This window comes from Canis aureus, unplaced genomic scaffold, assembly GCF_053574225.1.
Source record: "Canis aureus isolate CA01 unplaced genomic scaffold, VMU_Caureus_v.1.0 NW_027326479.1_RagTag, whole genome shotgun sequence".
Lineage (NCBI taxonomy): Eukaryota > Metazoa > Chordata > Mammalia > Carnivora > Canidae > Canis > Canis aureus.
The window spans coordinates 105030-176024 of NW_027554418.1; the positions used below are offsets into that span (position 1 = coordinate 105030).

Genomic DNA, 70995 nt, shown 5'->3' on the forward strand with positions numbered 1-70995 from the left:
TTGGTCACATCTGAGGCCACGTCTGACCAAGTTGTCCCACTTTCCCAACTACCTGGCTAAAAACTTATAATAGTTTAAAACTAAGTGTGACTATCTCACACGGCAAGTGCCTGGCGTGGGGAACCTGTTAGGCCACCAAGAGGTTAAGTAGCAGTTAGAGGCAATGTCATGAGTGACCTATCCATATAGGGTGGTAAAGGGAACTGGGATGATTTGGGGACATCCCTAACCTTTGAGGCTGACGTCATGGTGATAACCACTCACCCACAACACATCTCGTGGTGCCAGTTCTCCATAGAGGTGGTTGAGGTCCCTAATGCAGGGCTACATGGTTGATACTCTTGTGAGCATGCAAAAGGAACCAGAATAGAAATTAGAACCATTTCAAGAGCTGTTCATTTTTTAAAATTTATTTTTCTAAAAGATTTTATTTATTTATTGGAGAGAAAGAGAAAAAGAGAGAGAGAGAGCAAGCATAAGCAGGAGAGTGGGAGAAGCAGACTCCCTGCTGAACAGGGAGCCCGACGTGGGGCTTGATTCCAGGACCCTGGGATCATGACCTGTGCCAAAGGCAGATGCTTAACCAACTGAGCCACCCAGGTGCCCCAAGAGCTGTTCATTTTTTCATGTAACAAGTATGTATCTACACCCTCTTGTATAGCCAGTTGCCAGAAATAGCAAACCATATAAACTATATGTGCTCATGAGTGGGATGGTGAAGAGGGGGCAGGGTTAATCTCATGTGGAGCGGAGTATCACAAAGGAGGAGGTGTTTAAGCTGGGCATCAAAGGATGGACAGTGTGATCATGAGGTGGAAGGGCATTCTAGAAGAGGGAAGAGCATGCACAGACACTTGGTATGAAAGAGCAGGGCTTGTTCAGGGGTGCAGTGGACAGTTGGATGTGGTTCCATTTATCAAGTCCTCCTTGTGTGCCCAGTGCTGGACCACTTCATTCCATTGATCAAGCCCATCACCCTCTAAGGTGATTTTTGTAGATGAAGGTGCTGGTGCTTAGAGAGGTTACATAACTTGTTTCAAATCCCAAAGACAGCAGCAGAGCTCAGGTTCAAACTCAGATTCATCAGATCCCCAAATATGTGCTCCTAACCACCATATGGAACTGCCCCATAACATGATATAGGATCTGAGGAGCCAAGGGTGGCCAGTTGGACTTGATTCTAGAAGGCAGAGCCTCCCAAATGCTTGCCATTTGCACTCCATCTCCAAGAGAACTATCATGGTTTTTACTTTGTTAATGCTTGCCTTTAAACGTTTTAATTTTAAAAAATTTAAATGATTTTTCTTGATATATAAAATACCTATGAGGAAGTACACAGATCCATTAATTTTCACTCTTGTTAAAATCAGTAATTTTTCACCCAAGTCAAAACCAGAATATTCCGAGGCCCTTAGCAGCCAGCCTCATGCCTCCTCCCAGACACAAACCCACTGACAACCACTCTCCCGGTTGTAATGGCAGAGATTAGTTTTGTTTACTTTTGAACTTCATATAAATGAAACCATAAATACTGTTCTTTTTGTGTGTGTGTGGCTCAACATTTGTATAGTTTAATTTATTCATTCTCACTTCTATACAGTGTGCCATTATTTGCATGTACCAGAATGTATTAATCCACTCTGCTGCTGACATATAGATTGTTTTCAGCTTGGGGACTGTTATGAATAGAACTGCTATGAAGATTCTTGTACATGACTCTTGGTGAACGTTTGCACTCATTTCTAATGGAATTATAACTCAAGGGTTGAGCTCTTGGGTCAGAGAGTAGTATGGGTATGCTCTGCTTCAATAGATCTGGCCAGCGTCCCAAAGTACTTACAGTTTACAGCCTACTACCAGTGAATCAGAGTTCCAATTCTTCCACATCCTTGCCAACATTTGATACTGGAAGTCTTTTTCATTTGAGTCCTAGTGGTTGAATGGGGATATCAAATTGTAGTTTTAATTCACATTTTTCTCATGACTAATGTGGTTGAGCTTTTCATCTGTTTATTAGCCACTTATAAATCCTCTTTTTATGAAGTATTTAAGTCTTTGCTCATTTTTCTCTCTTTTTTTTTAAAGATTTTATTTATTTATTCATGGGAGACTGAGAGAGAGAGGCAGAGACATAACAGAGGGAGAAGCAGGCTTCTTGTGGGGAGCCTGATGTGGGACTCAGTGCCAGGACCCCAGAGTCACTACCTGAGCCAAAGGCAGATGCTCAACCACAGAGCCACCCAGGTGCCCCCTTTGCTCATTTTTTTATTTGATTTTTAATTTCTACTGATTTTTCTTTTCTTTTCTTTTCTTTTCTTTGCTTTTCTTTTTTTAGAGAAGGAGGATAGAGGGAGAAGGAGAGAGAGAATCTTCAGCAGGCTTCCTGCCTGGCATGGACTCGGTCTCAAGACCCTGAGATCATGACCTGAGCTGAGATCATGACCTGAGCCAAAAATCAAGAGTCAGACACTTAACCAACTGAACCTCCCAGGTGCCCTATTTTTTCTTTTTGCTAAGGAAGAGTTCTTTATATATTCTGGATGTTAGCCTTTTGATGGACATATGGTTTGCAATATATTTTCCCAAATAAAGTATTTTATGGACCAATATTAGCATAACTAAAAAAAAACCAGAACTACATGTCATAGATAGTAGGCGACTATAAAATATGTAAAATAAAAATAAGACAATGTCATTAATATCTGCTAGCAGCATGGCTAGAGTCCTGATCCCTGGTAAGTGATTAGCAAGTCAAAAAAGAAGTGTTAAAGACACTAAGGTCAGAAAGAATTAAAAAAGAAATAGCAAAAAAAAAAAAAAAAACAAAAAAAAAAACAAAAAGAAATAGCTACCTCATTCTGCAACTCCATATTAATGATCACCCTTCAGTACCTTTTGTCCTTGAACCTTCTGTAGTTATGCCATCTGCCACCTATTGTGTGAGGTCTACACTTTGGGAAACACAACAGTAGGGGATAAGAATGCAAAAAGGACCTTCAGTAAGGGTTGACATAGTGAGATGGATGTGTTAGAAAAATTGTTCAGGTGGCAACGCATATAAAAGTAAAAGTAGAGGTAAGAGCCCAAGTTAGGAGCAGTTGAGGAGGTCCAGGTGTAAGTACTAAGCACTGGGGTGGGTGTGAGGATTGGAAAGACAGGAGAGAGAATCTGAGCAACATAGTGTCTGATGGATGTGTTAAGAGAGGAAAAGATGTCTGTGTGACTCGGATTTCTAAGTTGGAGGATTGGGAGGAAAAAGGTAACAAAGACTGGAGAAACAAATTGTGGGATGGGAGGAGTTGAAACCAATCTGAGATATGTTGCATTTGAAGGGTCCTAGTGAGATGCCTGGGTGGCTCAGTGGTTGAGCATCTGCCTTTGGCTCCGGGTGTGATCCTGGAGTCCCGGGATTGAGTCCCACATTGGGCTCCCTGCATGGAGCCTGCTTCTCTCTCTACCTGTGTCTCTCATGAATAAATAAATAAAACCTTTTTAAAAAAAAATTTAAAAAATCTTATAAAAAAGAAAAAAAAGGATGCCTCGGTGGCTCAGCGGTTTAGCACCTGCCTTCGGCCTAGGGCATGGTCCTGGAGTGCAGGGATGGAGTCCCACATCAGGCTTTCTGTTTTGGGCCTGCTTCTCCCTGTGTCTCTGCCTCTCTCTCTCTGTGTCTCTCATGAATAAATAAATAAAATCTTAAAAATAAAACATTAAAAAAAAAGAAAAGAAAAGAAAGAAAGAAAGAAGAAAGAAAGAAAGAAGAAAGAAAGAAAGAAAGAAAGAAAGAAAGAAAGAAAGAAAGAAAGAAAGAAAGAAAAAGAAGGGTTCCAGGACCTCAGAGAGTTTCCCATTCATTCATTCCACAAATACTGAGCATGCACAGTTGTCAGAGGTCATAGCCATCAATCAGACAAGATTCCTACTCTGATGGAGCTTATCTTTCCTGGGAAAGACAGTGGGGAAGACAGATAAGGACAAGCAAGTTATGCAAGGGGCGTGGGGCTTTGGGCCACAGGGTGGCCTTGGGGCCTGTCGGGGACATGGTGAGTTTGCCTAGGGAGAGGAATAGAGTGGCAGGGGAGAGAGTGGAATGCCACCCATTTAGATTCAGGGAGGAAAGAACACTCACAAAAACAGCGGCCCAGGAGCGATTAGAGGAGGAAAAGATTGGAAGCAGATCATAAAGAGAGGGTTTCAAAGATCTATCAACTGATACATTCACTCATTTATTCAATCAGACTTGACTTGGCTTCTGAGTGCCAGGCTCACAGGATTCAGAGATGAACGAGAAGTCTCTGGGGGACACAGGTGTGTTAAGGATGAATTATTAGGCAAGGCTGCTCGCGGAAGATTCTGTCACCGAAGTACGCATGACATGGGTTGTGGGCACCCAGAGGCTGGGAATTCACACTTTTGGAACCTACTGGCTATTAGACACCGGGAAGACTTCCTGGAGGAGTGGGCACAGAGGTGGAGAACCGACACAGAGCCGGGCAGGAGCAGGGACTGTCTTGAGCAAGGGCGCAGAGGTGGGGAGCTGTGGGGTGTCCGGGCATCCAGGCATCCGCCAGCACGTGAGGGATGGAGCAGCCAGAGGACAAGGAGCCTGGGACCGGGCTCAGATCATGAAAAGTGGGTAGAATTCAGAAGGCAGTGGGCCAGTGCAGGTTTTGAAGACTGTGCCTGCACCTCGGCACTGTTCTGCCATCGGGGCCAGAGTCCCTGGGAGTGCTGTTTCTCTTCCCGGGGCCCCGGGCCAGCAGGTGCCACACACAGTAACTGCCCATTCTGTGTTTCACAAAGCGGGCTTTGTGCAGCCCAGCCCTGGATCAGCTTGGTGTTGGGGGGCCAGGGAATGGCGAATGGCGGGAGGCAGCTGGCAGGGCCGTATGCAAGAGAGAGACAGAGTATGGGGACAGGGGGATTAGCACCTGTTCCGGGGTTCTGGGAGAGTTCTCTGGGAGGACAGAGCAATTGTCCTGGGTGGGGAAAGGTGGTTAGGACGGGGGTGCCCAAGGCCCAGCCCAGTGCCCTGAGCTCAGAGCCACGCTGTGATGGGCAGCCTTGGGCAGGCTGAGGGCCAGAGACTCTCCCTCGGCAGCTCCTTCACTGCACCTCATCGGCCTCTTCCCCCAGTCTTGGAGCTCAGGGCAGCCCTGAAGCTTGGGGCTGGGGTCCGGAGGGGAGCAAGACTCCAGAGTTCTGTGGTTAGCACGCACAGCAAGCGGCCCAAAGTGCCCGGCAACCCTCCCTGGCGGTCCCTGCGGAGAATCACCCTTTGGACAGAAGACCTCTGGCGCCCCCTATTGTCAATTGCGCTCCAACAACCCCAATGCCTCCCCAATCCGGCTCGGACACATCTAGGGCTAGTTCCAGAGGCGGGGAGCCCCGCAGGGATGGAAGTCTGACTTGCGATATTTACCTGGACTCCAGCAGCTTCCTAACTGGTCTTCCTCCCTCCGTCTTCCACCGGCAGCTGGGAGACCTCTTTAAATATACTACTTAGCAATAACAAGCCATGAACTATTGATACCCAGGAGGACTTGAATGGATCTCAAAGGCATTACACCAAGCCCAAAAAGCCAATCTCGAAAGATTGCATAATTTATGATTCCATCTATATAGCGTTCTTGAAATGACATAATTATAGAGATTGAGAGCTGACAGGGCTGTCAGGCATTAGGGAAGGGGAGGGAGGGGTGTGGCTCAGAAGGGGCAGTGTGAGGGATATCTTTTAAGGTGATGGAGCAATTTGAGATCTTGTGGTGGTGGTTATATGAATCTTCACATGTGATAAGATGTCTGGAGTTATACACAAAGACATACAACAAAAGGAGTGCACATAAGAAATGATGAAATCTTATGGTGCTAATCCCATGATTAATCGTTCGGTGCTAATCACTTTCCTGGTTTCCATAGGCTACAGTTACTGAGTTGCCACCACTGGGGGAAGCGAGGCGATGGGCACAAGAGACCTGTCTGTGCTATTTGTGTAACTTCTTGTGAGTCAGTAATTCTTTCAAAATAAAAAGTTTATGAGAAGAAGAAGAAGAGTTCCTGGCCTTATCATCCACCTGGCTCATTTACTCAGGGGCAGCCAGTGACCCGTGGAGGATAAAGTCCCTGAAAGGAAATCTGTCAACTCTTTGAATGAACCAAGCCTTCCTCTGAGGCTGGCGACAGAAGAATGTCCCGTCTTAGAAGATACTGAGGCTGGGCCTTAGAGCCAGGATTCTAATTCTACCGGGTAGGGCTGCACTTGTCCCAGTGGGTCCCCTCCTGTACTGGCCAGAGGGGGGGCGCTGTCTCCTCCTCCTCCACCTCTTCCTCCTCCTCCTCCTCCTCCTTCTTCTCCTTCTCTTTCTTTCTCCTTCTCCTTCTCCTTCTTCTTTCTTCTTCTTCTTCCTCCTCTTCCTCCAGCTCCTCCTCCTCCTCCTTCTGATGCTGCGGCCCCAAAATGGACAAAGGACCCTTCCCTTGGCTCTGCTGAGACTCAGGCTGAAGTCATGAAGAAACACTGCTCTGGACCTCTGGGAAACAAAAGGGGCCCAGTGCCATGTGCTGTCCTGCCTACCAGGTCTTCTGGCTGCACCTGGAGGCACTCAGAACACTTCTGCTTATGGCTTCCACTGGCCTCACCACCGAGGCTGGCTTACCCCAGGACCCAGGACCACCCTCAGGCCTGAGGAATGAAGACTAGCAGTACTTCACAAGTGTTTCCTGTACCGGCTTCTGGGCTATGTTTATTGCACACATCTCATTTTATAATCATAAGAAGTCTCTGAGGTAAGCCATGAATGCCTTAACTTTACAGATAAGTCCACTGAGACGAACAACTTGCCCAAGATCACTTGATAGAAAATGGCAGAGCTAGGGTTTGAACTCTGACTGTCTGCCTTTTTACATAGTGCCTCATCAACAATTATTTATTGAACACTTGTCTGGTACTGGGCACTTTGTCAGCTGCTAGGCTTACAAAGGTGAGCATAGAAAAATGAAACTGAGGTTTATAGTATCACAGAGGGCAGACAGCAATACATAATCAGGGTCTGTGGTTGTAAAATGATAAGCTAAGATAAGAGAAGCATGTGGGTCTCAATGTATAACACAGGAAGCTGACCTAACTGGGTATTCAGAAGAGATGTCTGAGGAAAGGTTACCTGAGCAAAATGCAATAAGATGACTAAAGCAAAGGGAAGAAGAGAACTGCAGAGTGGGTACAGCACATGCAAAGGTCCTGGGGCAGGAGGGATCATGAAACACTTCAGAAACTAATGGGAGGTTAGTGTAGTTGCAGTGCAGAAACCAGGAAAGCAAGTAAGACGCAGGCAAAGCAAGTGTTTACTGAGTGTTTATTCTGGGAGACTCATTCTCAGAACCTCAAAAGTAGTCCCTCCTGTAATCTTTACAATTGTGCTATGAGGTTGTTACTGCTGCCGGCATCCCCGTTTTCCAGATGAGAAGACAGGGACACAGAGGAATAAGTCAATTATTCAGAAGCATCTACCAGGGGTTTTGTGGACTTAGATTTGAATCCAGATAGTTTGGCTCCAGAGCTAACCACTAAGCAGTACGGCTCCATGAAGGGGAAGCTGAGAAGAACACAGGGGACAAAACAGGCAGAGGCCTGGAGGCCATGTTAAAACTCGTGGTCTTTTCCTAAGATGAGCCAAATGCTTTTTAAGCGAGGTGATAATATAATCAGGTTTGTATTTTTATTTATCCTTTCATTTAAAAATTATTTATTTATTTATTTATTAAGATTTGTATTTTTTTAAAGATTTTATTTATTTATTCATGAGACGCGCACACACACACACACACACACACAGGCAGACAGGCAGAGACACAGGCAGAGGGAGAAGCAGGCTCCATGCAGGGAGCCCAACGTGGGACTGTGGGACTGTGGGACTGTGGGACTGTGGGACTCAATCCTGGGTCTCCAGAATCACGCCCTGGGCTGAAGGCAGTGCTAAACCGCTGAGCCACCGGGGCTGCCCAAGGTTTGTATTTTTAAATGAGTGTGGGTGGGGTGAGGGGGGAAAGAGGATGTGGGGAGGGGAGGGGCTGGGAGGTACTGCAGGGGTCCAGGCAGGAGATGTGAGCCTCTGAGATGAGTGGGCCCTAGTTGGAGAGATGTGGGTGGAAGTGAGAGGTAGAATGGACAGGATGTAGGCATAGATCCAGTGTGGAGGGTGGAGAGAGGGGGACAGAGAGGGAGAGGGCCTTACTCCCAGGTTTCTGACTTACCCAGCTTGGAGGATAACGCAGCCATTTCCTGGGACAGGAAGGGCTAGGTTCGGGGAAGATCATGAATCCAGCCTGAGGACCATCCCAGGCAGGTGTCAGGTTGTCAGGCAGACACAGCGGCCTGAAGCTTCTAGGAGCAGCTAGGCCTGGTGCTACCCATGAGTGAGTCACCGATGCCCTGGGTGTGGATAGTATCACCCAGGGAGGGAGTACAGAGAGCGAGGGGTGGCTGGGCCCAAGGACACTGACCTTTCCAGCTGGGAGGAAGAGAATGAGAAGCTGTGGCTGGAGTGGGAGGACCACCAGGAGAACGTGGTGGTGCGCAAGCCAAGAGGAAGAGGATGTTTCCAAGGAGGGGGTGGTCAGATGGGGTGCTCCTGAGGGGACAACTAATATGTCCAGCAGTTATCGATGTGGGGTCATGGGTGAGTTTTGAGGGAAATTCAGGAGTCTGATGGTGTGTGTGGGTCAAGGAATAAGGAGAGGACAGAGCTCGCTGGATGCTGTAGTGGGTGCCCTGGGCACTTATTTTCCCTAACAGGTCCCATCTGAGGGGCTCTCTAGGACATGCCTCGGGCTGAAGAGAGTCTTTTTGCCCAAATTCAAGGGCTCTCCCCTAGCCCTCCAAGGAGGTCTCTGGATGATAAAGGCAGTTTAAAGGTCTGCCCCCCTAGCCACAGTGTGGGACAACGCTGAGGCTAGCCCAGCTCTAGAGCTACCCGTGGGCTCAGTAGAGGCCTGAGATGGGCCTGCATTTGGGTCAGTTCCCCTCAGCTGGATCCTGCGCCCCCCACCCCCCCACTGCCACACCAGGTGTGGTCCTGAGAGCACTCCCTCCATGAACTTCCCACATGCTTCTCTCTACTTCCTGGGGAGTTCTGCCTGAGACAGCAGTTCAGTGAGGAGGAGAGAAAGGTGGCCATGGTGGCAGATACTTTCCAGAAATGGGAAAAGATTAGCAGAGATGTCTGCTCTGAGGTACCAGGGGCAGGGAAGCAAGGGAGGATGTGGTGGGGGAGCTGCGATCTTGGCTGGTGGGATGCTGAGGGTTTCCATTATTTCTGTGAGGTAGAGGTGAGGTCATCAGGAGGATAAGAGGGAGTGGGAGAGGGAGAGGGAGAGGCAGGCAGGGCCGGAGGTTTGAGGAGAATGAATCCCTGAAACAGTGGTTGCGGAAAACGGGAGAGAACAGAAACACGCGTGGCTGATGAGAATGTAAAATGGTGTGGCCACCATAGAAGACTCTAGTTCGGCAGTTCATCACGAATTTAAGCACAGAGTGACCGTCTGACCCAGCAATTCCACTAGCAGGAATGTACCCCAGGGGATTAAAACATATGTGGATGGGCTGAATGTTTGTGGTCTCCCAGATTCATATGTTGAAGCCCTAACTCCAATGTGGTGACCCTGGGAGGTAGGGCCCACAAGGATGGGATTCCTGTCCTTATAGAAGAGACAGTCAGGCGTCAGAGTCTTGGTTTCGGCTCAGGGTCCTGGGATGGTGGTCTGAGATGGGCTCCCTGCTCAGCGGGGAGTCTGCTGGAGAGTCTCCCTCTGCTCCTCCCCCCTCGCTCAATGCACGCTCTTTCTAAAATAAATAAGTCTTAAAAAAAAAAAAAAAAAAAGAAGAGGAAGAGATGAGCTCTCTCTTTCAGCCAGAAGGCAGCCTGTCTGCAGGCCAGGAAGACAGCCTGCACCAGAGCCCCACCACGCTGGTGGCCTGATCTGGGACTTCCAGCCCCAGGACTGTGAGAAATGACTTCTGTTGTTTAGGGTGCCCAGTCTATGGCATTTTGTGTTGGAAGCTGGGACAGTGTGTCCACATAAAACCTCGTACATAAATAGTCACAGCAACATTATGCATAATAGTAAAAAAATAGGAATAAGCCAAATGTTCATCAATGAATGAATGAAGAGAGAAATGTGTGTCTCCATACGATGGGGTTTACTTGGCTGTAAAGAGAACGGTGAAGATGTGCTGGCCTACAGCCTTGTGAGGAAGAGCTGGAGGTAGAAGCACACTTATAGTGCGGGGAGGCCAGTGTGCTGAGAGCTGGGGGGGTGGTGGTGAGCTGAGAGCAGCGAGGAGGAGGAGGAGGAGGAGGAGGAGGAGGAGGAGGAGGAGGAGGAGTGGGGGGAGGAGGAGGAAGAGGGGGAGCAGGAGGGTGGGGGAAGAGGGGGAGGAGAAGTCAGCAGGTGAAAGGGAGGAAGGCAGGGTGAATGGCAGCCCTGGGCATTGAGGCGGGGACAGCGTGGCTGGGAGCTATAGGCAGGGGCACAGCTGGTGTGCAGAGAGGTGGGAGACGGGCTGGAATGGCCTTGGAAGCTACAGTCAGATGGCTGCTGGGTGGAGGATGAAAAGGGAAAGAGAGGAGCCCATTCAGAGGCCACCGTGTCACCCAGGTGAGAGACTGAGGGGGATGGGAGGCAGATCAGGGAATAGTTAGGAAAGGATGGTGGCTGCCTGGCTATGGGGGAGGGGGAAGGAGACTCTGGTAAACCTCTGTGCCTGGGAACAGGGAGATAGGCTGGTTTCAGGGTATTGTGGGCAGGTTGCACTCAGGGTGTCTGGCAGCCATCCAGGCAGAGATGTCCTGTAAGCTGGAGGCCACTTGCACCTGGAACTCAGGAGAGTGGTCCTGGCTGGTAAGAGATTTAGGTGACCCATGCGTAGTCCTGATGCCTGGGTCCCCAGGATGGAATGGGTGAGGGCCCTTAGGGAGGGTGGAGGGGAAAGGGCAACAGGCTGAGGCCGCCACCCAGAGGGCATCACCATTTACAGGGTGGGCGAAGACCCATGATGCTACAGGCAAAGGAAGAGCGTGTCACGGCAGGACAAGAGTCACGTGTCCACTTGCGTGAGGTTTGGGAATGTCCGCCAGACTTCACGACCAGGCGGGCACTGGTGACCTTTGCTACGGTGGCTTTAGGGGCAGATGCCAGGCTGCAGGAGGGTCTGGAGCATCTGCTGAGAGGGGGCAGGCTTGGGGACAGGGCCCTCTGCGACAGCCCTTATCAGCTGCGGCATTTATTTTTAGGTCTATTCCCCAACCAGCTGGTGCTTCACGAGGGCAGATGCTATTTTTACATCTTTGTGTTTCCACACAAAAGCCAATTTGTTCCGAACATAGTCAGTGAGCACCAACGGCGCTCCTTGAGCACTGCGCTCGGTCTTGATCTATGGCTGAGCCCACACTTCCGGTGGCCCTGACTGCAAATGAAGCTCTGGGCATGCTCTGCCACCCATCTGCCCTGTGACTTCCGGTGAGTTATGACATCATCTCTTGCAGTGTTTCCTCATTGGCAGTGGCTGATTTCTGAAACTGGTGACAAATCATGATGATTCTGGGACTTCTTTGGCTGCTGCTGCATTGTTTGCTGACCGAGGCGTTGGCAGGGTCAGAAGCCTGGGGTGGGGCGAGGATCAGACGGGGGAGCTGACACTTCCCAAGACCTCCCTTCCCAAGGGTCCTCCTGCCAGCTGTCCTGCCACAGGTCCCCATTCACCGTGGCCCACAAGGCCCCGCACACCCTGTCCCCTGCCAGCCTCTCTGGCCTCACCTCACACCCACGCTCACTGCTTGTGTGGGTTCTTTTCAGATTTTGTTCTCTCCTCGAGCCTTCCTGCCGCAGAGCCTTTGAACATGCTGTTCCCTCTGACTAGATACCCTTCTCTTAGTTCCTCACCTTGAGGACTCCTCTTCATTCTTTAGTGCTGGGCTCAAATGGGGCTTCCGCAGAAGCATCTCAGGTTCCTGAGGAACAGTGACCTCCGAGTGGCATACCTTCAGAGCACCCTGTGCTTTTTCGTAGCGTTTGGAGGGTGTGAGGGCTCCTTGCCCTGCTGTGAGTCCCCGCTTTAGAAGGCTCTACTCTTGACCTTCTCTGTCTGCCTCTCCCCACAGGCTCCTTGGAGCCTGGGCCCTTCCCTTTGGACCATACCCGTAACATGCAAGACCCCAGAATTCCCTGCTCCAATGGCCCCAGGCCCCTTCCCTTAAGGATGGATCATGTGGGGTGGCCACGGGGCAGCAAGTGGCAGGGGGTGTGGCAGTTTGTGCTAGTGGACGGGACTGTCCACATATGTGCATGTGGACCTCCCTTGGGCCAGGATAGCTCTGAGGGTGGCCAGCCACAGGGGGCAGGCTGACAGCAGAGCCAGATCTTATGCCAACCTACCCACATATAGGATTCAGAAGAATCAAAGAAGTTTAGTCTTCTAGGTCATTATGAAAGTATATTTGTCAGAGTAGGAGAATAGAACATATTTTATTTAACAGTTATAACTTGATTTGTAACTTTACAGTATTGCAATGCATGGTGTGAGGCTTCCATTTGTACTCTTGTCCCGGCCCTGCTGGCATTTGCGGTGGGCTTGGGCCTACCACCAACCGCAGGCTCTACCAGTGAGGCTGCACTCGCAGTACCCCTACCCCAGAGCACTGAGCCTGGCACAGAAGAGCAGATAATAAATATTGGCTGTGAGAAACAAATGAGATGATCCAAGTGAAATGCTTGGCAGGGTGCAAATGTCAATAAATATTAGCTATTATTGTTTGTTGAACAGACCAACAGTTTGTGGGGCAGGTGGGCCAAAACCCAGAAACTGAAGGGGTTTGTGCCTGAGGAGAGAAAAGGCATAGCTGCTCCTTCCTTCTTCCAGCCCTGTAGGCCTCTCCCAGCTCCCGAGGGTAAGGTGGGCACCGGGCAGGTAGCCTGACAGCAGAGATGCTGAGAGCTGGGGGCTCCTGCTACTTGCCCACCCGGCAGAGCAGAAGAGCTGGGCAGGTTTCCTGTCTGCCTCCAGCATCTCCCCAGGCCCCGACAGAACCCATTTGCCTTAGTTTCTTTTGCTCTGCCTGTGAGCACATGATGGGGTGTGGAGGGGTGCGGGGCGGGGGTAGCTGAAAGAGCTGAGGTGGCCCTCCCGAGGCTGTGCTGTGCTGTGAGAGGAGCCTGTGAGGCAGTCAGGTGGCCCACAGGACCCCGAACAAGTCACTTTGCCGCTGCCACACCCTCTTCACTTGTCAAATGTGACTGCGTGTGGAAATGGTGCATGTCTCGTAGCCAGTGTGAGGGACACAGTTAATATGAACAGCCGGTGCACAGAACACAAGTGGGTCAGGGAGGGCAGAGGCTCACTCAAAGAGCCCACGGGGGAGTAGTCCTCCTCGGGGTAACTGGTCAGCGACTCGGGGTAGTCCGTTTCAGGGGTAGGGGGCTGCAAGGAGCAGGAGACAGAGTCAGACGCTCTCCGAGCCAGTAGGGACCCTGGGCCCCGCCCTTTCATACCAGGCCACGCCCCTCTATAGCAGTCCAGGGGACTGCGGGGTGCAGGAGGCGGGGCCTGAGGCCTGAGTCACCCCGCACCCCCCCGCACCCCTTCCCCCCCTCCCCCCGCCCCGCGCCTGAACCTCATTCCCGGGGGGCGGGGGCAGGAGGCGGGGTCCGAGGCCTCAGTCACCCCGCCCCCCCCGGCCAGGCCCCGCCCCTCACCCTCATTCCCGGGGCGGGGCAGGAGGCGGGGCCTGAAGCCTCAGTCACTCCGCCCACCCGGGCCAGGCCCCGCCCCCTCACCCTGCGCTCCCCGGGGTCCAGTGGGCTCAGGCCTGGCTGCATGTCCTCCAGCGCGTCCTCGGGCTCGTCCTCGGGCTCGTCCTCGGGCTCGTCCTCCAGCTCGTCCTCCGGCTCGTCCTCCCAGACGGCCTCGCCCGTCAGCGGGTTGTAGAAGAACACCCTGCGGCTCTCCTCATCCCAATACTGGCCCCAGTCTGTCTCGAGGCTCTCGCGGCTGCCCACCGAGGCCGGAGAGGTGGCTGGGCTGGCGGCGCCCTCAGAGGCCTCGAAGGGCGACTCCCAGGTGGTCACGCCCGTGTCTGGGTTGTAGTAGTAGCGGCGCCCGCTGCCCGCGTCCCTGTGCGTCTCCCATGCGGGGGGGCGGGGGACCGAGGCGGTGCCGGGTGACGTGGGCAGGGGCTGCCTCTCGACGTTCTCGTACACGGGCTCCGGGGGGTCGTCCACCTGTGGGAGCAGGAAGGAGGCGTGACCGTCAGGGCAGCTCCGGGGTCACCCAGTCCCGACCCAGCCACTTCCCACCTGGGCGACCTTGGGCAAGTTGGAGTACCCCCTGCTTCAGTCCCGCCGCTGCACAATGTCTGCCCTGCCCGCTCCGGAAATTGTAGTGAAGAGAGAATGAGGAAATATTCGTGAAGGGGCATTGTCAAATATGAAATGTCCCAGATGCGTAGGGCACTTACATTATTTATTAACAATAATAAAATATCGATATCTTGAGTTCTCCCAGCTGCGCACTCACTGTGCACTCCAGGGGGCCAATCAGAGGTTGGGCAGGAATAGAGAAATGGCCTGGGCCCCATTCCTTTTCCTCCCCATTCAGGTCACAGAGGGGCAGGGCCCTGCTGCACTCTACAGCCCCCACCCCTCCTTCCTTCCTGTCCCTGAAATCTCTGGGACTGGAATCCGTACCACCTCTGATCTGGGACTGAAACTTCCTGAATGTGGTTTTTGCAGACCTCAGGATCAACTGCAGAGAAGGGAGAGAGGCAAGCCAGATGGGAGGAAGGAAGGAGGAGCTAGGAAAGAGGAGCCCCTCGTGCCCTCCAAAGGAAAGCGAGGTGGGCTGGAGGGTCCGGCCACACACAACATACCTCTGGTCATGCTCAACACCCCACTGCTCCTTGCGGCCTGCGGGGCAAAGTCTACGCCTTTAACAGGGCACCGGAGGGGCCTGTCGCCTCTCTGTCTACTTTATTTCCTGCCATTCCTGGCCCCCTGCCTTGAACTTTATGCTCTAGTAGCCTGGGGCTGCTGGAGGCTCCACCCTCCCTGCTGTATATCTTTTATGGGCCTGGATCCTTCAGAGTGCCTAGGCCCATCCCCACCCTTTTTTTCACCTGGCCCACTCCAATTCCTTCTTCAGGACTCAGCTCAGGTGTCAGGTTCAAGACCTTTCTTGAGATTCCTCTGGTGTGCCCACCATCGCCTAGCACCCTCAGCTGGCCAGAGGGATAGATAAGGACACTCTTAAACCCCAGGCAGCAGAAGAGCACCAGAAGATTAAGACTGTTTCTAGGACGATCTAATGCTACGGGGGAAATGCAGACTTCGACATGGGGAGCAAGTATATAGTTTCAAATCTGTGTTTTTAGAAACCCTCCAAAATGCTAACAGAGATAGTTATCTCCTCTGGGCAGTATAGTTATAGGGATGGGGTATTTATTTATTTATTTATTCTTTAAACTTTTCTCAAAATTTTGTACAATCACCCTCCCCCCCGCCCCGCCTTTTTTAATCACAGAACTGCCTGTGATGCCTTCACTAAGCTGTAAACTTCCCAAGAGGGGAAGCCGGTCATGTCAAGGTGGCATCTCCCTGGGCCTTAGGAAGGCGCCTAAAAACACACTCGTTTGTCCCACAAAGATTCACCTGTCCGGTGCACGCACTGTTCTAGGCACTGGGGAACGCAGCAGTGAACAAAGGGACCCACATCCCTACTGGGCAGCCTGTGTAAATGGTCAGGGAGCAGGGAGGGAGATGAGCAGGGTGAGAAGTGAAATGCACAGCACAGCACGTTGTCCGTGGTAGTTACTGCTAGCAGGAGACAAAGTGTCAGAAAAGCAGTGGTAGAGTTTTAGATCATCAGGGGCAGGTCCCAGGCATGGAGGGAACAGGAGGAGCTGGATACACCAGATCCTCACTCCTCTCCCTCACCCTGCAAGCGCTTGTGTGGCTGAGACAGAACCCCCCACCCCACTTCTCCTTTCTCTCTGTCCACCGCAGCCATCCCATATTCCAGCCACACCGGCCCATGGACCCTCCCGCAAACACAAAGCCACCTCCTATCTCTGCACCTTTGCTCCAGTGGGTCCTTCAGCCTGGAACTCTCTGCTCTCATACCTGCCTACCCAGATCCTGCTCCTCTGCTGGTGCTCTGCTCCAAGCCTCCGGGAGAGGCCTTCTCCCTCAGGAGAGACGTCTGGCGCACGGACATGCTGTTCATCCCTCTGTTCGGGCCGGCAGCATTCCGCCTTGGGTTGTCCACTCATCTGCCTACCTCCTCTGACCCCAAAGGCGGGGTTTTGTTTTTGAGCAGGGGACCCAGGATGATGTACTTGACCCCAGTTGCCCTCTAGCTGCTGGCCCAATGCCCTGAAGCACACATCCAATCCACCAAAAGTACTTATTGCTTGAGTACAAAAGCCAATTCCAAGCCACATTTCAGCAGCAAACAACAAACAAACACACCTGACACCACAGGAGACTCAAGTTAGCTTTGGACAAGGACTTCCTGGGAGTGGGGGTTCAGCACAGGAGTCTCTTTGGGAGACCAGGATGGAGGCAGTGGACAGAGGAAGGTGGGTGACCAGACACATCTCCCACCTGCCCCAGCTGGACCTGCTGAGGCAGGCGCCTTCCCCTCCTTGGGACAGGGGCTGGGAGGTCATGTGGGGCATAGATGAGCTGAGGAAGGAGCCAGGCTCTATGGAGCGGGGATTTCCACCTGCAGGCTGCTAGTCTTGGCTGTGAGTCCATGGGGAGTCCCAGGCTGGCCAGGGTGATGGGGATCTCACACGAAGTAGCCCTAGTGGGTACAGAGGTGAGACCTAGGAGCTGGATGTTTAGGCTCTCAGCATGAGGGGGCTGTCAGAGGAAGAGAAGATGCAGAATCGCACTGTGGGGCTCCAGGCTGCAGACCAGAGGCCAAATGGGGGCAGGGCAGGGCCCCTGGGAGGGGCTGCCCCAGAGACACAGGCTGCTTCAGGAGGTAGGAAGGGGCTTTCACTGGACGGGAGCAGGCAAAGTCCAACCCCCTGTCAGTGATGCTACAGCCCTGTGGTGGGAGCTGGACCACACGCAGCGGCCCTGAGGCCCCTTCAAACTCTAGAACTTTCTCCCTGTAGAGCCCCTCCAGTGCTAGGATAAAGCCAGGATCAGACTGGAAGCCAGGCAGGGCCAGTCCCCCTGTGCCCTCTGGCCTTCAAGGGGAAGCTCGTGCAGGTTAGAGCAGGGTCTGCCACCCTGCCCACGACTCCTGGAGGTCCAGGCAACACCCAGTGACAGCCCATCAGTGGGGCCCTGACTAGGCACCAACAGCTCTCGGGGCCCAGATCCCAATCACAACAGAGACACGGGGGACAACAGTAGGAAAGGGGAAGTGGTCTCCTACCTCAGCGGCAAGAGGGGCTCTGGCTCTCACCACGCCCAGCTGCCCAGCCCCGCAGCCCTCCCCTTGCCCACAAGCAGGTGGCAGGCCTGCCTCTGCCCCTGCGCTGATCACCATCTCTCAGGGTCCCCCTGCAGCCCCTCCCAGGCAGGCGAAGGCCTTGGCAAAGGGAAGAGGAAAGCAGGGAGGAGTCCCCGAAGTCTGAGAGATGTCCTGCTCCGAAGCTCCGCTCAGCCACTCCTGAGAGGGCCAGAGAACAGAGGCCCACTAGTGGCACCTTGATCCCGAGGCCCTCGGCCGTCCCCACCAGAGGCTGAGCTTGCCCCCAAATGCCACGGCCCCCTACCTGTCCCCGCAGGGCCTGACTCCGCCTCCTGGTCAGCCTGGCAATCATGTCCACCATCCTGTCCCCTCAGAGCTGCTGGGACGAAGCCCTGGGCAGGCTTTAGGGGTGGAGCCAAGGGGCACAACCCCAGGGCTGGCACAAGGCAACAAGGAAACAAGAAGTGGCTTTGAGGTGGCGGGAGGCTGAGCCTCCAGCCCATTTCCTGTCAGGGCTGTGGAAGTGCTGCCTGAGACAGAGGCTGCCTGCTGTGGGGGGGTGGGGGGGGTGAAGTGGGGGGGGTCTTAGGTCGGGGGTGTTTCTATGTGTCCAGGGAAGCGCCGGCCTTCCTACTCCATACTCTGGTCACCGGCAAGGTCTGAATCCCAGGGCAGATACAGCCAGGGAGCAGGATGGTGCCAAACCGAGGTTGGGGGAGGGGAGGCCAGACAGCTGGGAGAGGGCAGAGGGGGCAGTTGGGTGCTGGGGCCCCAGGCTGGCGTAGACAGGACACGGAGTGGCCCTCAACTCCCCCAGTGCCCAGGGCGATGGGGAAGAGGAAGCTAGTGTGTGGGGTGCCGGGGCGGGGGGGCAACGTGTCAAAGAGGAAGGGGTCTGGGCAGCTGTGGCATCAGACGGAGTCAGTGTCTGGAGTTCTGCAGCCTCACAGAGGACAGGAGGGATTCTGACCACACCACAGTCCACTCGCCTGACTGCCTGAGCCTGTCCCCTCCCGGTTCGCTCTCCAAGATGCACGCATGCACCCTCGCCTGGGTGTCTAATACGTGCACAAGTATGCCTGCGTCCCCACTCTCTAAGGACCCGGAGAAGGGGACAGGGACTAGCCTCTCCACAACCCCACAACCAAGAGCTTCCCCTGGGCCTGGTCTCTCTCCTGTTTCAGGCTCTGACCCCACCTTCCACCGGGATCCCAGACCCATTGTCTCCTGCTCTTCCATTCCAGTAACCCTCCTGTCCCCAGCCCTGGTCTTACTTCCTCCCCTGCCCATGCCCCCCCAGACCACTCCTTCCCTGCACCCACTGTGGGCCCAGGACAGGGACACCCAAGGAGAGCCAGGCGTGGTGTAGATTTGGAGTGTGGGCCCTTTGGGCAGACCGCATCCAGAACAAGCCAGGGATTCATGCCCTACTCTGCCCTCCAAGCTCCTGTATTGCTCCCCTCCCATCCCAGGTGGGACTCAGAAGCCTGGAACACTGAGGGCAGAGAGGCCTGGGGTCCTCCCACTTGTCACACACATGACACATCCCACTGCCCCCGCCCTGGGGGACATGGGCCACACGCAAAATAGGTCACCAGGAGAGATGGAGCCAGGCCCAGAAGATGGGAAAGGCCGGAAACTCTGAGCTGGCAGCAGGCAGGAGCTGGGGAAGGAGAGAGAGGACATGGGTGTGGGGACCTGAGCCCTCAGCACTGCCCCGCTGGAGAACTAGGGAGCAGGGTCTTCCTGTGGCAGGAACCAAGAGTGACAGGACAGGAGACTGGGACCACCGAAAAGGCAGCCCACGTGCTGTTCCTCCTCTGTAAGAAGCTGGGCCCCCCAGGCCTGGGGTCTTCCCAGGGGGCTCTGGCCCCCCACCACAGGGACTGAGCCAAACCCACACAGCTCTGGCCTGCTCTTCTTGGTCAAGGAGCTTGGTTCCTCAGGCTTCCAGTCTAGGCTTCCCCTCAGCAAGAGGAGGCGTGACCACAGCAGCTCCCCAGTGGTGTCCTCCTCCCTCAACCGCATCTTCACGCCTGGCCTGGCCCTCTAGAGGCACACGGTGGAGGAGGGGACAGAACAAGCCGGCTGCTCTGTCCTCACCCCTTCTCCCCAAAACCCTCACAGGAGGCTTGTGGCAACCAGAAAAATCCTATCAGCTCTCTGAAGCCAGAGGCAAAAGAAATGCCTGCAAACCAGTGACTGGAGCCCAGACACTGGCTCAGGGGGGCTGCCGCGGGGTCGGGACCTCCTTTGCTGACTTCAGTGCCTCCAGAGCTGAGCAGAGGGAGAGTGGAGGGTGGGTTGTGATCTTTGCCTCAGGGAGCCTTGCAGGGTGCCCAGAGCTGGCGTCCTTCCCTTCCCTGAGCACGCCATCTCCAGGACGGAGTCCGGGCCTCACTGTACCCACCCCCAGCCCTGAGCCACAAGTCCACTGATGTGCAGTGGGGGAACTGGGGGTCCCCTCAGAACGGAGGGAACCACGCCTGGAGCTGTCCCCAGAGTCTGGTGTAACAGGTTTGTACTAAAGCCCAGGTGAGGCTCAGTGTAACCTTACTGCTCGGCCTGTAGCCTGCGAAGACGAACACAGTAGCCCGAGGTCAGGTTCCTCTGTGGGGCTTAGAGCAGAGGCATCATCATTTGATTAAAGGGGGGCGGGGAGAATGACGCAGGATTCAGAGAAATGGCTTCTTGTGTCGCTGGTGCCCTAGCTTCTCCCCGGGCAGCCCCTTGAATCTCTGCGCCTCTGTTTCTTTATGCATAGAATGGTGCTGTCATGCTCTCCCCGCTCCCAGGGCTGGCCTCTGTGGAGGCGTCAAGCCGCCCCCGGGATCCTACACCCTACACTCTACACTCAGGGACGTGGGAAAGAAAGCGGGGTGACACTTCCGTTTTTTTGGTTCTGGGTTTCGATTGAGTGCCCTCGGCTCTGGACTCTGCCCTCAGCCTCTTGGTGACCTCATGGGACTGTGTGCTCGGCCTGCTCCTCAGGGTAGGTGGGGTGGGGGGGGAGCCCCTTTGCCACTCACATGCTCTGTGCTCTGGACAAGGCTGGCTGACGCCCAGGAGGAATCAGAAACCATCTGTCAAGGAAACTGCTGGCTGGCAAAGGCTGTCATCGTGAGCCAACCGAGGGAGAGAGATGTGACAGGGGCCTGTCCCTCCAAATGTGTCTGCACCTGTACCCACCGCACCTCCTCACTTCCCCACTGGAGGGACCAGGTTCCCCCGTCCAAGAGGGCCTCCCGAATATGGGCCCCTGAGGATCCCACTGCCTCTTGCTCAGAAGCTGCCTCTCCACAAACCTCTCACTAACCCTCCCACTTGATGGCTGCAGGCCCTTTGGCATGGCAACAAATTCCAGGTCTCTCCATCTTAAAAAGAAAATGTGTGCTCCTGGACCCAGCTCATCCTGCCTCCTTTCCGGAGCCCACCTGTTGAAGGTGTGTGTGTGTGTGTGTCTGCCGTCCTGCTTCTGACGTCCAGCCCACTGCCCGGGGGTCCTACAACTCCTTTGATGACAGCAGCGGTCCTTGGAGGGTCTGACTCTCCTCAGGACTTAGTCCTTACAGGCCTCTCCCTCCTCACCCTCTGGTGCCTCCCGGGCTGTGAGCCATGCTCCTCTTCCTCCACTTAACTCCTTGATACTGGGTCTCCCATTTGCTTCTCACTCTCCTGTCCCGGGGAAGCCCAGCCGGATCTGTTAGCTTAACTACCTGCAAGACCATCTCCAGGAGCAAAAACCTGAGTGGAGTCCTGGGGGTCCTTGGTACACCCTACAAGCTGCATATCCCAGAAACCAAGTTCACCTTCCTCCCCTCCTCCTTCCCATCTTGGCATCATCTTGTTTTTGTTTTCTTCTTTTTTTTTTTAAGATTTTATTTATTCACGAGAGACAGAGAGAGAGGCAGAGACACAGACAGAGGGAGAAGCAGGCTCCCTGCAGGGAGCCCAATGTGGGACTTGATCCCAGGACCCTGGGATCATGACCCAAGCAAAAGGCAGCCGCTCAACCACTGAACCACCCAGGTGCCCCATCTTGGTTGTTCAAGCAGAGATCTAGAGTCCCCGAGGCTGGAGACCAGCCTAAGCCTTTCGGACATATCAGTCTCCAGGTAACACAGGGGCTAGGGGAACATGGGAACCCCACCACAAGGAAGCAGAAATTCAAATCTAGAATAGATGTCCTATGGGGCAACCACTCTGGTCCCTGTCCAGGCAGGAGAAGAGGGAGGGAAACAGCAAGAGAGATTTAAGAGACAAATGAGATGCATGATCCTTGAGCTGATTCTGGTTCAAACAAACTGACTGTGAGAGATTTGTTTTAGGACAATGAGGGACATTTGACTATGGCCTGGATCTTAGCTGATATGAAGGAACTAATATTAATTTTGTTAAATATAATAATGGGTATAGTATTGAGGTTATGGAAAAAAACATTTTTAAGACATAACAGGCTGGGGCACCTCAGAAGCTCAGTTGGTTAAGCGTCTGCCTTTGGCCCAGGTCATGATCCTGGAATCCCCGGGGCGCATAGGGCTCCCTGCTCAGCAGGGAGCCTACTTCTCCTTCTGTCTCTTTCCCCTTGCTCATGTTCTCTCTCTCACTCACTCAACATCTCTCAAATAAATAAATAAATAAATAAATAAATAAATAAATAAAATCTTGTTAAAAAAAGACATACAGGCTGAGTTTTTAAGGGATGAGATAGGATAAATTCTGGAATTTATTATTTCTCAGCAAAAAGAAAAAAGAGAGAGAACTAACTTGACAAGAATTGTTAAATCTAAGTAATAGGTATAATTATATTAATTATAATATTCTTTTCACTTCTTTGCATGTTTGAAAATCTTCATAATAGGGACACCTGGGTGGTTCAGTGGTTGAGTACCTGCCTTTGGCTCAGGTCATGATCCTGGGGTCCTGGGATCGAGTCCCGCATCAGGCTCCCTATAGGGAGCTTGCTTCTCCCTCTGCCTCTCTCTGTGTGTCTCTCATGAATAAATTATAAAATCTTTAAAAAATTTTTCATAATAAAAAGGGGAGAAAACCTCCCTTAAACTTGTTTACTCTTCTGGATTCTCAGTGTTACTACTCCAAGGTGTTCACTGTTTCTTATCCAGAAAGACAGGCCCTTCCAGCTCTCCCCTACCCCTGGTAGTAATTTCTCTCCTTTATGACGCAGCTCTGGCTCTAGGAATTCTGGAAACATGGCAGCTTAAACATGTCCTGCTTCTTCTCTTCTCCTGGACGCTACCCTCAAGGAAGGGGCTGTGCCAGCTCCTGGGCAGGGCTGGCTGGCAGGAGTAGAGGGCCTGAGATAGAAGCTGGAACCCAGGAGACCCCGGGGCAGACCAGGCCACCATAGGACCCTAGGGGGAAAGCAGGGTGACCCCGAGGAGCTGACAGGGAGTCAAACAGGTGGGCTCAGCACTCTCTGCCCAACAGGCTGGGGATGCCGAGGAGGCAGCAGGCAGGGAGAATTCTTGATGCTGTCTTAGAAGAGGCTGCCCAGCCCGGCTGGCCCGCTGGCAGAGACCACCATTCCTCTGCTCTAGGGCCGCGCCTAGTGGGGACACTTCAACAGCTCATCCCAGCCCCAGTGAGAAAAGACACATAAACCCCACTCCTCTGACAGGACAGTGGCTGGAGAGAGGTGGAGCAAAGAGAACAACCAAATCTACCCGGGCTGCAAGACCCTAATACAGCAGGGTCAGGACGTGCTAAAGACCAATCACCAATCCGGGTAGGAAGAGGAGTTTGTCAGTAAAAGGTGGCAGGATAGGTGGATGGCCATCCAGAAAAATAATTAAAGGTGGGTTGACATCCTACTCTGTCCACTCGGATATACCCCCAAATAGATCAAAGATTCAGACATAAAAAGCGAAACCATAAAAATACTTAAAGAGAAAAACATAAGCAAAATTGTATATTAAAAATAAAAAAGGCAGAAGGGCACCTGGGTGGCTCAGTGGTTGCGCATCTGCCTTTGGCTCAGGCAGTGATCCCGGGGTCCTGGGACTGAGTCCTGTATTGGGCTCTCCCTGCAGGGAGCCTGCTTCTCCCTCTGCCTGTCTTTGGCTCTCTCTGTGTGTTTCTCATGAATAAATAAATAAAATCTTCAAACCAAACCAAACAAACAAAAAAGCAGAGACTCAAACTCTAAAAGCCATACATTTGACCACGTAAGTGCATCTTAAGTCATTTGCGTGGCCAGAAAATAACATTAGCAAAGTCAGAAGAGAAACTTACATGACAACTCCTGTAAGAGATAGAGGGCTGTTTTCCTTCGTATGGCAAAACCTCCTAATAACCAATAAGTAAAAGACCAATAAGTCAATGGAAAAATGAGCACTGGCTCTGAACAGGTTGTTAACAGAAAAAGGAAAACAAACAGTCCTTAAATCTATGAGAAGATGCTCACTCTCACTGAAAAGAGAAATGCAAATTCAAGCTATCCTAAGATCATATATTTTACTATTGGATCAGCAGGAAACGACATCTTGTTGACACCTGGTTGGCAAGGCTGTGGGGGATCAGACACTCACATTTGTGTTGGTGGGAATGTAAATTGGTATAAGCCCCCAGGAAAGGGACAGCAATTTGGCAAAAATTAACAAATATCCATCATTTATCCTTCCACCCAGCAATCCTACTTCTGGGATTTATCCTTGATTTATCTGCACGTGGGGTGAAAGATTATCTATTACAGGACTGTGCATAATAGCAAGAGATGGGAAACGATTCAAGGGCCCATCACCAGCGGACCGGTTGAAGAATTTCTGATACATCCGTACAGTGAAAACCATGTAGCTCTAAGGAAGGAGACTGATACTCTCTCTGCACAGACTCCAAGATATATTGTTAAATCAAAAAGGCAAAGAAGAAGCAAGATGCGGTGTTGTGTGTACTGCATGTCACCTTTACGGAAGAGAGACAGAAAAGCAAGTAATCAAATGTGTTTTCATACAGGTTTGTGTTTGCATAAAGAAACTCTGGCAGAATCGAGAAAGAATTAATGAAAGTGGTGACTTATGAGTTGATGGAGAGAACAGGGCACAGAAGCAGGTGTGTGGGGGGGAATTTTTACTATATACTTTTTAATATTGCTTTTATTTTTATTTTATGTTTTAAAGATTTCAGGGCAGCCCGGGTGGCTCAGCGATTTAGCGCCGCCTTCAGCCCAGGGTGTGATCCTGGAGACCCAAGATCGAGTCTCACTTCGAGCTCCCTGCATGGAGTCTGCTTCTCCCTCTGCCTGTGTCTCTGCCTCTCTTTCTGTGTGTCTCTCATGAATACATAAATAAAATCTTAAAAAAAGATGTCATTTATGTATTCATGAGAGACACACACAGAGAGGAAGAGACACAGGCAGAGGGAGAAGCAGGCTTCCTTCGAGGAGCCTGATGTGGGACTGTATCCCAGGATCCCAGGATCACTACCTGAGCCAAAGGCAGGCGCTCAACCACTGAGCCACCCAGGCATCCTATTGCTTTGATTTTTAAAAACCGTGAAAGTACATTATCTAATTTTTAAAAAAATCTTGCTATTAGCAAGATAGAAGGGCTGGAAAACACAGTGACTACTGGAACAACAACAAAAGGGAAATCTTCAGGAGATTCAAGTAAGACACTAAAGAAAAAAAAAAAAGACTACTACTTTAGAATTTAAAATATATCATGTACTACTCATTGAAGGTGAGGACAGTCCCTTTCCAGACTCAAATTTGTGGCCTGGAAGAGAAAGCAGGAGAAATATCTCAGAACTGATGTACGCAGAGGCAAGACATAGAGGGGGCAAAGCTACAAAGCTGGAGACGCCAGTCAAGAGAGCTAACATGCAAATGAAAGAAAAAGGCAAAGACCCCAATACTCATGCAACAAAGAGATTTCTCTAAGCTGAAAAAAGACCCACGGCTATCCAGAGACTGACGGGGTTTTATGAGTTCCAGGAGGAGGAGTGTTGAGAAAAAGCATCCCTCCCTTCTGCACATCCTAGAGGGGATGTTTGATCAGGAGCCGCAGGGAAAAGCAGAAGCCACGAATGAAATGCAAGGGGTAGCAGGACAGCAGAGGAACAGGACAATCAGGAGCAACCTGATAGAAGGGGGAAAAGGAAACCCGTTAAAGATTCTGAAAAGAGTGCATTATCCCAACAAAAAGACAGTCAGTTTGGGTTTCCAAATTCAGTGGTAGGAGATATATATATGAAATAGACGTAAAAACATGATAATGTTGAATATAGAAGGATACTGAGAGATACCAGCAAGTGCAAAAAATAAAACCCAATAAAATAGAAAGAGTGGCCCTGCTTGTAACAGCAAGATGGTGATTCAGGTTGAAACCACCCACCGGGTAAAGAGGGACACCAGGGGATGATACAAAGGCACACTCTGTGATGCCAGGACAGTCAAAATCTGTGTGCACTGCCAACAAACTTGTAGTTAAATATAAAAAGCAAAACCTGAGATGCCTGGGTGGCTCAGTGGTTGAGCATCTGCCTTGGCTCAGGGTGTGATCCCGTGATGTGATCCCGGGGTCCTGGGATTGAGGGATTGAGTCCTCCCCGCAGGGAGCCTGCTTCTCCCTCTGCCTGTGTCTCTGCCTCTCTCTGAGTCTCTCATGAACAAAAAATAAAACCTTAAAAAAAAAAAAAGCAAAACCTGCTAAAAGTACAAGATCTTTACAAAGAAAATCTGAGCGAGAGATGTAATAAACCTCTATTGGAACTGGAGTAAAAGACAAAAACAAAAGGAAGTCTACAAAGGAAACACAGGTTTCAATAACGTAATCGATCAGCTTGGCTTGATATATACCAGACCTTATGTCCCTTAGATGGAAAATATACGATTTTTCCACTATGAAAAACTTAGAAAAACCATTTATTTCTTCGGTCACGAAGGAATCCATAGAGAAATTTAAAAATGGAGATTTTGCAAATCTAGGAAAAATGAATACTTTCCTAGGAAAAAGGCAAAATGGCCAAAGTGAACAAGAAGGAGTGGAAAACGTGAAAAGACCAAACTACCGTTGATGAGAAAAAAAGTCTGCCCCTAACAAAGCACCAGGTAGGTCCAGAGGGTTTCAGGGAGGAGGCTGAATGGTAGGAACCTCTCGGATTCAGCCGCTGTCCCCCTTCCTTGGCCAGGAGGCAATCCTAAGTTTCTCTCTAGCGACTGGCGGGGTTCTGGGGACTCCGGGGACAGCTCCTCCAGCGCACTCCCACGGCATCCTGCAGGCACCCCTGCCACACCAGATCCTACCTGTGGGTCTGCTAGCCCATCTCTCTTCTGGGACAGAAAACTACCTGATGGCAGGGACCATGCCTTGTTTCTCAGTGGCACCTGCCATGTACTGAATCCATGACACAGTAGGTGAAAAATCGCAGTGCCATTGTCAGTGTACCGGGATGCCCCGGGGTCTGTAAAAACTCTCCCACACAGAGTAAAGCAGAATGGATGAAAAGAAGCCAAAATGCTAATAGTCATTATTATTTTAAAAAAGATTTTATTTATTTATTCATGATAGACCAAGAGAGAGAGAGAGAGAGAGAGGCAGAGACACAGGCAGAGGGAGAAGCAGGCTCCATGCAGGGAGCCTGACCTGGGACTTGATCCCAGGACTCCAGGATCACGCCCTAGGCGGAAGGCAGGCGCTAAAGTGCTGAGCCACCCAGGGATTCCCTCTAATAGTCATTAGAGTGAGATTGCCCATATTCGCCAAATATTTGCAATGGCGTTAAGCTATTTAAAAAAAAAAAAAAAGATTTTATTTATTTATTTGAGACAGAGAGATAGAGCACGAGTGGGGATAGGGGCAGAGGTAGAGTTCTCTATGCGGGGCTTGATCCCAGGACACTAGGATCCTGATCTGAGCCAAAGGCAGATGCTTAACCTAGGGAGCCTCCCCAGAGCCCCTCCTTAAGCTATTTTTATGGGGGGGGGGGATAGTAATTTACAAGTTGAGAAGATTCCAGGAGCACTCCAGTTGCGTGCAGCAGAGGCAGGAAGGCCCCCCTCTGGCACCTTTCTTGGTTCCTCTGGCTTCCTCTCCTAGGCCAAGTTGGCTCAGCCCCCAGGACAGACATGGAAGCCCTGAGAGGGCCCCCTGCCCTGCTCACCCAATGCCTCACGGTGGACCTCCACTCGGAGGACCCATAGGAGCCCAGAGCCTGGGCTAGGCAGAAGGGTCCTGCAGGCTCTGCTGTGCCTAAGCAGCTGCTCTGGAAGTCCCCTCAACACCACAATCCTTCCTCAATTTGGCAAGAGAGCCTCCTGCACTTGAGCAAGGACCCCTATGTCCCTCAGACCCAGTCCCTGGCAGCACCATTTCCCTCAACGCCAATCAACCTCAACTGTCCCCTGACCTTCTAGTCTGGAACCCTGACCATGTTTGCATCAGCTGGGCCTGGCCCTCCCCACTACTGGACACAGACAGCTCCAGGAAAGGCAGAGACAACAGATTGAGTGAGAAGCCGGCCCCTGGCGCTCAGGAAGGAAGTGGGGAGGCAGGTGGACCCGTCTCAGGGGGGCTGGGGACTGAGAGGTGAATCATAAGGCTCAGGTTCAGGGGAGATCACCCAGGGGACTCCACAGAGCCATGGGGGCTGCCAGGGGCCTGGGAGGTTGCTCCTTTCTGCCCTGGGAGCTGTGGGTGGGGAGGACAACTGGTGGCCAGGAATGTGGGCTGGGTTGGGAGGGGGCTACCCAAGAAGCTGCTCTTTCATGGGTCAGGCCTTAGGCTGGGCAGTGGGGCTCTAGGGTCAGCCTGGGGCTGCAGGTGAGTCATGGGGAGGGAAAGGTCAAGCCAGGTGTGAAGAAACCAGCCGGGCCAGCCCAGGGCTGCTGTTCTCCAAGGGTGGGTCGGGGGGAGGTAAGACAGTTGCTGGGAGGAGGGCATACAGACAAGGGCGCTCACTGCCCCCCCTCCTTGGCCTCAGCTCCCCTGCTCCTCCTAGAGGGCCCCCTGGCTGGTCCCAAAGGGGGATCCAGGTGGAGGGATCCCTAAGGCCAGTTCCTTTGCCTTAATCACCGCTGCCTGGGGCGGCTCTTGGAGTCTGTCCCAAGGGGTGGGTGCCAGGCCTGGGATCCAGAGAGGAGGGTGAGGTGCCTGCCCGCCAGGCACCTGGCAGGGGAGTTTCAGCATGAGTGCAGGAAAAGACCAGGTGGAGGTCAGGGAAGGAGGAGAGAGGGTGGGAGAGCTGCCAGGGCACGACCCCGCCTTCCCCGGGCCCCATTGGGAGTTGAGGGGTCACTCACAGTTCTCAGCACAGGACAGGGAACCAGGGCCCCGGAGGCTCCTTCTAGTCCGGCTGCCTACTCAGGTGAGTAGGGCTGGGCTGGCTGCATAGGAAGCTGCCGAGGCCTCTGGCTGCACCTCTTTCCTCCCTGTGGCCAATGTCTGGGCAGCAGGGGCGGGCTCCCGTCCAGAGGGCCGGCCTGGGCCTTTCCACCTCAGAGGCCCTGGGGTGGGGATGGTGACCACACCCTGAGATCCCCAAGTCAGCAGGTCCCCCTCCCCCACTCCACCGCAACCACGGGGGAGGAGTCTCAGAGGCCCCTCCTCCTCCCTTAGAGGGGGTGGGGGCAGAGTGCTCCAGAAGGTGTGCCTCTGCCCTCTCCTGGGACAGCTTCTCCCACTGCGCCCTGGGTAGCTGGGTGCTGGCTGGTGGACGAGGGCTGGGAATTCCTGCCTCCTTCCCTGTGGCCGGTGCCCACCGCTGGGGACACGCAGGGTGCTTGGAAAGTGAATACTTGTTTGCCTTCCGATTGTCCTGTCCCTGCTGAGGGGAACAGGCTGGCCAAGGCTGTGGCCACCCAGCTGAGACTGCCTTCCGAGCTGCTGCGGGGATGAACCTTTGAGTGAAAGCCCATGGGACCACGAGCCCCTTTGGGACAGGATCGTGTCAGGTGTAACATGCTTTGCGTCCCCAGGGTCCAGCACTTTGACCAGCACACAGCAGGTGCTCATTACATGTCAGTTGAGTGGAAGGTGAATGACGAGGCTATAAAATGCCACACAGTGCAGAGGCTTCTCTCCTCTGGGGTGGGTCCCTGCCTCTGCTGATTCCTCTCCCCATGCCACCCTCTCCCCTTGTCCACTGGTCGACTATCCCCAATGACCCAACCCTGATCCTATGTCTCCTCCACCCTCAGATCATTGCCCCTCGCCTCAGAGGAAATGGGTCCCTCCCTCTCTGCCCGGGGCACCCCACCCCCACCCTGTTGGCCTCTCTCCCTGCGTCCCGTCGTCTCCCCAACCACCTCTTCACCATCCTCAGCCTCCCACTCTTCTGGCTCCTGACCGTTCGCTTAGATTTGGGGAGCCTCCCCCCTTGACCTCCACCTGCCTCTGGCCACAAAGCATCTCTCCCTTCCCTGCCAAGCTCCTGAGTTGTCTACGCTCAGCCGGTGTCCTTACCTCATCCCTCTGGCCCCTGCCTTGAGCCCTCAGTAACCCCTTGACCAGCTCCTGATAAGGTGGCTGCTGACCTCGCAGTCACCGTTTCTGATACATGTTTAATGGCCTTTATCTCACTTCTCCTTTCTTCTGGACGTTTCTCGGTGTCTGGACAGGCACTCTCCTGTTCTTCCTCCTTGTTGCCTATTCCTTCCTCTGGGGCTTCTCTTCCCTCCCTTTGTCTGTTACCCGAATGTGATGGGGCCTGACTGTCTCAGGTGTTCCCGGCCCCACGTCCACGCACTCTGCCCGCCCCCGGTCCACATGCTGCAGGCCACACGCTGCAGGCCTTCTGCTGGGCAGCAGGCCCCCTCTCCAGCTGCTGTCTGGACCTGGCGCCACCGAATAAACAGACCACTGTCTGCGGGGTGTGCGACTGGGAGACTGCGACTCATTCCGACTTCTCTCCCACCTTCCTCAGCCCGTCGGCCACTAGATTCCAGGGAATCGACTTCCCAAATCTCCTGTCATCACTGTGTGCCTGGGAGACCATGGAGGTCTGTCCTCTGCTATTCTCAAAGTCCCAGCCACGGGGGTCTTTTCTGAACCCCCTCTCTTCTCTGCTGAGAATCTTCCAGCAGCTGCAGGATTAAGTCCACATTGCTGGTGAGAGTCCACGAGGTCCTGCCTGGCCAGGCACTGCCCATTCCCCACAAGAGCCCCAGCAGTACAGGATGGGAGTGGAGCTGCAAGGCCTCAAGGGTGCCACATCTCACACCTGCACCCATGCCTCGGCACCACGGCACGCTGGGTGTCCTTCTATCCCAGATGGCCTGTGCCACGCTGGTCTGAGGCATCTGCCCTCTTGCCAGGCTCCTGACTCAGATGGTAGCTCTCCAGGGCTGGCGCTGTGCCTCATCAGATGCTTGGCAGGCAGGTGGGAGGCCAGTTCATGCTTAGTCAAGGAGTGAATGAAGGGGAAGGGTAGGTGCTGCCTCTCCTGCCTCCTCTAAGAAGGAAACAGGGAGGCTCACCTTTCAGGAAATTCCCTTCTCTAAATTCTGCCTTCGGGTCCCCTGGGTGGCTCAGCGGTTGAGCACCTGCCTTCTGCCCAGGTCATGATCCTGGAGTTCCTGGATCCAGTCCTGCATCGGGCTCCCTGCCTGGAGCCTGCTTCTCCCTCTGCCTGGGTCTCTGCCTCTCTCTCTGTCTCTCATGAATAAATAAATAAATAAATAAATAAATAAATAAATAAATAAATAATAATCAATCTTAAAAAAAAAAGAAGGCTGCCTTCAATAACTAAGAGCAGACTGGGGATCCTTCCCAGGAGAGAACCAACTCCCCACCCCTGGAGTTTGTAGGGGACAGGGGGTCAGGGAGACCCACACGTGACACTGGAATAAAGCAGGGTCACAGGGGAAACAGGAACAGAGATACCAAGCCTCTTGTTGAGATCGCACGGGGAATTAGGGCCAGAAGGGGGAGCAGGCTGAGCGTCTCGACCAATACCCAGGTCTCTCCGCGGACGCCCGGGTTCCTCCCGGCGCGAGCACCACCCCGCCATCACGTGTGTCCCCACCCCCTCACTCCCCGGTAACTGCTGCTGAAGAAGGAGAAAGAGAATATGGAAAGGCCCCGGAATGCGCCTCCGACGGCCTGCCTGGGAACGGAGGGGCGCCGGGGTAAGGAGCGCTGGCATCCAGCCATCTGCCCCGGAGAAGCTGGCCACCTGGCCCCCAGGGCCGCCGGGCGCAAGATCCCCCTGGCCCCCGCCCCCGTTCCTTCCGGGCGGAATCTGGGTCCGCGTCCTCACCCGCAGAATGCTGTTCCCCGCCATGGCCACAGGGGGGCGGGCTGCTCCTTGCAGAAATCAAAGCGAAGGCGGCGCCGAAGGGGATGCTAAATGCGACCCGGGTCTGCCTCCGTGCGGCGCCTGCTACGTGCCAAGCGCTTCCACGCCTCACCTCGTCGAAGGCTCACAACGCTAATCCTTTACACAGGAGGACACTGGGGCTGGGGCAAATAAGGGATTCCTCAGCAGCTGGCAGGTCACCCAGCAGGGTCAAATTCGAGTCTCTCTAGCTTCAAATCCTGAGCTCTTTGCACTGTAACCAGACCTGGTGGTGGGAAGACCCAGGAAGTCCCCGAGCGGGACGGTGCCTCCTTCCGCGGGGCATCCCACACTCAGTCCTGGCATGTGCCAGGCAACCACGCTGACATCAAGTACATCAAGGACAAAGAAAGAAACCAGAGACACAAGGTTGGGGGGTCATCCATTCACCCTTTCCACCCGTCTTTGGGCCAAGGGACAAACTGAGACCCTGAGAGAGGAAGTGAATCTCCCATAATTACCCAGCTGGTGGCAGATGTCAAAAAGATGTTTGTGCATCCTCCCTCCACGTCTCCACACCCCCCTTCCCCTGCCGCAAGTTCCTAAAGCTCAAGATGTCAGGGCCATGGAAAGGATTCTGGGGATGTAAGAGCGTTTTAAAACCGTGCTCTATTTTCGGTTGCCCAAATCAACACAACCGGATTCGAAACGAAACGAAAGAAAACAAAACAAAACAAACAACAACAACAACAAAAAACCCTCGCTGTAACCAGACCTCTTCCTGAAACAAAAAATTGGTGTGCGTGCGTGTGCGTGCGTGCGTGTGTGTGTTTAGAGGGGAACTGAAATGACTGAAATGTTGGAAGAAGCCAAAACGGGAAGCAGATCCCTGACTTTCACATCCATTATCTCATCTGATCCCCAAGCGTCTATGAGACAGGGGAGGCGGAGAGATCCTGCAGGCCCAGGATCCCGACGCCTCTCGGAATGGTGCGGCTGTCAGGCAGGTGAGGTGGCGCGCACCTGCCAGCACGGGGTGGGCGGCACACCGTACTCCAGGTCATCTGCATTTCTGCAGGAAAACGAAGTGTAATAAATAAATAAAGACCACCAACGGCTTCACCCGGGCTCAAGTCCAACTTTGCCACCAACTGAGTTACGGAAAACACTCGCGCTTCGGGGAGCTTTGGCATTTCGGAATTGCAGATGTGACTGGGAGCCTGCACCCCTCTCGTTTCGTGGTTGAGGAACGTGGGGCTCCGCGTGAGGCAGCCCGTCCAGAGCCGGCGGACGCTAAGCGGAGCGGGGCTCCTGGAGCGCGGGCGCAGCCCCCCGCCCGCCTCCTCGCTCCCGGGCGCCCCATACCTGCTGCGGGCGCTCGTCCCGCGCCGGGCCGCGCTCGTCCAGGATGGCCTCGTAGACGTTCCCGAGTCGCTGCGCGCCAGGGGGCGCGGGCACACCCAGGAGCCCGCCACGCTGCAGGCCTTGAAGCTGCCGGCGCGTCCCAGGAGGCCGGCAGGGGGCGCGACGGCGGCGCGCGCCAGGTCGTCCAGGGACTGCGCGGGCCGCACGGGCGCCGCGGGCCGCGTGTACAGGCAGGTGGGCAGGCCGGGCCCGGGGCTGCCGTGCTGGGTCGAGGCGCCGCGCCGCGCGGGGCCGCACAGGGAGCTCACGCGGCCCCGGGGCTTGGCGGCCGTGCCGTCGGGGCCCGCGGGCGCCGGCGCGCTCACGAAGCGGTAGTCGTAGGCGAGCGGTTCGGGGGCTGCGGGGCCCGGGCGGAGCGCGGGCGGCGGCGAGGAGGCGGCGGGGTCCCCGAGCGCCGGCAGCTCGCGCACGTACTGCGCCGGCAGGTAGAAGGGGCGGCCGCCGGGCTCGCGCCGGACGTGCCCCCAGTGCTCCGTGCTCCGGCGCAGCAGCCGGTAGCGCTCGTTGGGCTGGATGGCGACGCGCCGCCCGTCCTTGCCGGGGTACTCGAAGGGATGCTCCACCAGCACGTACACGTCCCCCTCGACGTCCGCCGCCATCGCCATCGCGGCCGCGGAGTCTCCCTGTGGGCACGAGGAGGAGGGGCGCGGAGGTCAGGGCCACCCAGCCGGGAGGCGCGCCGCGCTAGGGGGACAAGAGACTTGGTTGAGTCCCGAAGCCGCGTTCCTCCTGTGCCTTAGGGCCTTGGTATCTCCAAAACGGGGCACTCGGATAAAATAATCTCGAAGGTTCCCATGCCCACAGTCGCTGATGTAATTATGCCAACGCTGATTCTGTGGCATTGCTGATAAGATTTGAGCCTCCATTCAATCCCCCGGTGGGGAGGTTGTGGGTAATACTGGTCCAACTTTGCAGCCAAGGAAGCCTTGACTCAGAGAGATGGGGTTGACTGGCGGCGGTAAGTCGACACCACACTTGCCAAAAAGTTGCCTGAACCTCAGTTTCCCCGTCTGTGAAGTGGGAAAAAGAGCTCATTCCTTCCGTGCCCGCCCGCCCCCGCCCCCGCCCCGACGCCACCAGCCCTCAGGAAATCCGGGTCCACAGAGCCTCTTCCCTCCAGGATCCTGCGCCCCCGGCCCGGGCCCTCGGGGTAAGAGTTGAGGCGCGGGGCTCTAGGAGCTGCCCCGGCGCCGCTCTACCCCGGGAGTGTCCCCGCTTCGCGTAGACCAAGGGCCTTGGCATGAGGCACCAGGACTGCCAAGGCCGGGGAACCGGTTCTCTTGGTTTCTCTTTTCTTCCCCAGCGGCTCTGCGGGGAACGTGAACCCGGAGCCTGGCCCGCCCAGAGCGGCCCGCACCGCCCCCGACTGCAGATCCCACCTCCAACCTCCCAACCTCCCGAGAGAGGCTGGAGGGCCTGCCCACCTGCCCTGTGATCTCCACGTTGCCCCACGAGAGCAGAGCGGCCCCTAGAGAATGCACTACCCAGGCGGTGTCCTCCCCAAAGCTGTCCTGGAGTGATGGCCCCAACCCACCCCTCTGCATGCCAGCTTAGCTTGGCTCTGGGTGGGGCAGCCTTGGTCAGAGCCTAACTGTAAAGCTGCCCGGGTCTCACCATCAACAAGATGAATGAGTGACTTCTTGCGTGGCTGCTCCCTCCCGATCTTTACACTGACCACATCTCCTGCCCAACTGGGTCTCCCCGGGGGCAGCAGGTAGGAGCCCCTGTAGCTTGCTGAGGCTGAGGAACCCAAGGAACAGGGTCTGGCCGGCAGGGGTCCGGGTAGGGGCTCCTAGTGCCCCTTCCCCACTTTCTTAAGCTCTCCTCGATGGGGAAAGGGGTGCACAGTGGGCCCTGGAGGCGCAGTCAGTAAGCTGCCTGGAGCAAAGGCAACAAACCCTGGGAGGATACCCCTTCTCGTCACCTTCTCCTGGACCCCTGGCACTCGCTCACCTTGGCAGGGCAGGTCTCTGCGGGCCCATGGTGAAGGGCTAGATAGACCTTCCAGCCAGCAAACGATGCAGGTTAGGCCCCCATCTCGTTGGGCGGGGCTTCTGAGGGCTGGGTCGGGAAACCTCGGGGAGCAGGAGCTGCCAAGGGGAGCAAAGAGGCAGAGGGAGGCTCCGGAGGGCTGCCCCCAATTCTGGGAGGGGCGAGGAGGAGCCTGAAGGAGTGTCTGGGCCAGTGGAGACATTGGGAGCGGGCCCAGGGCAAGAGAAGGCAGGAGGGAGGGGCGGCAGCTGGCAGGGCTGCGACTGAAGGTGTGGTGTGCTGCCTGCTGGCAAGCAGAGCCCAAGGTGGGTAGACTCCCACCCTGCGCCCTCCACCAACGCCCCCCACCCCCGCGGGATTTGTTGGCCTCCAGCCTCTGTGTCCCCTGGGTGCGCTGCTCCGGGGCTGCTCCACCCCGGATCGTCGTCTCCAGGCGTCCCCTTACGGGTGAGGCCATTTGCACCCTGAATCACCAACTGCCAACCGCGAGCCCTCTCCAGCCCGATTGCTGGCACTACTCGCTTCGGGCCCACCTCCGCCCTCCCCAGGCCCTTTCCCCGCACAGCTTGGCCGGGCCTGGAAAGACTCAGGGCGGGGGTCCCAAGGCAGGGATGCCCACCAGAGCGGGGGTCTCGGGCTGGGTGGGGAGGGGACCCGGACTCGGCTCCTTCCCCAACTCGGGGGAGCGCGGAGGTTCCCTGAAACTCCAGGACTGATCCGTCCCCAGGAGCTGCTTTGGGTCCACTGGCCTGGGGACGAGAGTCACAGCGGCGCCAACGCCTGGGTCGGCGCGGGGGGCCTGCACCTGGGCCCGTCCTGTCCCCGGACGGAGGGCAGCCCTTTTCATCTCCGCTCCTCGCGGGGGGATCCGAGCCGCGCGGCCCTGCTCGCGGGTCCCGCAGCTCCGGCCCCAGCGCCCCGGGAAGGGGAGCCGGCGAGAGAGAACCCGCCACCTGCAGCACCGCACCCCCACCGGCCCCCGGCTCAGCGCCCCCCGCCCGGCCCGGCCCCGGCCCCTCGGGGTGTCCGCTCACTGGCTTCGCCTCCACTCGTCCCCGCAGGGCGCGTGGTTTCGGCGTCCGCGCTCCCTCCTCCACCGCCCAGCTCCCGCGCAGCCCGCTTTCCTGCTCAACAATACAGCGAGGGAGGCACCAGCGGAGAGCGCCGGGCAGAACTTCCTCCCGGGCCGAGGCTGGGCTGTGGCTGCTAGAGACAATCCCCGGTGTCCCGCTTCCTGTCCCCTCTGGGCCCAGGGAGCGCAGACGCCACCGCTCCCCCCCCCCCCCCCCGCCCTTCCTGGGCCACACCTGGCTGTCTCCCGGAGGTGTAAGCAGGAGGGCGAGGATGGTGGTGTGAGGTGGGGGCGTGGGGGGGGGGCGTGGGGGGGCAGCCTCCTCGACTACTTCTGGCCAGATTTCCCTCCCACTGTTTGATTCCGTCCCCCTGCTGCCTAGATCCTCCTCTGGAAGAGGGCCACCCTCCAGTCTGTAGGGTAAGCCCAGAGCAGCCTGCTGGAGCTGGACTCCTAGCACTTGAAATTTTCTCTCCTGTAAACTGGGGACAGTGACACCTACCTCCCAGGGTAGTTGGCGAGATTGAATGAGATGCACTAAGCACAGTATAGTATCACATTATTATAGGAGCACACATTTGTTATTATGAACATTATTTTTATTAGAAGATGAGCTGTCTTCTCTGGTGTTGGGTTGTCTCCAACCCCCCATTCTCCTTCAGGCAGGAGGGGGAAGGGAGAAAGGAATGTCCTCAGAGGCACCTTGCTGAGGATGAGGCACCCAGGTCGCCTGGCCCTGGCCTCCCTGTCCCTAGGCCTCAAACCCAGTTCCTTTTGTCTTCTCAGAGCCCACTTCCTACTGACCTGGAGAGACTTGAGGCCCCTGAGGGAAGCTGGGGCTCAGGGGATGTGCAGAAGGTGCTCCCCCAGGGCCAAAAGGCATCTTCAAGGACAAGGAACTGCAGACAGAGCAGAGTGTTTCAATCACATTTTTCCACAATCTGCCTTCCCTGGAACTAGTCTGTTTCCTTCTTCTGGCCTCACCACGGGCAGTGGTGGGCTTCTCCTGGCACTTAGAGGAAGGTAGTGGCCAAGTCTAGGCCACTGGGATCCCTGATTCTGGTGCTGCTCAGCCTTTTCTAAGCCCCCCCTCTTGCCTTGGAAAACCCAGTAGGAAATAGTCCCAACATTCTTCATGTTCCAGTGTCAGGGCTCTGTGCTTTGACAGGCACAGGGAAGGTGCCACTCTGGTGGGATTTCAGGCAGCAGCTTCATCTGTTATGCATGAGTGTACGTGAGGAGACCTCCAGCAAGGCCCCGAAATCTCCCCCTGGCTCCCTGGCCAGGACTCCTAGTGGCACCTCTTCTCCCCTGCGTGCCCGCGCCCCTTGCTTGCAAATGTTTACTACCAACCCTCCCTCTCCAGGCCTCCCCAGCTAATGAGGGGGGGGGCATCCAACCACAGGATGGCTGGTGGCCTCCCCCAGCCAGTGGCAGCATCAGGATTCAGAAGCAAGATCACAGGTGAAAAAGATCAGGTCTTTACTGCAAAATCACCCAAAATGCACACGGTAGCAGTTCCTTCCATACATTGCAAAGCGCTGTTCAGGGCCAGCGCCCCCCCGCTAGAAACAGTTTATTGCATAAAATGGCATTTTAAAAATAGTGTGGGCACCACTGAGGTTCACATCAGCTTTCCATTGGAGGTGAGAGGGTAAAAGTCAACTCATTTGATTAGCAGCTTTCTGGTGCTGGGGAGAGGGTCAGTTCTAATGCTACTAGTCCCTGGGAGGGCGGCGGCGGCGGGGTGGATACCCAACCTAAGCAAGCTCCCTAGGGCCTCACTCCTGCTGCCTCCTAGGGCACCTTCTGGTGCACATAACATACTCACGGGCCTGAGGAGCCAGGGCTGGGCCTGGGCAGCACTGCCCACCCCAGGCCAGCCCCTGTCCACTTGGGGACCTGGGGCACCTGCAGCTCTGCTTAGGCTGGGTCTGTGGGGGAGCATTAATGCTGGCTATGGGGGTGCAGGATGGGGATAAGGACCCACTTTCCCATTTAGGAGGCTTTGGCATGCTGGGCCTAGGTGTGCACCATCTTCCGTGCCGGGGACAGAGAAGTTGTGGGGCAGCCCCCTGTTACAGGCACCCCCACCCCCCACCACCTCCTCTGTTCTATTGCACAATTTATCCAGCTTCACAGGGCTGGGCAGGTGACTCAGCAGCCGAATCACCCCCAGGGAGAGGTGGGAGTAGATTCAGCTCTTTACAGTGACAGGCAATCTCCACCTGAGGCCCCCAATTCAAGCTGAGAGCAGAGAGGATGGCCAGAGGACCCAGGGCTGCGGGGTGGGGGTGGGGGCTGTGGGTCCAGGAAAGATGGGATAAGGCAGCAGAGAAATCAACCCCCAAACCCCAGGGTCTAAAGGTCACTTTGAAAACAATGGCAGGCTCCTGCTCTACCCCAAGACCCCCTTGAAAAGGCAATCATGCTCCAATGACGTTTTCCGGTCTCTGGTAGGGCCCCTCCTGGGCCAGTCCAGCAAAGCTTTGTGAATTCATGGCTTTGTAAACTGAGGCTCAGTGTCCTTCCAACAGGTGGCTGCTCCCACGTGTCCCTGTGCGTCTCTGCAGCAGGGCCGGCACTCTTTGTGGAAGGATGGGGTCACCACTCCACAGTGCGGGGCCTGGCAGTCCCGATGCCCGAGGCTGGCCGCTGGCCTGGGCTTGTTGCCCTCTCTGTGGGCCCAGCCTGCCTCTGTTCCCAGAGGGCTCAGTCATGCGGTGGGGGAACAGGGCGAGAGTATGTCTGCAGCCGCCCCCGGCCCATCTGGCTGCGGGTCTGTGGTAGGATGGGACGGCGAGGGGCTGAGGGGTAGGCAAGATGACCACCCTGCCCTGAGCCAAGAAAGGCTCAAAGTGCTGACAGTGCGGGTTCCAAGTCCCTCCCTTCTCCCTCAGGGACCAAGATCCCTAGCTGCACGAGAGCTGGGGGGCTCTGACATGGAGAAAGGGGATGGGGCTTCCAGGTGAGGTGGACAGGGCAGGGCAAACAGAGGGAGAGGGAGAGGACGGTCATCGAGACCCATCCCACCAGCCCCCGGGCAGTTTGGCACGTCGTACTTGAGCCGTGGGCAGTGAGCGCCCGGTGTAGGAGAAGGAAAGGCACCCAGTCCAGCTGGCAGGCTCTGGCCCAGCAGTGGCCTGCCTGTCCAGCCACCCGCCTGCCTGCGGGCCAAGTGTTCCCACACATTTGCTCAGCATGAGAAGGCCTGGATTTCTTGGGTGACTTGTGTAGGGTCAAGAATAAAAAAATATTTTCCGTTGAAATATGAAGGGGAAAAAAAAACCTGCCTTAAAAAACTAGACCTTTTAATCAGGAATGTGGAATTGAGAATGCGCCCAAGTCTTGTTTCCACAGTGTTTGAACAGCCCTGATGGATGTGCCATGTCTGTGAGGTGAGCTGGGGCCTGATTAGTGCAAAGTTCCCCCTCCCTGCATCCCCTGGAATGGGGGCATCTGATGATGTCCCCATGTCCGGGAGCAGACAGGTGGTAGAGGGACTGGGTGACATCATCGAGGGCTTCCTCTGGTAGGCTCGTGCTCTGGTCACATCGGAGTCTTCGTGACAGGGGAGACAGCTGTGACACCTTGAGAGGATCCGGACTGACGCCAAACCCAGCTGAGATGGGTGAGCCGAGCCACCACCCCGCAGCCTTGGTGGGGACAGCTCGCTGACTTAGGTGAGAGTGCTCTGTTCTTGGTACTTGCGCCGGCGGGCACAGCGGGGGCAGCCCTTCTTCACCACGGCCTGGCAGCTCTGGTGGAAGACGGTCTAGCACTCGCCACACCTGGGGGATAGCAGCAAGCACCGCCTGTGCCATGGGCCGGGGGGCTGGCCAGCCTTCCTGACCAGAACCCGCGGGGAGGCTGAGCGGCACCTGCCACCCAAGGCACCTGTGCGCTGCCCCTGCATGGTCAAATAAAACCTCGCGACAATGCTTACCCTCCTTCACACCACAGGCACTGCTGACACTCTCTGTTCAAATTCACTTTTTAAGATGCTGCTTGAGACTCATGACATGACTTCTTGCCTATGTTGAAAACCCTCTGCTGTTTAAAAAACTCAGCCTAGGGGCTGAATCTAGGCCATGAGACACCTACTGAACATGAATGAATGCTCCCGCCTGCTCAGTTTTCCCCTCCCACACGGGCTGGAATGGAGGTTTGGTGGATGAATTTTTCCATTTAGAGGCTTCTGATAATGAGTGATAATCGGGTAAGATCCATCATTACTGCAGGAGAGAGGCAGGCAGGTACCACCCACAGGGTGCCCACTTTGTGCCTGGCCTGTGCCAATGCTCTGGGGCAGTAACTCATTCAGTCCCTCCTCACCCTGTTTGTAGATGACAAAACTGAGGCCCCCGCTCAAAGAGGCAGCAAGCCACCTCCTCTCTAGGGAGACAGACAGCTTCCTTGATCTAGGCAGGGGCCTTGGAGGGCTCTCTGAGCTGGACCGGAGCCTCCGTGACTGCTCAGGGCATCGGTACCGGCACAGACAGGGTGTCTCTGTATTTCTGCACAATGGCACTGGGCCTGCCTCCCTGGATAGCTGGGGCCAGCTGTGGATAGGGGTGGGGTGGCAGGCTGGGTGTCCCACATACCTGACTGTGGCGTCAAACTCGAAGGGGAAGATGATGTCGTGGTGATGGCAGATCTGGCAGATGAAGCCACGCTGGGTGCACAGGTCACAGTGGTAGACGTGCTGGGAGGCAAATCCAATCAGGGTGTTGAGGAACCCTTCATACACTCCATCCACGATCTGTGGAGGGCAAGTGCAGGCCGACAGGCCTTTCGGGTAGCTGTGCTGAGGCTGAGGCCATCTATAAAATGTGGCTCCACCTTGCCTCAAGAACTCCTATTCCCAAAGAGTATCTTCCCACTTGGGCAAGAACCACCCCCCCCACCCCCCCACCCCGGTCCAGGCTGAACAATGCAGGTGTACAGCTCCCCCACATGGAGGTCACTGGGGGTAACCGGCTTAAGGATGAGACCCAAATCCACAGTGCCCTCCCTGAAGGAAGGAATGTCCTCAACTTTCAGGCCTGGGGCCTCTCCTCCTGCTGCCCTCTAGCTGGGGACGAGGCCAGAGGCAGGGAAGGGGCCAAGGCGCTCCTGTTCCCCAGGCTTTGCTGGACTGCCTGCTAACTGCAGGGGGCTGGCGCTCAGTCACCGCCCAGGAATCCTGGGACAGCCAGACACATAGTCTGAGGTGCTGAAAAGCTGCAGCCACCCCTCCCGTCTGATGTCTCCAGGAATGAGGCCCCTCTGGGGGTAGAGAAAGGCAGTCTCACCTGCTGGAGGTCGGCAACACTGTACTTGTGGGGAGACTCCAAGAGGTAATTCCTGTGGTTGAGCCTTCAAACAAAACAGAAGAGGCCCCTTATAAGGGTTTCCCGATCCGGGCCAACCTGTGTTTGTTTTCATTCCTTCAGCTGCTCACCGGGTATGAACGCCTGGCCAGGGCGGTGCCTAAGAGCGCGGTCGGGCGCCCGGGTTGGGGATCTGGTCTTCCAGGTGACCCAGGGCAAATTACTCAACATCTCTACAACTCAAGCTTCCTCACCTGAGAAATAGAGCTCTTTGAGGATTAAATAATTTATTTAAAGCATTTGGCATAGTGCCCAGCACACAGTAAACAACGAATGATTATCAGCTAGAGTTGATAACACTGTATCGTATAACTGAAATTTGCTGAGAGTAGAACTTAAATGCTCTCACCAAAAATCTACACCTAAGTAGTGAGGTGATGGATGTGTGAATAAACCAGATGGGAGGAACCGTCTCACAATGTATATACATACACCAAATTACCATGATATCCACTTTCAACATGTTATAATTTTATCAGTTATGCCTCAATAGAGCTGAAGAATATTCCAAAAAAATTTAAAGGTTATAAAACATAGAACGTCTTTAAAAAAATTATAATGAGGAGGAGGATGACCAGAGCCAACATTTATATTGGGAACTGGGCTTAGAGGTTTATATCCATTAACTCATTGCACTGTCCTGTGAGGTTGGTACTCTTATAATCCCCACCTCGACAGGAGAGCTGGAGACCTGAATGCAGAAGTCAGCCTCTGGAGCCTGCACCCTTATCCATCCCAGTGAATGCCTGAAGGTGTTAGCTGTTGTCATTACTGCCACCATTCCATACTAGGGACAGTGGGACAGAAATGCATAGGAGGCAGCCTCTGTCCCCCTATAGCCCCTGGGCAAGCGGAGGGACACAGTCAAGCATCCAGTTTCAGTGCTATGTGAGAGTCATGGCGATGTGGTCTAAGGAAGGCAGATCCCATTTCACAGTGGGGTGGGGCATGGGGGAGACACGATGAGGGTGGCTCTACTTTCAACCTCAGTAGTGGCAGAGATCTGAGGGGTTCCATCCTCAGGGATAGAGAGTAAATGGCTGCAGAAATCCCCTATACCTAACAGCTGCAGAGTATACATTTTTATCAAACACACGTGGTATCTCATTGGTTTGATTTCCACAACTAATGAACACACTTTTATATATTTATTGGCTACTGGGCTATTCCAGATGCCATGAGGGCTCTGCCTTTAGGGAACTCTATCTAGGATAGTTGTTACCAGGACTGAGAGTTAGAAGCATAGAGTCTGACAGGCTGTAGTAGTGCAAAGGTTAAGATTTCTTACCCATGGTGAATGAGATGTGATAAAGAAGTGTACCAGCTTGTGTAATTTATCTGGCATTTCAGAGCAATGAAGAAATTACTAGGACTGTGGAACTGGGTGGTTATGGCTGAACACCAGTGATTTACCAAAAAAAAAAAAAAAAAAAAAAAAAAGAATGACAGACTTAGGTCAGTTAAGTACCAATTTAAAGTAAAGAATACAAATCAAAGGGCAAACGTGACTTAAGATTAGCAATGCAACTTAATTATAAGGGTTGCAGAGCTAAAGAGAAGGCTGATTTCTCACCCAGTCAAGTCTTCTATGCCAATGTCAGGGCCCTATTGGAGAGGTAGGACTCTGAGCCCTGATGTGGGGATATTAAGACTGATGCAGTTGAGAATTTTGAGCACTCAGACTATCTTCAACCCTTTGGGCCCAAGAAAGAGAACCACTTCCACTTGTTAGGGGATAGGGACTCTATCTTATTTGATGACCACACAGGTTTCAAATGAAGCAGGTGCTTTATAATGCTTTTATTTTTCAGAACCTGACTTCATTTCACTTCCTGGGCACCAGAGGAATGAGTGTCAAATCTCAGAATGGCCCCACTGGAGAAATCTTGGGCTTGCTGAGGGAGGAGAGAGATTTATTGCCAAAAGAGAGTAGATGCACCTGGCTAATATGCAGTGTAGGAACTGTCAGAATATGCCTGGAATCTTGAGGGTGCTGGACCAGAGAATTGGAATATAAATTGCTTAATGGGGGATCTTTTCCATGACTCAGATTTAATGCCCTGACAAGGATTCTTGGAGTCAGTTTTTAATACACTGATGGGGTGGTTCTTGGAAAAGTGAAAGAATGATGGCCCATTTTAGAGATTTGATAAATGGTGTAATAAACTATTCAGAAAGCAGTAAAAACCTCAGAGAAATGGGTATGCTGGAGTGGACATTATACATAAAATACAGCTTATACTATGTTCCCTGGAAGGATTTGGAAGCAAGTTTCAAATAGCAACCAGAGGGTGCCTGATCCACAGGGGTTTATGGACATATCTCATAGAACATATTACTAGAGGCAAGATAAAACACTAGAGGTATTTCATAACACATATTCAAAAAAAGATCAAGATTGAATGAACAGAGAGATAAAAGTTGGCCACTTCAATGGAAAGTCATAATCCCTTGCTATTTCCAGACCAGAGACAGTTCTCAGATCCAGAATCCATTGATTGAAAGAGAAGCTAAGGTCTAATTGTCACTAAAGAAAGCAAAAGAATACAGTAGTGGCTGACTTCATCTTTCTAGGGTCTATAAACAATGAAATATACTACCTTATGTTAATATATATATATTCCAACTTTCATTTGATTAGTGTTAATATGGTATATCTATTCCCATCCTTTAACTTCTAAACCATTTGAATATTTATATTTAAGTCGTTTTTATTGTAGGTAGCATATATTTGGGTCTTGCTGTTTTCTACATAATCTAGCAATCTCTGTCCTTTAATTAGTGTAGTTAGGCCATTTACATTTAATGTGATTACTGAAGATGACATTTAAGTCTATTATCTTGCTATATGTTTGGAATCGAGCATTTTTTGAGAACTCCATTCTCTTTTGTTGCTTATTAACTATAGCTATTTTTAAATTAAGAAAGTTTATAGTATACAACTTTATCAGTCTAACTTCGAATGATATTATACCACTTTGTATACAGTATAAGAACTTTATAATAATTCTTTCATTTTTCCATTTTATTCAATAGCTTTTGTGCTACTCTTATCATGGATTTCGCTTTTTGTGTTATAAAAACAGTACATTGCTATTATTTTTGTTTCAAATAATCAATTACCTTTAAACATATTTAATAATTTTTTAAAAATTTAATATAATTGCCATTTTCAAGGCTTTTCATTATGTGGTATAATTTTCCATTTGTCTGAAGTTTCCTTTAACAGTTTTTGTTGTGCAGGTCTGCTAATGATAAATTCTTTCAGTTTTTGTACATCTGAAAAAGTCTGTATTTCATCTTTGAAATGTACTTTTTCTGTTTATAGAATTTCAGTTTAACTTTATTTTTTCTTTCAATACTCTAAAGAGGGGAGGAGCAAGATGGCGGAAGAGTAGGGTCTCCAAATCACCTGTCTCCACCAAATTACCTAGAAAACCTTCCAATCATCCTGAAAATCTATGAATTCGGCCTGAGAATTAAAGAGAGACCAGCTGGAATGCTACAGTGAGAAGAGTTCGCGCTTCTATCATGGTAGGAAGACGGGGAAAAAGAAGTAAAGAAACAAAGGCCTCCGAGGGGGAGGGGCCGGGAGGAGCCGGGCTGAGGCCGGGGCGAGTGTCCCCAGGACAGGAGAGCCCCGTCCCGGAGGAGCAGGAGCTGCACCGACCTTCCCGGGCAGAAAGGGGCTCGCGGGGAGGTGGAGCAGGACCCAGGAGGGCGAGGATGCCCTCGGGTTCCCTGGGGCAGTAACAGCAACTGCGCCCCAGGAGAGTGCGCCGAGCTCCCTAAGGGCTGCAGCGCGCACGGGGGACCCGGAGCAGCTGGAGGGGCTCGGGCGGCGGCTCCGCGGAGGGGGCTGCGCGGCCCCGGGAGCAGCTCGGAGGGGCTCGGGCAGAGGAAGAGGCTCCGTGCGGAGGGGGCTGCGCGGTTCCAGGAGCAGCTCGGAGGGGCTCGGGCGGCGGCTCCGCGGAGGGGGCTGCGCGGCCCGGGAGCGCGAATCCACCAGCGCAGGCCCCGGAGCACAGGGCGCCGGGACACAGCCCAGGATCCCGCCTCCCCCGGGACAGGCAGAGGCTGGGAGGGACCAGGACAGCAAGGAAGCTCCTGCCCCAGCTGAGCAGATCAGCGGCCCCGCCCGGAGCCTCCAGGCCCTGCAGACGGAGTTCCTGCCGGAGCTGAATCCAGGTTTCCAGAGCTGCCCCGCCACTGGGGCTATTCCTCCTGCGGCCTCACGGAGTAAACAACCCCCACTGAGCCCTGCACCAGGCAGGGGCACAGCAGCTCCCCCAAGTGCTAACACCTGAAAACCAGCACAACAGGCCCCTCCCCCAGAACACCAGCTAGACGGACAACTTCCAGGAGAAGCCAAGGGACTTAAAAGTACACAGAATCAGAAGATACTGCCCCGTGGTTCTTTTTGTTTGTTTGTTTGTTTGTTTTGTTTTGCTTTTTGATTTGTTTCCTTCCTCCACCCCCTTTTTTTCTCCTTTCTTTTTCTTTCTCTTTTTCTTCTTTTTTTTTTTTTTTTGTTTTTTTTCTTCCCTTTTTTTTCTCTTTCTCTTTTCTTTCCTTCTTTCTCTCCTCTCTTTTTCTCTTTTTCCCAATACAACTTGCTTTTGGCCACTCTGCACTGAGCAAAATGTCTAGAAGGAAAACCTCACCTCAAAAGAAAGAATCAGAAACAGTCCTCTCTCCCACAGAGTTACAAAATCTGGATTACAATTCAATGTCAGAAAGCCAATTCTGAAGCACTATTATACAGCTACTGGTGGCTCTAGAAAAAAGTATAAAGGACTCAAGAGACTTCATGACTGCAGAATTTAGAGCTAATCAGGCAGAAATTAAAAATCAATTGAATGAGATGCAATCCAAACTAGAAGTCCTAACGACGAGGGTTAACGAGGTGGAAGAACGAGTGAGTGACATAGAAGACAAGTTGATAGCAAAGAGGGAAACTGAGGAAAAAAGAGACAGACAATTAAAAGACCATGAGGATAGATTAAGGGAAATAAACGACAGCCTGAGAAAGAAAAACCTACGTTTAATTGGTGTTCCCGAGGGCGCCGAAAGGGACAGAGGGCCAGAATATGTATTTGAACAAATTCTAGCTGAAAACTTTCCTAATCTGGGAAGGGAAACAGGCATTCAGATCCAGGAAATAGAGAGATCCCCCCCTAAAATCAATAAAAACCGTTCAACACCTCGACATTTAATAGTGAAGCTTGCAAATTCCAAAGATAAAGAGAAGATCCTTAAAGCAGCAAGAGACAAGAAATCCCTGACTTTTATGGGGAGGAGTATTAGGGTAACAGCAGACCTCTCCACAGAGACCTGGCAGGCCAGAAAGGGCTGGCAGGATATATTCAGGGTCCTAAATGAGAAGAACATGCAACCAAGAATACTTTATCCACCAAGGCTCTCATTCAAAATGGAAGGAGAGATAAAGAGCTTCCAAGACAGGCAGCAACTAAAAGAATATGTGACCTCCAAACCAGCTCTGCAAGAAATTTTAAGGGGGACTCTTAAAATTCCCTTTTAAGAAGAAGTTCAGGGGAACAGTCCACAAAAACAAGGACTGAATAGATATCATGATGACACTAAACTCATATCTCTCAATAGTAACTCTGAATGTGAACGGGCTTAATGACCCCATCAAAAGGCGCAGGGTTTCAGACTGGATAAAAAAGCAGGACCCATCTATTTGCTGTCTACAAGGGACTCATTTTAGACAGAAGGACACCTACAGCCTGAAAATAAAAGGTTGGAGAACCATTTACCATTCGAATGGTCCTCAAAAGAAAGCAGGGGTAGCCATCCTTATATCAGATAAACTAAAATTTACCCCAAAGACTGTAGTGAGAGATGAAGAGGGACACTATCTCATACTTAAAGGATCTATTCAACAAGAGGACTTAACAATCCTCAATATATATGCCCCGAATGTGGGAGCTGCCAAATATATAAATCAATTATTAACCAAAGTGAAGAAATACTTAGATAATAATACACTTATACTTGGTGACTTCAATCTAGCTCTTTCTATACTCGATAGGTCTTCTAAGCACAACATCTCCAAAGAAACGAGAGCTTTAAATGATACACTGGACCAGATGGATTTCACAGATATCTACAGAACTTTACATCCAAACTCAACTGAATACACATTCTTCTCAAGCACACATGGAACTTTCTCCAGAATAGACCACACATTGGGTCACAAATCGGGTCTGAACCGATACCAAAAGATTGGGATTGTCCCCTGCATATTCTCAGACCATAATGCCTTGAAATTAGAACTAAATCACAACAAGAAGTTTGGAAGGACCTCAAACACGTGGAGGTTAAGGACCATCCTGCTAAAAGATAAAAGAGTCAACCAGGAAATTAAGGAAGAATTAAAAAGATTCATGGAAACTAATGAGAATGAAGATACAACCGTTCAAAATCTTTGGGATGCAGCAAAAGCAGTCCTAAGGGGGAAATACATCGCAATACAAGCATCCATTCAAAAACTGGAAAGAACTCAAATACAAAAGCTAACCTTACACATAAAGGAGCTAGAGAAAAAACAGCAAATAGATCCTACACCCAAGAGAAGAAGGGAGTTAATAAAGATTCGAGCAGAACTCAATGAAATCGAGACCAGAAGAACTGTGGAACAGATCAACAAAACCAGGAGTTGGTTCTTTGAAAGAATTAACAAGATAGATAAACCATTAGCCAGCCTTATTAAAAAGAAGAGAGAGAAGACTCAAATTAATAAAATCATGAATGAGAAAGGAGAGATCACTACCAACACCAAGGAAATACAAACGATTTTAAAAACATATTATGAACAGCTATACGCCAATAAATTAGGCAATCTAGAAGAAATGGACGCATTCCTGGAAAGCCACAAACTACCAAAACTGGAACAGGAAGAAATAGAAAACCTGAACAGGCCAATAACCAGGGAGGAAATTGAAGCAGTCATCAAAAACCTCCCAAGACACAAGAGTCCAGGGCCAGATGGCTTCCCAGGGGAATTCTATCAAACATTTAAAGAAGAAACCATACCTATTCTCCTAAAGCTGTTTGGAAAGATAGAAAGAGATGGAGTACTTCCAAATTCGTGTTATGAGGCCAGCATCACCTTAATTCCAAAACCAGACAAAGACCCCACCAAAAAGGAGAATTACAGACCAATATCCCTGATGAACATGGATGCAAAAATTCTCAACAAGATACTGGCCAATAGGATCCAACAATACATTAAAAAAATTATTCACCATGACCAAGTAGGATTTATCCCTGGGACACAAGGCTGGTTCAACACCCGTAAAACAATCAATGTGATTCATCATATCAGCAAGAGAAAAACCAAGAACCATATGATCCTCTCATTGGATGCAGAGAAAGCATTTGACAAAATACAGCATCCATTCCTGATCAAAACTCTTCAGAGTGTAGGGATCGAGGGAACATTCCTCGACATCTTAAAAGCCATCTATGAAAAGCCCACAGCAAATATCATTCTCAATGGGGAAGCACTGGGAGCCTTTCCCCTAAGATCAGGAACAAGACAGGGATGTCCACTCTCACCACTGCTGTTCAACATAGTACTGGAAGTCCTAGCCTCAGCAATCAGACAACAAAAAGACATTAAAGGCATTCAAATTGGCAAAGAAGAAGTCAAACTCTCCCTCTTCGCCGATGACATGATACTCTACATAGAAAACCCAAAAGTCTCCACCCCAAGGTTGCTAGAACTCATACAGCAATTCGGTAGCGTGGCAGGATACAAAATCAATGCCCAGAAGTCGGTGGCATTTCTATACACTAACAATGAGACTGAAGAAAGAGAAATTAAGGAGTCAATCCCATTTACAATTGCACCCAAAAGCATAAGATACCTAGGAATAAACCTAACCAAAGATGTAAAGGATCTATACCCTCAAAACTATAGAACACTTCTGAAAGAAATTGAGGAAGACACAAAGAGATGGAAAAATATTCCATGCTCATGGATTGGCAGAATTAATATTGTGAAAATGTCAATGTTACCCAGGGCAATATACACGTTTAATGCAATCCCTATCAAAATACCATGGACTTTCTTCAGAGAGTTAGAACAAATTATTTTAAGATTTGTGTGGAATCAGAAAAGACCCCGAATAGCCAGGGGAATTTTAAAAAAGAAAACCATGTCTGGGGGCATCACAATGCCAGATTTCAGGTTGTACTACAAAGCTGTGGTCATCAAGACAGTGTGGTACTGGCACAAAAACAGACACATAGATCAGTGGAACAGAATAGAGAATCCAGAAGTGGACCCTGAACTTTATGGGCAACTAATATTCGATAAAGGAGGAAAGACTATCCATTGGAAGAAAGACAGTCTCTTCAATAAATGGTGCTGGGAAAATTGGACATCCACATGCAGAAGAATGAAACTAGACCACTCTCTTTCACCATACACAAAGATAAACTCAAAATGGATGAAAGATCTAAATGTGAGACAAGATTCCATCAAAATCCAAGAGAAGAACACAGGCAACACCCTTTTTGAACTCGGCCATAGTAACTTCTTGCAAGATACATCCACGAAGGCAAAAGAAACAAAAGCAAAAATGAACTATTGGGACTTCATCAAGATAAGAAGCTTTTGCACAGCAAAGGATACAGTCAACAAAACTCAAAGACAACCTACAGAATGGGAGAAGATATTTGCAAATGACATATCAGATAAAGGGCTAGTTTCCAAGATCTATAAAGAACTTATTAAACTCAACACCAAAGAAACAAACAATCCAATCATGAAATGGGCAAAAGACATGAACAGAAATCTCACAGAGGAAGACATAGACATGGCCAACATGCACATGAGAAAATGCTCTGCATCACTTGCCATCAGGGAAATACAAATCAAAACCACAATGAGATACCACCTCACACCAGTGAGAATGGGGAAAATTAACAAGGCAGGAAACAACAAATGTTGGAGAGGATGCGGAGAAAAGGGAACCCTCATACACTGTTGGTGGGAATGTGAACTGGTGCAGCCACTCTGGAAAACTGTGTGGAGGTTCCTCAAAGAGTTAAAAATAGACCTGCCCTACGACCCAGCAATTGCACTGTTGGGGATTTACCCCAAAGATACAGATGCAGTGAAACGCCGGGACACCTGCACCCCGATGTTTATAGCAGCAATGGCCACGATAGCCAAACTGTGGAAGGAGCCTCGGTGTCCAACGAAAGATGAATGGATAAAGAAGCTGTGGTTTATGTATACAATGGAATATTACTCAGCTATTCGAAATGACAAATACCCACCATTTGCTTCAACGTGGATGGAACTGGAGGGTATCATGCTGAGTGAAGTAAGCCAGTCGGAGAAGGACAAACATTATATGTTCTCATTCATTTGGGGAATATAAATAATAGTGAAAGGGAATATAAGGGAAGGGGGAAGAAATGTGTGGGAAATATCAGAAAGGGAGACAGAACGTAAAGACTGCTAACTCTGGGAAACGAACTAGGGGTGTTGGAAGAGGAGGAGGGCGGGGGGTGGGAGTGAATGGGTGACGGGCACTGGGGGTTATTCTGTATGTTAGTAAATTGAACACCAAAAAAAAAAAACTGGAAAGAACTCAAATACAAAAGCTAACCTTGCAGGAACTGGAGAAAAAAAAACAAATAGATCCTACACCCAGTAGAAGAAGAGAGTTAATAAAGATTCGAGCAGAACTCAATGAAATAGAGACGAGAATAACTGTGGAACAGATCAACAAAACCAGGAGTTGGTTCTTTGAAAGATTAATAAGTTAGATAAACCATTAGCCATCCTTAATAAAAAGAAGAGAGAAAAACTCAAATTAATAAAATCATGAATGAGAAAGGAGAGATCACCACCAATACCAAGGAAGTGAAGTGTCAAAAGAAGTTAACAGCCTTGCCCAAAGTCAACCAGTTTTTAAGTGACATTGTCAGAACTTGAAATTGAGCCTTTGGATTTTAAGTTCAGGGCTCTGTAAATATTTCACTGCCCTATGACAGATGGGTGCATTGACACACACACACACTCACACACCTCACCAAGAAGCTGTCATTTACCTCTGTCTTACCTAGTATTGTCTAGGAAACAGCTGGGCTTCATCTTGGAGTGGTATAGAAATGGGGACTTTATATATTCAGTTGTCTCTGATCAGGAAAGTTCCTAGGACTGTGCAAGCAAAAAGAACTGCCCATCTCTATGGAGGAGAACTTGGCACGAATTGGATGATCCTGAAGTGGGAGTAGATGCCCAGATAGAACAACACAGAAAACAATCACACCCCTCTATGGACAGACAGTTGGAAAAATAAACTATATGAAGTCATTCCAGTTCTTGTGGGATGGTATATGATGTGAATGAACAAATAAAGTGAAATGGAGGATTCTCAAAAAAAAAAAAAAAAAAATACTCTAAAGATGTTTCTCCACTGTCTTCTGGCTTGCATTGATTCCAAAGAGAAATCTGCTGTCATTTTTATCTTTGTTTCTCTATACATAATGTGTCTTCTTTTCTTTAGATGCTTTTAAATTGTTCTACTTCATACTGATTTTAAGCAATTTGAGTATGATGTGCTTTAGTGTAGTTTTCTTTTCTTTTCTTTTCTTTCTTGTGCATGGATCTTGTTGAGACAGTTGGACCTGTTGGGTTTATAATTTTCACCAAATTTGGAAAAATTTCAACTATTTCTTGGATTTTTTTTTGTACTCCTGAATTTATCCTTCACAGGATTCCAAAAATTACACAAAAATTAGGCCACACAAAGTTACCCCACAACTCATAGAAGCTTTGGTAATTATTTTTTTGTTATTTTTCTTTCCATGTGTCATTTTGGATAGTTTCTTTTTATAAGTCTTGAAGTTGACTCATCTTTTCTTCTGAAATATCTAATCTGTAAATCACTTCCTGACATGATATTCTTCATCCCAGACATGGTAGTTTTAGGTTTTTAGTTTTAGGTTTAGGTAGTTTTAGGTAGTTGAGTTTTTAGTTTTTGTTTTAGGTAGTTTTAGGTAGTTTAGTTTTATAGGTTCAAGTAGAGTATTTTTTATCTTTAATGTGCCTATTTAATATATTCCTGATTTCTAACTTTGTGAATATATGAAATCCACTTATGACAGCTGTCTTCATCTACTAATTCTATCTTCTGTATCATTTTGGTTTGGTTTAGATTCATTTTTTCCTTATTCTGGGTCTAAATATTTTGTTCAAGTCTGTAGCTTATTGTTTCACTCGTTTAACAATGTTATTCAAATAGCAGAAATTGTCAACTTTCCTGAAGTCCAACTTATCTTTTTCATTTATGGTTCAGGTTTCTTTCCCTCATATATAAAATCTTTTACTAAGCCTCAGGTCAGAAAGATTTTATATTTTCTTCAAGAACTTGTAGAGTGTTAGATTTTTATTTTATTAGCAGTTTAAAATTAGTATTTGTATATAGTAAAATATAGATAAAGGTATTTATTTACTTGTTTCTGGCATTATGTATTAAAAAGAGTATTCTCTTTCCATTGGATTGTCTTTGACCCTTTGTCAAAAATTTTTGTCTATTTTTGGGCTTTCTATTTTGTTCCATTAATCTTTCAGTCTAACCTACCATCACTATCACACTGTTTTAATACTGTGGCTTTCCCTCCTCATCAAATACATTGAATTGATGATTTAAAAAAATATAGTGATATGGTGAATCATACTGATTTTAGAATGTTGAACCAACCTTTTATTCTTGGAATAAACCTGATTTGGTCATGATGTATCATTCTGTTTACATATTATTCAACTCAATTTGTTAATATTTTATTATGGATTTTTTTGTGTTTATAAGAGTTACTGGTCTGTAGTTCTCTGCTCTTACAATGCCACTGATTTTGGTATCAACAAAATGCTGACCTCATAAAATGTGTGGGAAAGTATTCCTTCATTTTCTATTTCCTAAAAGAAATTGTTTAGGACTGGCATGATTTCTTCCTTAAATGTTGGTCGAACATGCCAGTGATGCCATCTGTGCTGAGTGTTTTAAAGAAAAGGAAGGTATTTTAACTACACATCAACTTCTTTAATAGACATAAAACCATGCAGGCTGGGGTGCCTGGGTGGCTCAGTGGTTGAGCATCTGCCTTTAGCTCAGTTCGTGATCCTGGAGTCTGGGGATTGAGTCTTGCATCAGGCTCCCCGGGAGACTGCTTCTCCCTCTGCCTATGTCTTTGTCTCTCTGCGTCTCTCATGAATAAATAAATACACTCTTAAAAAATATAAAAATAAATAAAATAAAACTATGCCAGTTATTTCATCTTCACTGAATTTTTGTAGTTGTTCAATGAACTTTTCCATTTCATTTAGGTTATCATCTTTATTGACAAAGTTATTTACTTATCTCTTATTATTCATATAGTATCTGTCAGATCTTTAGTACTGTTCTTTCTTAGTTGTGATAATTTGTGTCTTCTCACTTTTTTTCTTGTTCAGTCTGCCTAGATGTTTATCAATTTTAGTATGCTTTGCAAAGAACCAACTTTTTGGCATAGTGATTTTCCCCACGGTTTTCAGTTTCATTGGTTTATGCTTTTATCTTTATTATTTTCTTACTTTCTTCTGTTTTGACTTTGTTTTCTTAAGACATTATTGATTCAAAACTTTTGGTTTCTAAAATAAGGCATTAAATCTGATTTCTCTGTAGGTACTTCTTTAGCTTTATCTTACATAGTGCATTTTCATTGTCATTTAATTCAAAATATTTTCTAATTTCACTGTGACTGCTTAACTTCCCACATTCTTGTTATTGATGTTTAGTTCAGTTTGTAGTCAGATAATATATTTTGTCTTACCTCAATACTTTAATTTTTTTAAGGCCAGAAAGTAATCTATTTTTGTGAATCTTCCAAGTATTTTCGAAAAGAATCTGTATTTTACTCTTGGAAGGTGGAACATTCCTCTTAGTTTTATTTTCCTGAATGGCCATTAACTTTTTGAAAATAAAACTTCACAAAGAGAAAGAATAGGTCACATAGATTGGATTCAGAAATCTGATGGTTTGGGATGCCTAGGTGGCTCAGTGGTTGAGCGTTTGCCTTTGGCTTAGGGTGTGATCCCGGAGTCCCGGGATCAAGTCCCACATCGGGCTTCCTGTGTGGAGTCTGCTTCTCTCTCTGCCTATGTCTCTGCCTCTCTCTCTCTCTCTGTGGCTCTCATGAATAAATAAAATATTAAAAAAAAAAGAAATCTGATGGTTCAATACATGAATCTGAAAAATAAAAAAGTATTTTATAAAAGTTATGGTAGTAAGTACTTTTCAATATGAACACAACAAAGTACATGTATATACACTTAATAATGACAGAAGAGACCATGTACCAGCAAATAAATGCAGATAATGAATGTTATTTCTCCATATGCTTACCTTCTAATCTGCTCCTAGTATGATTCAATGACCCACTGTCTATACTCTGGCCACAGAGGTTTTTAGTTCTTCCAAGCAGCCAAATTTCTTGTTGTCTTAAAGTTTACTGAATATATTTCTCTACATGGAAAATATTTTCTCCCTCTTTTTGTCTAATTTCTCTTCAATTTTCAGCATTCACCTTGAAGTCACTTTCTTCAGGAAGCCTTTTCTGACATGATCAGTTCCTCCTGGTTTACATTTTCATGGCACCCTGTATGTTTCTTTCACAGAATTTACTATGATTGAAATGAAAAATATAAGGGCAGTTTAGGGCAGATTATCAAAAATGTTAAGGTTTCTTAAAGGGCTCAAAATCATTGACTCAAAAAAGTTACCAAATTAAGACAAGGATCAGCCAAGTAAGTTGACTTAGTGAACTTAAACCTAGTTAATAAATGGCATTTCTCTTTTGAAGACATCTCTGAAAGCAGAATTATATACCTCCAGAGGAATTTTAAAAGCATCTGACTTCCATATTAAATATCTTACACATCCAAGAAAATATAATGTATAAAATGTTGCACATAGCAGGGCACACAAAACCAACCAAAATGAGAAATCCCATTTTATTGTCTTCAAATATCCAGACAAATAGATAAGGTGTCTGCTTCTCTAAGACATACCTTGCTTTAGAAAGGAAAATCCATACACAAATAGCAAGTTGGGTTCAAACTTTTTTTTCCAATTGAATACAAAAATTAATACTTTAGAGTCTTTTAGTTTCTTGTAAATTTTTAGGCAAAGAATTTGGGTGAAGAGACTGAGAGGAAAAGCTTTGTCTTTCATGAATATTTGGAACCTTAATTTCTTTTAAATAGCACTTGACAATATTACCAGGGAGCACTTATAGGAAAATATACAGAACTTCCTTGGCAGTGGGGTCGGAAGAGCTGCTTTCCCCATGTCTTTCAGACTCACTTTGTAAATTATGTGAAACACTTTTAGACAGACACTGGCACTCATAAATTATACAGCTCATTTGCATATTCCAGTCATGAGACATTATGCAAAGTGACATGATTTGCATAATGGATTCCTCTTGTCGCTTCACTTGCTGCATGCTTTTAAAAAACAAAATGAAATAAAATGAAAGCATGAAAAGGTGAAAGCATCGTTTCCAGCTTCGCCTGTCTCCTTCCCAACTACAGTATCAACTGCTTTCATTTTCTACAGGGGAAGGGGTGAAGGGGACAGAAAGCAAAAATCTACAAACATACAAACAAAAAGAGCTTTCACATGAATTTTGTTCTTAACTACAATGTACCTACTTTCCTGGTGAAATCTTCCATCATAAATAACTCATCTGAGTCAAGAGGAATGAGAACAAATTAAAACACTAAATACAGAGTAAGAAACTTTATGGAACTTTTTCCTTAAAAAATTTTTTTTCTTTAGGGGTGATATTTAGGGAAAGGGTAGCCTTCCTCCTTGTAAGTGAAAAGAGGCTTCAAGGATTTTCTTCTTATTGGAAAAAAAGCATATTAAGGATGAGATAAATGGGCTAGGGGAGGGATTCCCCCCACCCCCCCAAGAACTTCTGAAAGGTTTTCCTGTTTTGAAAGATGGAGGGAGAAGAAAGACAGGGTGTGCTTTGATTATTTAACAAAATATAGAATGTCTATATATACTGTAAGGATGAGGCAGTACCATGTCGACTTCTATCGGCTCTACTCCAATAAGCAGGCAACGTTCCCTCAGCAGTTGCCAGTTTTGCTGCGGGCTTTCCCTGCCCCCCTGCACCAGTGCGAAAGGCAGAGTGTGCCAAGCGGCTGGCGTCTGTACCCTGTGGGAAAAGTTAACTGTAATTCTTCGGCTTTTAAAATCAATTAACCCGTGTGTTCATTAACGTCAAGTCGACGGGAGGAGGAGGAGAAGAAGGGGAGGGAGGGAGGAAAGAAAAAAGCTGCAAGGGCGGATGGCAGAAGAGTTGGCACAGTGCCATCCATTCAGGGGCAACGCCACAGTTTCGTGCGATAGCAGCAGCGGGTATATGTTACGAGGGCCCTGTATGCGGGCCAGGCAGTGCGGTAAAGCCAAGGGAGATTATCCAGACCCCCAGGAGCGAACAGAAAGCAGCAACCGAAGGCGCAAGTGCCAGGATTACAGCCTAGGCTGCTCCAACTATGAGCCCTTCCTCGGACCCAGGGCCTCGGCTACTTGGGGTTTGGGGGTCTTCCACACCAAAGAGGCACAAAGCTGACTTTAATCACTTTCTTCCTTTAAACTTGATTCTGCCGCAGTGGAGCCAGCACAGCGGATGCTTTCACACCCAGCAAGACAAAGGCCGTCGTCTCCGCCATGACACTGTTCCGTTCCAAGCAGAGGCCAGGATCTTGGACTCCTTGAAAAATCAAAAGGAAACAAGGAAAACAAACAACAAATACAGCAACAAACAGAAAAAATTAACAACCACCAAAATCGGGTGCCCATTTGCCCATGCCAGGGGTGATCTGGGCATCTGTTGCAGCAGAAGGCGCTTGTGTGGGGCTATTTCTTTTTCTTTTCTTTTTTTTTTTTTCTTTTTGGGCAAGCTGTTGGTTTGTTTGCTATTCAACTTCGTTTATAATTAACTTAAAAAAAAAAAACTCACCATTCAGCCTAGTCAACAACAAACAAAGAGAAAAAGCAGACATCGGAAGAGAAATGCCATAGGAAGCGGCATGAATACATGCCACAGCCGGTGCCACTTGCCATTCGGAAAACCTCAGGGAAAGATGCCAATTCTACAGCTCGGAAGAAGGCAGAGAAGGGAGCATAAAGATCTACAAATAGAAATCATAAGGAAAGAATACTGCTTATACAATCCTGGATTGCAATTGCACACAGCATCTGCTGGGAGAAGAGAGGGAATATTTAAATGGAGACATAGATGGGTATAAATTGAAAGATAGGCACCTATCGATTGGATATAGACACACTTGTAAGGCTGTATGTGTATATAAATACACATTATTTTCAGACAAATTAAACATTTAGATATGTATATATTTTTGTGTTATAGGTATGGGTATGTATACAGGTGTGTATGTTTATGCATATATACACATACTGTGGGATGTATGCATGTGTGAGGAAAAGGAGAGGAGGACAGAGAAGGAGAGAGAGGGAAATGTGTGTATGTGCATGTATGTGTGTGCATACAATCCCACTTTTTGACCCAGGTATACACAGAAGACAAAATAAAAATCATACTCCAGCAGCAAGCAGGCAGTCAGAGATTTATCTACATTCACTGCTATCACCAGGGAGATGAATGGGGCCGATCTGAAGCCCTTTTACAAGATCCACTATGGGAGTGAAGGAGGAGAAGGGATGCCACACAGACATGCACAAACTTGAAGGCAGAGGGATTTGGAAGGTGCTACTTAGGAAACCCTGGTGGCATAATGCAGGGGAGAAGAAGGGGAAAGAAGGGGGAAGAGGCTTGTCTCTATGTTTTAGGTGGTCGTTTAAAAAAAAAATCTGAAAAGGGGTTACAGGAAACGGCTGGTACTTACGTTGTCTGCGTTGCTGTGGATCCTGAAAGGTGTTCTGTTGGCACCAGGCACTGAGCCAGGGGCAGGCGCTGGAAACAAAAGAGAGAGACAAAAAAATAATAATAATAATAATAAAGTCATTCTATGGGAGTATTAATTGCTGCTCTTGTGGATTTTACAAAACACACAAACTGTTTTCTTTTTCTTTCTTTCTTTTTTTTTTTTTTTAAATGTGGATTGGAGCGTGTCCCTTTCGCATGGAATATACAAGTAGTATGGGATTTACAGCCCAGTACGGGACTCAGGATTAACCGCGCTGGCATCTTTTGGGCATATTCTTCCTTTTAATGAATGAGCTTTCGCTGTTAATGAGGAATAATCGTTTGGCTAATGAGCTTTGAAACATTAAGAGAAAAGAGTTTTTTTTTTTTTTCCCCGTTAATCGCTCTGGTGTGACTGCATGGATGGATTACAAAAGACAGCAATAGGAACGCAGTACAAAGGGGGGGAACCTCTCCTGGAGTGGGAGAAGCATCGAGATGGGTGATGTGTCCCTGCACCTTTCCTTCCTTCTTGCTCTTTCACTCTCTCTGCCAACTGCTATGGGTTTCCATAACTCCGCAATCAAAGTGGATGGTCGGGAAAGATTATTACAAAGAGTGAAGCCTCCGCTGTTAATGTCTCCAGTGTTTAATCATCATACAGTAGAATGGTTTTATGCATATTTCATTTGCATATCATTAAACTGTGTTAGCGAGGGGCATTCAGAGCCAGGAGAAGTACAAAGTTGGGGAGAGAGGGAAGAAAAAAGGTCCCTATGATGCTTCTCTTCAAACAGGGACTTGTTCCATGATCTATCTTCTACTTTTGCTAAAATCATTATGACTTGGAAACCTTTGAAGTTGGATACAACCTTGGATTCTTCTAATTCCTGCAGAGCGGTATATTTTTAAAAACAGCAGAAATGTTCCTGCACTAGACAATTAAAGGAATATAAACTCCAGTGGGTTGAAACTAGTAGCTCTTTGGGGAATGCAGTGGCAGAGGCTTCTACAAATACCAACAGTTAAAAAAAAAATAAAGAGCATCATATTAAAACAAAAGAAAACGAAGACAAGAAATATTAACACGTGGATTATAGTTTCTTTTGGGGGGTAATGAACTAAAGAGAATGAAGAAGCCATCGGTAATTTATCCCTTCATTAATGAACAGTCACCTTTTTGTATGTTTGTTTTTGTCCTTTCTTTTAAGGGGGATGTTGTCACTTTCGGAGCGATTAGTCAATTATTTTGTAGCTCTGATCTTTTTCTCCTGCACCCGACAGGAAAGAAAGGTGGTGGTTAGGGAATATGTGTGTATTGGGGGGATTTGTGGGGAGAGAGGAATACAGTGAGTTCTTTGTAGATGTAATACATGCGCAACATATTAATTGGGAGCTTTTAAAGCTCCCTCAATAGGCTATTTCATTCCTGGTACAACAGCAGCTGGTTAGCCACTGTTGGTGACTCTTCAAATATCACTTTAAGTATTTTTATTCTGTCACTGTTGTTGTTGTCTTGTTTTGTTTTTCCTTGGTCAAGAATGAGAATATAATGTCATCTCTTCTTTATCAAGTGTCTTCTCTTTTCCATCTTCTTCACTTCCAATTTCCAAACTGCAAAACAATGTTGGTTTAATATTGAATCCTAGTGCAGAGTCTAACTGGCACAACTTGATTTGGAAATGAGATGCTGTTTTATATTTAAATTATCCCCACTCCTCCCTTATCCTCCAAAGCTTTGTCTCTGTTATGAATATTCAGATGAGGCATGATGTGATTACACTGTACAATTACTCCTATCCATAGTGGTGGCAGGGGCTGCTGGGGAGAGAGAGAGCCAGACAGCCTCCAAGCCAATACGGAGTTTGTTTTCAGTATTTTTCCTATCTCCTTGGCGCTGCGGCACATGCAGATGTCGCTGTTGTTCTTTATAAAGCCCTAATGATATGCAAAAGCATAATGACTCGGTTTGGATGCAAAGCATCAGCGAAATATTATGAATGTCTTTAAGAAAAGAGGAGAGAAAATCCTGACTGAAGGAATGTCCACATAAATTATTTTTATTTAAATGAATTCAAAGGATGGGGTGAGGGCAAGTCAGAAGGAGTCACATGGAAAACATGCATAATATTAATATGCATAAAGAGTTCTCACCGAGGAGAAGAAGCTCCTCAGTACAGCTCATGGGACAAACTGGTTCATTAGGAAATAGCTCAGAGCGACTACAGCATTTTGCTATTTCAATTTTTTTCCTTATTTTAAATGAAGAGTCAGACAGATGTGTTTTCTTTGCATGGCAGCATCGAGATGGATCCAATCTGTGAAATTTGCTGCCCAGATAGCATTTCTAATGGAAACTGGAACTAAACAAGGGCATGGATATGGAAGGGAGAGGAGAAGAGAGAATACACGAAGAGGAGTATGTTCAGAGCCACAGCATAATGTTCTGTAGTGCAGGAGGTTTTCAGAAACCATCTTTCCTTCATTAGTCTCAGATGGGGGCTCCTGTTGCAGGGAGCTATCAGGGTTTACAAGATGAGCACCGAGACAGGCCCTTCTAGGTCTGAGGCTGAGGAAAGCAGCGGCAACTTGGTGCCTGTCCCCCACCAAGCTGTCTACAGCTCGGAAGCCAAAAGCACAGCTACTCCTAATTTGGGGATGCAGTAGAGTGCTCCTGGTCCAGGTATTCGTGACAGAGGGAATTCTTGGTGCTATCCTAGTATACATTGCTAAAGAGCAGATGGAATCAACTGAGTGCTTACGCAGGCCTGATAATGTCATTGCCGCTTCATTCTCAGGGTATAATATATAATGTCATTTATATGGTTTTCTGACATTTTCGGAATGTTGAAATTACCAGTGTGGATTAGTGCATGTTTATGATGAATAGAGATGAATAAGTAGTGAATGAGTCTATTGGTTGGATTCAAAACTGATAAAATATTTGGAATAATACGAATAGCCTCAAAAGATTAACAAAGAAAACTGAAGCAAGAAGCAGCAGTCGGAAAAAAAAAAAGAAAGAGAGAGAGAATTCATTACTTCCTTGGTCAGGTAGACATAGTTTAAATTATTTTAATAATTCAGGGTAAAACAATTTTATACTGTTTAAATTACCTTAAGACAAAGACAGTTTTGCTCTGATCTATGTTCTTGTACAAATGTCTACTTGAACTGGACTCTATTTATACATGAGCATGTAAGCATAATCTAAATTCTGCTGTTCTTCACCCATTAATCTTCAATATTTCCATTTATGAGTTTCCCTTATAACACACACACACACACACACATATTCTCAACTGCTACATGATTCTCAACCGGTAAAGTGTACCAAACTACAGAGTACAATGAATGATTAATTGGAGAATGGCTATTTAATCTGAATCTGAATCAAACCTTTAACCTCTTATCTTTTCCATCTTTGTTGACAGAATTATGGCTGTTAAATATTGAAACAATGCATGCAAAGAATTTAGTATAGTATTGCATGTAAACACTAAATAACATTATATTTTATTGTTGCTATATTATTACTTTAGTGTGTTGCTTAGTATTTGAGAAAAATAAGGAGAAGGAAATAACATTCAATCTTTTCTAAATAGTGATGCATGGAAAGGTTTAATGAGAAACCATTAAATAGGTTTCCATGTTGGATAAAATGTGAATGATCAATAATCAAGTCAAACTATAGCTTATATGAATACAGTTCATAAAAGACCCTTGAAAAGTTTCCTTTAAAAATATATGTGTAATTCTGAAATGATGATCGTGCTGCATGAAATCTACAGACTGATAAGAGAGTTCTATCATGGTTGGTGTAGACAACTATGGTAACTCAGAGATGCTCATTATTTACCACATTGACAGGTCAATGCCGATTTTCAGAACCTTTTTTAAAAAAAAAGATTTTTGAATAGGTAAAATATTATTTTTAAATATTAATAATTTAAATAACATAGAAAGCAAAAAGTCTCTCTCTAGTCCCCCATTCTAGCTATGAGTTTTTAACCTCACTTCCAAGTTGGTAATCACTGTGCTGGTCTCTTGTTTATCCTTCCAGACATAATATGTTATACACAAATATTAATATGATATTAATACATTTTCCCTCCCATTTTTTGGTACACAAATGGTAGTTTTAAAAAAGGTAATTTAGAATTTTTTACAAATGCAGTAATCTCATCTGTGAATAGCCTGCTTAATGTCTTCATTTGCAGTAATCATGTCCATTAAATTTTGTCTTTAAATTATCTTATTTTATTGGTGAGGACGTCTAGTACCATGTTGAATAGAAGTGGTGTGTGATGAGAATGAACATTTTTGCCTTGCTTTCAATCTTAGGGGACATCATTGCCTTGTTTCTGAACTTAGGGGAGAAAAAAATTCAGTCTTTCATCATTAAGAAAAACACCTTTATCAAGTAGAAGAGGTTGCTAAGTTGCCAAGAATTTTTAAAAATCACGAATGGTTAAATTTTGTCAAATGCCTTTTCTGCCTCTACTGAAACAAATGACAGCTTAAAGTTGTTGCCATGGTGAAATTCAGTGACTGATTTTCATGTTAAACCAACCTTGCTGTCCTGGGACAAATGCTACTTGGTCATGATTGACTGATCTATCAATCATGTATAAATGGATTGCAATATTTGACCTGTTAATATTTTTTGTTAAGGATTTTGGAATCCATCCTATTATCCATGAGAAATATTGGTCTCTAATTTTCTTTTCTTAAAATGACTTTGTTTGGTATTGTTAACAGGGTCTTGCTGACTTTATGAAATGAGTCAGAAAGTGTCCTCCTTCTCTATATGCTGAAAAAGTTTGTGTAAGATTGTTATTTTTTTGTCCTTAAATGTTGGATAGAATATACCAGTGAAGCTATGGGGCCTACAAATTGTGGGCAATTTTCCAATCATAAATTGGATTTTTAAGAAAGTGATCTAGAACTTCAGATTTTCAGTTTCTTGTGTCAATTTTTTTGCAACCTGTTTTTCAAGGAATTTTTCCATCTCATCTTAGTTACCTTGATTGGAACAAAGTTGTTCAAATATCCTGTTATTATCCTACTTCTTTCCTGTCAAAACTTCAGTAATGTCCCTCTTTTTTTTGTGATATTGGTGACTTCTATTTTCTTTCCTTTTTTTTTTTTTTTTTTTGGTCAGTTTTAAAAAATCAATTTTATTAGTCTTTTCAAGGAATCAACTTCTGTCTGTTAATTTTTCTTTGATTTTTACTCTTAATGTTATAATTTCCTTTCTTAAATTTTGGGTTTAATTTGCTTCTCTTTTTCTAGATTCACAATGTTGAATCTTAGATAATCTTACACTTTTCTAATATAGATGTGTAGAGCTATATGTCTCCAAGAATTGCTTTAGTTGCAACCACATACTTTCATAGAATGTGTGTTTGTTATCGTTTATTAGAGATGTAAAACAATTTCTCTTGTGATTTCTAATCTTGCACACCTATGTTTAGACATATGTTGCTTATTTCCAAATATTTGGTTATTTTCTAGGCATCTTATTACTATGGATTTCTAACTTAACGCTACTGTATTCAGGGGATGTATTCTGCAACTCAAGACTTTTTATGGCCTGATAAATGGTCTATCTTTTTGAAATTCCATGGGTACTTGAGAAGATATTCTACTGATTTCCTGTATTATACAGTTGATTTCTAGTATCTTCTGTTCTTACCTTCTTCCTTCTACCTTCTTTGGGTTTCCTTTCTATTCTATTTCTGATTTCCTGAGAAAGTAATCCTATCATTGATTTTCAGCCTATTTTTCTTTTTAAACATTTGTTTAAAGGCTCTACTTTTCCCTCTATGCATAGCTTGAGATGTAATTCCTAGGTTTTCATATGTCATATTTTCATCATCATTTGGTTTAAAATATTTCCCAATTTACATCATAATTTCCTCTTAGGCCTATAGGTTATTCAGAAGTGTATGGCTTAAGTTCCACACCTTTGAGCATTCACAAAATTTTTAGTTATCTTACTATTATTGATTTTCAGTTTCTTATTCTTGATTTCCAGATTTCTGTCATCAGAGCCTACTTTGAGTGATTTAAATCTTTGCTTTTCAGACTTGTCTTATGGTCAATTTTAGTAAATATCTACTTGAAAAAAAGAATCTTGCCATTGTTGGATACAGTGTTCTACATATAACTAAGTTATGTTGGATAATTTTTAGTTCACCCATATTCTAACTGATTTTTTTGTCTGCTGATGTATTTGTTTTATTGGTTACCACAAGAAGTGCTAAAGTCTTATACTAAGATGCAAATCTGTGTATGTATTTTTTAGTTTTGTCAATTTTTGCTGCATATATTTTGTGACTATGTTATTAACTTGCAAACAAATTAAGAATGGTCTACTGATCCTTTAATAATATCTCCTGCCTTAAACTCTACTTTGTCTAATGTTAATATAGTTACTCTAGTTATATTTTGGCATAGCTGGATTTTAAAAATCTTGTTACTTTCAATTTTTGGATTTTATTTTTTTAGTTGAATTTTATCTTTTTTTTTTTACATTCTCTTAAATTTTTTTTTTGAGTTTAGTTCACATATAATGTTAATTTCAGGTGTACAACATAGTGATTCAACTTCTCTTTGTGTCAAGCTATTATCTTTTATTCAATCTAACAATTTTGTCTTTTAACAGAATTGAGTCCACTTATATTTAATGTAATTATGGATATACCTTAAATTATATACATATCAACTTATTATGTTTCCTGTTTGTTCCACCTGACTCATGTTCTTTCACTCCTCTTTTGTGTTCCTTTGGATTAATAAAATATTTTTTTCTTATTCCGTTTGTCTTTTAGATAATTAGTAATACATTAGTCTCATTTTTTAACCCTCTTCACCTTTTATGTTTATGTTAACATGTGTTTTAATTGCTCATGTATTTTAAATCTCACATATTTTAATTTTTTTATTATGTAGTCAAAATTCATTTAGACTTACCAACATATATACCTTGGGCATTGTTCTTTGTTCATTCCTACCTGTCCATGTTCCCTTCTGGGACTGCTTTTCTTCTAGCTAAAGAACTCCCTCTGGTTTTGGGGAGCAGGTCTGCTGCTCATAAGTTCTCTCCATTCTTGTTTGTCTGTAAAGTTAATTCATCTTCAGTTTTGAAGGATATTTTAATTGAATATAGAATTCTAGATTGGCAGATCTTTCAGCATTTAAAAGATGTCATTCCATAGGTTTTGGGTCTCCATCATTTCTGTTGAGAAGTCAGCCGTCAGTCTTATTGTTGCATCTATAAAATAATATGTCTTTCTTTATCTTCTTTTATTTTCAGTTTTATTGGTGTGCCTTGGTGTGCTTTTCTTTGTATTTATCATGCTTGGACTACCTGTGGCTTGATATCTTTTCTCCCTTCTGGAAATTGTTGGTTCTTATCGGTGTAAACATTGCTTTTACTACAATCTCTCTTTTCTTTGTAGGATTCCAATTACACATTAGACTTTTTTAGTATCTTTCATATGTATCTTATACTGTTTATTTTTCATTTTTAAAACTCTCTTTACACTTTGGCTTGAATATTTTTTTACTGCTCTATCATACAACAGTCTTCTCTTCATCTGTTTCCTATCTGGTATTAAATCTAATTATTGGTGCCTTAATTTCAGTTACTGTGTTTTTTTTCAGTTCTAGAATATGTTTGATTCTTTTTTGTGAGTTGCAGTTCTTTTGTTCTCTAAAATGTTATCATTATGGAGGTAAATAGCTATTTCTGATAACTCCAATATCTGGTTTTCTGTGAGTCTGTTTTTATTGTCTGCTTTCTTCCTCCCACTTCTTTTGGTTCTAATTCTTGATATACATTCCTGGACAGTATTAAATTGATGCCAGATATTGTGTGTGAAAATTTTACAGGCTCTGGGTGATGATATCCTCTTCTGAAGAAAATGGCAGAACAAGGGGAGATCATCTCAATCTAGTTAAGTGAATAGGTTGATTTAAAGCTCGATTGTAGTCTTTGTAAAGCTCAGATTATATCTGGTTCACCTCATCTCCTAGGTCCCATTTCCTTGACAGCTCTTGAACTCCAATTTTTGTCTTCCTAGCACTGTAAGAATGATGAAAACTCTATTTAGCTTTCAGTAGCTTTCTGATCTACTTCTTAGCATCTTATCTTAAATAAGGAAAACTGAAAGTTTGAGATATACTCTGATTATAGAATTCTTTTGAAATAATGCCATCAGAAAAGGAAGTGAGGATATTTGTTCTTTGTGAACTTGTGTTCATTCCTAGTAATCAAAAGTCCCTTTTTTAAGCATTTACAAAAAAAATAACTTACATACCTGATTTCACAATTAAAATGTAATACTTTTAAACATTGGGAATGACTTTTTTCCTCTTATTCAGGCTTTTGGCACATCTCCCAATCTGTATATTTTCTTAAAAAACGTGTGATTCCTCAAGGCAACTGCAGACGTAGTTTCATAAGCTTACTGCAAAATATCATAGTACCTTTGAAAGTAATATATCTGGGATAGGACACTTGAATTCCAACAGTTAGTTGTTTCCTTTTAATCTCTGCCCAATCTTGGGCTAAAAACCCTTACCAACAAATCTTATTCTTGTCTTTTTTTATTTGAAGCTCATTCTTATTGATAGAGGAAAAAAAAAAGAAGAATAATTCATTCTTTCTCTCCCTCAGTCCCTCCTATTCTTTTAGTAATTTCTTAACAGAACATCAAAATTCTGCAGCAAGTCTATCTTTTACTTTTCCCTAAAAACAGCTCAAAAATTCTCTCTTCTATGTTCTTCTTTATATCTTCTATATTCATTTATATCTAAAATTGATCAAATAGATCCTTAGAAATTGCATTGTTCTTCTTCACCTTATCCTCCTTGCCCTTTCTCTGCCAGATTTTAATTTTATTTATCAGTTACTAAGTTCCCAGTAATGTACTTAATATGTCTCAAACTCAGTGAAACAGAAAGACACAGTTGTGCCTTAAAGATTGGTATGTAATATACAATAAGTCAATTACAATATAATGTGATATGTGTTAGATGCAATTTTAGTGTTATTTTGAAGGTCCTCCTATTTTTCTTGGGTTATCTTTTTTTTTTTTTTTTTTTTTTTAATGGACCTGGAGCTCAGGTTCAGGCGTCTTTTTTTTTTTAAGTTTTTTATTTATGATAGTCACAGAGAGAGAGAGAGAGGCAGAGACACAGGCAGAGGGAGAAGCAGGCTCCATGCACTGGGAGCCCGATGTGGGATTCGATCCTGGGTCTCCAGGATCGCGCCCTGGGCCAAAGGCAGGCGCCAAACCACTGCGCCACCCAGGGATCCCTCTTGGGTTATCGTTTTAGAGATGATGTCCCTGAGGTTATATTTACCCTTAATATTATATTTAAAAATCTGTCTTTCTGAAGTCCAGGATAACATTGTCCAAAAGAACTTTCTGCAGTGATGGAAATGTGATGTCTAATAGGGTAGACACTAGCTAGTACAAATGAAAAACTGAATAAAATATTTAATTTTATTTAATTTTAATTAAAGGGTCTAACTTATTAGACAGGTAGCTGTAAGGCATCTGATTATGTCCAATATTCCTCATTTCTGGATATTTTAAGCTCTAAGATTAAATGACTACTTTCTTCCACGGTTCTTTTTTTTTTTTTTTTTTAATACCTCTCTGAGAAGTTCTCACTTGTTGATCAAAATTAGGCTCATATAATCAGTCTCCTTATCATTTTTTCCTAAACTACAAACTAAATTGACTCAACTCCTTAATAATGATAGTTCTTAATCTACAGGGGGGTGATGGCTTTGATGTCTACCCCTTCTCTAGAAGTAGCAAATCTTTGTTTGAATGCTAAGTAAGAGTTTCTTGTTTACCCCAGTGGCTTCAGATTTTTGCTTTGTATGAAAAAAGTGTCCAGGAAGTAAGTAGAATTTCATGTCTGAATGTAACCAAAAGAAGCTTTCTCCCACCTACTGATCTGCCCTCTAACTTTTTCATGTAGTAGAAGTCTATGGAAAAGAGCTTGCAAGTGAGTGCAGAAACCCTGGAACTCTCAGGAATTCTAAAATGTCATATTTACCCACACTGGGCCTTTAAGAAGTTGGCATAATTTGTTTTATTTGTATATACTCTAATGGAGGCCATGTATTCTTTACTATACATGAAACAACTGTGCCCCATTTCTTTGGATAAGCTTGTTATTCTTTGGAATTCACTTTACCTGGTTGCTTCACAAATTCAACTCTCTGATTATTCAAGAAAGATATGATTTTGTAGGTTATCTGGCTTTTGCTCATTGTTAAAATGGGGTGATGTCTCTTTGACATCCTGCATTGTCCTCTAAGTTATTAAGCACTTTGTGACACCTTTTCCTTATGAATATTTTGTCTTCTGACTTTTCTTTCACAGTTTTATAGTATAAAATAGTATCTCTCAAACTTCAGCCTGCATTTTACTCATTATCTTTGAGGGAAGGAAGGAAAGAATATATATTCATACATATATGCATATACACATCCAAATATATATATGTAAAATTATGTGTATGTGTAAAATTATTTTGGAATGCACAAAGGTATAGGGCAATTGAAGAATACATAATAAATAAGTTATTAGCTACTAAAGCTATTTGGACATAGAGTAATTGCAATAACTCCTAATGGTTCATTAAATAGAAATTATGGAAACGGAACTGCTTAGTTGATAGGTTGTGGCTGCTTACTCAAGAGACTGGCCCTGCCTTTCATTTCTATCAGTATGATCTAGTCAAAGCTTTTTCTAAGATAAAATTTCTATTAGAGGAAGGTATATCTCAGTATGTTGTTTCCTAATCTATAAAGCAAAAATATATAATTACATGCTTTCTAAGGTTTCTTTATATCTGAAGATTTAGAATATTGCCATTTTTAAATCATGTGATTACTTTCCTTCTCTCATGTGACAATATTTATTAGGTTCTAGACATTTTTGTAGGCACAGGTGACTCAACTGAGAGCAAAACTAGACATAGATTCCACTCACATAGTTTATAGACTCTAATCAAATAATAATATAAGTATAATAAAAATTATATAAGTGGTATAAAAAATATCACAGGGATCTATGAAAGCCTAGAAGAGAGGGAAATAATTCAGTTTGGTGGGGAAGGAATGACAGTATGGGAAGATTTGAGGAATTCAGTGCTAAACTGGGATCTGAAGAATGATTAGGAGTTACTTAGGGAAAATGGAGATGGGAGAAAAAGCTCATTCTAAACAGAAAGATTTAGGCAAAGATCCTATTTAATGGGTATGTGATTGAAATAGGAAGTAAAGGGAAGAATGTAATATAATAAAGGTGGAGAGTGAGACAAAGTCCAGATCATGCTCAGCTTGGAATACCACGTTTGTGATGTTAAGTCTTCATTTTAGGAGAAATGCAAAGTCTTTGAAAAGTTTCATGAACAGAAGGGAATAATCAGATCTGTGTCTTTTAAAAAGATGACCTTGGTTGTGATATGGAGAAGTGATTGTTAGAAGCAAAAGTGGATATGGGAAAAAGGTGGCTCCTGTGGTGGACCAGGTAAAAGATGACAGTAACTTGGCTTGGGATGGTAGCAGGGGATATGGACAGAAGTGGTTGAATTTAAGATATTTGTAAAGTAAAATTAATGGAACTTGATGAACTGGACATGGGAAGGGAGGTAAAAAAAGGATTGTTATGTTTCTACAATTAGATAGTGAAGTCATTTATAGAAGGTAAGGATTGAAAGACAAAAGAACAGATTTTTATTTTTATTTTTCAAGGTAGGGATTTGAAGATCATGAATGCAGTTCTGGACATGGTGATTTTGGGCTATGTTTAGAGATGTCAATCTGGACAAAAGATAGAAATTTAAGAATCAAAACTAAAATTACAAAAAAAAGCATTAAAGGTAGATAATTTGAAGTCTAGGTATGGATGGGATCTCTTAAAAGAATATTCTCCAATTATTTAAAATAAAAATTTAAAGCCAAGTTATTTTAGTATTTTTGGAGAAAAGAACACATTTACTGTACCAAATTCTCATAAGCCTTCCCATATCAAATAATAATCAGCACTTTATTGTTTTACCTTAACTTTTTATAATCACTTTATGAGATAGGTGTTATCATTGTTTTTCATGTTACACATGAACAAACTAAGACTATGAGAAGTAATTTAACTCATTTAGGAGCCAGAGTTCAAATGTAGGGCTGCACTCATAACTATTCTATTAGATTATTTTCTTAGTACATCTCACACTAAACATCCCTCTTAGAAACAGTAACAACTATAGCAGTCAAAATCTTTTGAAGACTTATTGTGTAGAGAGTAAACATTGCATATTTATAGTAATAATGTAGGAACAAATGATGACAGCTTTACTATGATACAAACTATGAGGAGAAGAAAGATTTTAGGAATACCAAATGA

At 47.6% G+C, this 70995-nt stretch overlaps 2 protein-coding genes across 10 annotated transcripts; both read right to left on the minus strand.

Annotated features, from left to right (window-relative positions):
• Positions 1–12500: 12500 nt before the first annotated feature.
• On the minus strand, positions 12501–36346 carry LOC144309541 (rho GTPase-activating protein 27-like). Its single transcript, XM_077890631.1, is given in 5 exon segments — positions 12501–13471; positions 13828–14271; positions 33074–33135; positions 33138–33756; positions 36160–36346. Coding segments are annotated over 4 exon segments (1308 nt in total). The 5' UTR covers positions 33739–33756; positions 36160–36346; the 3' UTR covers positions 12501–13270.
• Positions 36347–37662: 1316 nt separating this feature from the next.
• On the minus strand, positions 37663–59129 carry LOC144309542 (putative pleckstrin homology domain-containing family M member 1P). Of its 9 annotated transcripts, none has more exons than XR_013375496.1 (9): positions 58539–59129; positions 57632–57803; positions 56689–57382; positions 55000–55277; positions 51676–54843; positions 41641–41763; positions 41492–41555; positions 40802–40959; positions 37663–39988 (listed from the first exon to the last, which is right to left on the minus strand). XR_013375496.1 is itself a non-coding variant. In XM_077890632.1 (8 exons), the coding sequence occupies exons 5-8, from the start codon at positions 51705–51707 to the stop codon at positions 39973–39975; spliced, it is 270 nt and encodes an 89-aa protein (XP_077746758.1). In that variant the 5' UTR covers positions 51708–54843; positions 55000–55277; positions 55960–57382; positions 57632–57803; positions 58539–59003; the 3' UTR covers positions 37663–39972. The 9 variants fall into 9 exon arrangements, 1 of the variants encoding a protein (XP_077746758.1); XR_013375497.1 differs by having other exon boundaries at positions 40802–40902; positions 55960–57382; positions 58539–59003; XR_013375492.1 differs by having other exon boundaries at positions 55960–57382; positions 58539–59002.
• Positions 59130–70995: the final 11866 nt, after the last annotated feature.

Coding starts and splice junctions, on each gene's coding strand:
- LOC144309542 (XM_077890632.1), bottom strand. CDS start 51,707: ATGAAGCCCAGCTGTTTCCTAGACAATACTAG. Junction 41,556..51,675: donor TGTTTCCTAGACAATACTAG/GTAAGACAGAGG, acceptor TTTTGTTTGAAG/GCTCAACCACAGGAATTACC. Junction 40,960..41,491: donor GTGTTGCCGACCTCCAGCAG/GTGAGACTGCCT, acceptor TGCCCTCCACAG/ATCGTGGATGGAGTGTATGA.